The 61941-nt window shown below is 35.7% G+C and overlaps 1 protein-coding gene, 1 long non-coding RNA gene and 1 pseudogene across 2 annotated transcripts; 2 read left to right on the top strand and 1 right to left on the bottom strand.

The window, feature by feature from the left end:
• The first annotated feature begins 13536 nt into the window (after nucleotides 1-13536).
• LOC142620226 (protein HOTHEAD-like) lies at nucleotides 13537-32255 on the top strand (annotated as a pseudogene).
• Nucleotides 32256-36630: 4375 nt separating this feature from the next.
• Nucleotides 36631-40598, bottom strand: LOC142620870 (uncharacterized). The gene is made up of 3 exons (XR_012841650.1): nucleotides 40302-40598; nucleotides 38969-39030; nucleotides 36631-37336 (listed from the first exon to the last, which is right to left on the bottom strand). It is a non-coding gene; the product is annotated as an uncharacterized LOC142620870 (long non-coding RNA).
• Nucleotides 40599-48879: 8281 nt separating this feature from the next.
• Nucleotides 48880-54898, top strand: LOC142619568 (protein HOTHEAD-like). The gene is made up of 5 exons (XM_075792711.1): nucleotides 48880-49106; nucleotides 49612-50256; nucleotides 50850-51262; nucleotides 53950-54470; nucleotides 54722-54898. The coding sequence occupies exons 1-5, from the start codon at nucleotides 48983-48985 to the stop codon at nucleotides 54771-54773; spliced, it is 1755 nt and encodes a 584-aa protein (XP_075648826.1). The 5' UTR covers nucleotides 48880-48982; the 3' UTR covers nucleotides 54774-54898.
• The last annotated feature ends 7043 nt before the right edge of the window (nucleotides 54899-61941 follow it).

Here is a 61941-nt window from a genome sequence, read left to right on the forward strand (position 1 = left end):
ATCCCTCTTTTGCCCCCTACGTTTGTCTTCCTTCCTTCCCTCCTCTTTCGGCCTTTCCTCGTCCACTATGGCTGCCAATGCGTCCTCGACATTCATGTACTTTTGGGCCTTCAAGAGCATCTTTGCCATCATCCGAGGCGGATTCTTTGCCAACGAGATGACGAATTCTCTGGACCTAAGCTCTGCTTTAAATGTCATCAGCTATACCTTGTCGTCTGCATCGTCCACTTCTAGGGTCTCTCGAGTGAAGCATTTCACGTATGACCTCAAGGTCTCCCTCTCCCCTTGCTTAATAGTGAGTAGGTGATCCGTTGGTCTCCTAGGATGTTGCCCTCCGACGAAATGACGCAGAAATGCGCTACTTAATTGTTCGAAGCTGTTAATGGATGAAGTAGGCAGTCTCGTGAACCACTCTCTTCCAGCTCCCTTCAGTGTAGTAGGGAAGGAACGACACATTATTTCATCAGGGGGCTGTTGAAGGCCTAGTGTCGTCTTGAAGGTATTAAGGTGATCTTGGGGATCTTTAAGCCCATCAAAAGGCTCAAGTTGAGGAAACCGAAACTTTGCTGGTATTGGTCGTTCTAAGACTGCCATGGTAAAGGGAGAATCTGTTGCCCTGACCATTCTATCTAGGCTCCGATCCGTCTTCTCCTTGATGGCATTTCTCAATTCGTCCATCTCCTTTCTCATTTCCTGGAGGAGATCAGAATGCTGTTCCTTTGGAGTAATGGTCCTTCGTCGGTCACTTCTCCCGTGGCTGTCCCCTTCATCCTCTTGGACAGCTTTTGATCGGTTCTCTTCCTGTTGAAGCCTTTGTCTCATCTCTTGATTCTGTCTAGTGAGTTCTTCGACGGTGGCCGCAAGAGCTTGAACTTGCTGAGCCAAGGCCGCTGAATCTTGGTTGGATTCCATCTGGATATCGAAGTTGGTAGGAACTGCGTTTTCGAACCGTAGTACGAGAATGTCGTTCTCACAGACGGCGCCAAATTGATGAAGCAAAAGTTCGTCAGTCGTTATGAGTTTATCCAGATAGGGCCAGTCACACTCCTGCGTCACGACGGAAGTTAGGGCTCACTCAAATGGTCACCGGTGTGGTGCCTGCCACAACGCCTCCGATGCCAAAGTTAGTGTGGAAGAAGGTCCATAACAATAAAAACCAAAAATAACTTAGTATATCTTGTGACTATGTATGTACCTTGTATTGGCGTTGTGAGGGCTTTATATATCCCTCTGGATTCTAGCCGTTGTGGTGTTAATGTCTTTCTTGATAACGTCTTCAACTGAGTAATGGCATTCAATACGTTTACAACGGCTTGTCCAGCTGGTTTCGTAACTGTCTGGGACATTATTGGCAGCATTGAATGGTCTTAATCACCCTCGTTAGTAATGCGGATAATCGGTCAGGTTCATCTGTGGAGTCGATCTCGTCTGTGTTTGACTTCGTCAGTCCCATTATTTTCCATCCTATTAAAATATTATTACTCCATTCATTCTTCATTCTTTATATATATATAAACACAATAATAATTCTACTCTAACCTAATTTAAGTGTATATGTGTGTGAAACTTCATTCTGGAGGCTTGAACCCCGGCCCTTGCCCCCCTTCACACCTCACAAGCACTTATATATGTTGAATGTCCATCGCCTCAAAGGTGTGCAGTGATATTCCTTCTTCATTCTTACTTTTATTTAATTTGAGAGAGAGACAAAGAGAATTGAATATTATATCCGACTCCTTTTGTTTTTTTGCAAACCAATAATGACATTTCACGTCAAAAGAGTCACTTTAGATTTAAAAAATTTATGAGTAAGGAGTCTGTTGGAGGATTTATGACTTCAATTCCAAAATTCGGGAAAACAATGTTTGAAGAGCATGTTGGAGATTATCTTAGCCAAATATATTTAGCTTAAACTCCAAACTAAAAGCACCATGAATCCATACGCTCGCCAAAAAATAAAAAAGCTACAGTACGGCTCTAAGTCTCTCTCTCTCTCTCTCTCTCTCTCTCTCTCATATATCACTAGTCATCAGCATCATCGAGTGGCCTAGCTTGATTATTGGATGGGCAATTAAGTTGTAGGTTGGCTGATCTTGGTCATTGAGTGGACAATCACTGTCATGGAGTGGCCAACTTAGCCGTTCTTAGTTATTGAGAGGTCAATCTTAACTGTTGAGTGACAACTTGGTCATGAGGTGGTCGATCTTGGCATTCAATTCGTAGTGTGCGGGTGTGAATGAAATATTAAAAATAATATGAAAAAAGCACTTAAATATAATACAAAAAGTAAAGTATCTTATGCATGTGTCACACATGATGTGTGTATTGGAAAAAACTAATTAATAGAAAATTAAGCTTTTTAACTGAACTTTTAAAGAGCCAATAGTGCGAATGGTTCTTCCATTGTACCTGGTTGTACAATTATAGCTATCAAAATTAAGTGGATATTTTCCTACAAACTTCTTTGGTGGAAGGTTTCTCCAACCCACTCCATAGCAACTCAAATGAGAATCCACTCTTTTAACATACGAGTCTGATAAGGGTATTCTTGAGATATGATTTAAGAGGTGTCGTACCATGAAGCCGACAGTACCTACGGACCCGTCAGCTTCATGGTTATAAATAGAGGTCCAAAAGCAATGACACCAAAAGCGACAACACAGAAAGCGATGAGACAAAAGCGATGACCCCACCATGATCTCGACGGACACCTCCCTGAGCCGACGGGAATCCTTGGACGAAGCAAGAAGTAGACGAGTTGAAGAGGCTGACGGGTCCAACATATCTTAACTTGCACTCCATGGATATCTATGCATGGAAACATCTTGGAAAACACACAAGATTATGCCCATGTCTTTCTTATATGGAAAGGCACCCTAAAATCTTGGAAACCATAGGGCGCCAAACCCTCCGAATAAGGAAAGATCCCTACTTGGAAGGGATCTCATTCACCATTCACTACTATATAAGTGCCCAGGCTCCACTTTTCTCAAGTATGCATAATTCCCTAGCTCTGACACTCTAGAGTTGTAGAAATTATCTTTCTAACTTAACATTCAGAAGGTCTTTGGCCGGTACCATACCAGTATTCTCTGTAAGGTTTTCTCTGTGTTTGTGTTTCACGGGTTTCGTCAAAGAGCACGTGAGGACTGTTCGGCTCACTGACGATTTTTGCATCATCAGAGTCTAAAGATTATTTTATCCCCCTTAACTAGATTTTTTGATTAGTTTACTCTCTCTAACCAAGAGTCAAGAGATAGGTATTACATTTTTATTTTTATTTTTGCTAAGAAGAGATAAGTGTTACATATTATTTAAAAAGAAAAAACAAACAAACAGATAACTTAATAATGGACTCATAGTAGTTTTTCTTTTTTGATAATTATTAGAAGTCTCAAGGCACTTTTCATGTCTAACAGTAATTGAAATTCAATATTTTTGAAGGAATCTTGGCTAGCTAATCCATGGGTTTATGGGTCAACAAGTTGTTGCTGCAAAGTTTCAAAAGTTGGGAAATGCACTATGTTTTAAAGCCTTGAAACAAGGGGCTTTCACATTGGCACCCCTAACTCTCTGAAGCTTTGAATTTAAAGTGGCTAAATGAAATCCTTGCTGGCTTTTAAGATGTGCTTGAAGTTACATCATTTTCAAAGGTGTTTTGTTAGTTCTAACCAAAGTCATATATAGCAGAGGTTCTTTTTTCTGAGAACTGATTGGTTGAAATGTTATGAATGAAATAGAGAAATTTATTTAAACTAGCATGATTGGGCTATTTTGTTGTCACATGGCTAAGACTATTATTGGGGCTGTACAGATATTTTCATTTTTCAATAAAGTCTACTATTTCTATCTCAATTAATATTTTTGGATCAATTTTGCTTTTAATCTCATTAATTGCTGTTGCACACAGTTGAATTACATTGTCGTATGCACTCCAACTAAATATTATGTGTTGAAAACACGGTTTCAATTATAATTGTGAAATCGTGTTTTGATGTTTTTGCAATTATAATTGAAATTGTGAACATGATTTCAACTATGTGTCATGTACATATAGTTTGTAACTATTGCTACTCTTTTCAATCTTACCCACCTTAAACTAAAATCTTGACTTTGCTACTATTTTAATCACATGACCTACTTAGAGTTTGTTTGGATAAAACTTATTGCTGAAAACTGAAAACACTGTAGCAAAATAATTTTTAAATGTGTGAATAGTGCCGTGTAACCCATTTTTAATTTTTTTTTTGAATAAAATGCTTGTAGGTCCCATGAACAGTGCTGAACAGTAACTTTGTTTTCCGTACAATGTAATCACATGCATGAACAATACCGATTACTGTTCATGAACAGTAGCCGTAACAGTGAAACTTGTCGCGCAAAAAAAAAAGAAAAAAAAGAAAAAAAAGAGAGAAGGAAACGCAAACTCAAAACGCAAACGTCTATCCAAACACTTACTTAATATTCATGTGACTTAAATTATTTAATAAATTAAGTGATTTAATACATAAAAATTGTTTTATGAACTCAACATAATAAGTTGAAGGAGGTTACTTCAAACAAGTTTGAAGGAAAACTTCGTACAATCACTATCTGCCTCATTCCTGTAGTTTCTTGACATCCTTAGGCCAAATGATGATTATATATATATAAAAAAAAAAAAAAAAACAACTCTTGACCGAAATCCAGATTGGGCTATATTGTACCATGGCCCGACTAGTGACCCACAACAAGTTGCGGGTCATAAGACCCATTGGCCCATTTTATAATTTTAGAAAACTACATGTGCGATGAACCGTCAACCGTGAACACCTAGGAGTAGGAGCTAATTTAATATTATTGCCAGTACTATAATACTATATCAGTAATTTTTATTTTATTTTAATTTTTTATGAGGAAACTATATCAGTAATGTTTTTTTTTTAATTATTTTTTTTATAGAAAAACATCAGTAGTGTGAATGGTGCAACTTTGCAACTTCTGATTAAAAAAACCAAACAAAACAACACATAAATGTGAATGGTTCAACGATTTTCTAAAAAAACAAGAGTCTATAAAATTAACATGAATGTCAAATTCTTTTTTTAAAAAAATTATAATTATGAATGTCACTCAAAATTCAAACCTATTATATATATATTTTTTTCTTTCGTATAATTGAATAGTTATTACATACCATAGGAGAGTACATATTCAAAGTGCAAGAACAAACAATGCCGCTAGACTACAAGATTCTTGATTGTTAGATTATAGATTGACCACAATTAATTAATTTAATTATCCAATTATGTTAAATTACATGCAAAATCATGGAGGCATGAGCAAATCACAAAATAATCTTGAGTGCAATAGATATTAAATTTGACATGGTAATTTGTTGGCTAATGGGGAAAACCTATCATAAGGCAAAAACTCTACCAGGTGATATTCAAGTTACTACTCCCAAGAATCACTAATCAAAATCAAGAGATTACAAATATAAGGAATCTTAATCCAAACCTGGTATATCCCAAAGTACTGACCTACAATTGAATCATTATGTCAATTCCCAATTGGTCTTGATTTTGTAGAGACTTCTTCCCTTTGCACAGATTCCAGTATGTGACTAACTCTTAGCAATTGAAACTTATTGTTGGATGTAAAGTTATTCAATACACTTGTAGAGAAGGAAGCACTTTTTTTTTTACCTGCTTTTCTTTCTAACTAATCCATGGACTCAAAAAAATTGGGTGCATAGTTGATAGGAGTAAAAAAAATAGAAAAAAAGAAGAAGACATTATTACTTTATTAGCAAAATCATCTCCATCCTACCATATTCCCTAAAAGACTTTTGTGGATCTTTACTTTATTGCATAATAATAATTTTTCTTTTCAAACCTTCTTAATAAGTGATGAAGAAAGTCAAAAACTCATACTCCAACATTAAAAAAAAAAAAAATCAAGCATAAACTCCAATTTATAATAGGTGGAAAATCAAACTTATACATTTCCTCCTCCCTAATTATCAAAATTTAAAATTAAAAAAGGTAAAACATAGTTATGATTTCTTACATGTTCTATCTTAGGTAGCGCTATTCTTTCTCAAAAAGGAATATCTCTCTCTCTCTCTCTCTCTCTCTCTCTCTTAGGTAGCATTATTAAATTCAACTGTGTTTGTGTATTGACCAACATAATTCGAACAATATTATCTTTCAAGAACAATTAAATTCAACTACGTGACTGAGAGGTAAATACAACAATATAATTCATTTTTTAATTAGAAAACCTAAAATATAACACCTAAGAATTAAGGTGTGATTGGTCACTTGTTTCTAGTTGATTTTATTACCGATTCTAGGTTAAGAAAAATGTCTTTTGTCATTTTTCCTAATCTAATATGAATGGCAAAAAATCTTAATTCTTGAGTCCAGAAGTTTGGTTACGTGTGGGGAATGTGTTAGGCACCCCACAACGCCTGTCCAATGACAGTCTTTTATTTTGATAAAATCTTAATTTTTGGAGATTAGCAGTAAAAACATGATTTTGGCATTGGCTTTCGGGGCTTTGCATGCATGGGGGGCTTTGAGGTTTGCCTTTTGAATGGGTGTGGTCGCAATCTACAATTTCCTAAGGCGTTCGGGGCAAAGTACCAAATTTCCATAGCAAAAATTTGACGACGTGTCACCTTACTTTCGCGGTGGAAATTAGGCACTACTTGCCTTAGGTGACATGGACTGTGACAATCACACTGGAAGGGGTAGAGCAAGTATATATATACCTACATCATGCACAATGCAAGGACACAGAGCTGGAAAGTAAATGCCTACACCCCTGGAGTATGGCCTAAAATATAAGTGTAGGAAGGTAAACAGGGGTCGCCATACTCTAGAGATAAGGACGAATGGTACATGACATGATATACCTAATACAACCCATCTAAGAGAGAAATGAGGGAGGAAGGAAGGGGATGTAAAAGAGTACATAACCAAATGGGAGAGGCTAGACCCGTAAATCTATTGAACATAGCCGCTTGGCTTATATCCACATGCTCGCATCCTCGCCCTTTTTGCTTGCGCCTGGGAGACCGTGCCCTAGCTCCATGCGTCCTCGCTCCATGTGTGTACATGAAAAGTCAAAGACAAGAAACCAGCAGACAAGCAATAGAAATAAAAGGAGCAAAGAGCATATGAAATAGGCATAAAGTAGCAGATAAGCATGATAGACATGGCAAACAAAGAAACAAGGAAGCAAGCAAATAAGTGAGAAGGCAAACAAGTAAGAAAGCAAACAAAAGGTGGTGTCCGCAAGGGACAAATGTAGGTTTGGATCGAATGTCCATAACTTCATTGTGTTGAAGCATGGACGACACACTAGCAAGCAAGACTCATGCATGGACATGTGAACAAGAGTGTAAAGATGCATAGAAAGCCAACGGGTGGCACAAACAAGTATGGTAAGCATAGCATCGCGTGGAGCGAAAAAGGGAAGGGTACGCACGGAGCAACCCAGCATCTAGAGATGCCTCCCAAATGGTCACATCCGAACAAGGCCTCATGGGCGTCGGATGTAACCATGCAAGATCAAGCCCATGGAGGGCGCCAAACATGGCAAAGCCTAGAACTAGAGAGGCTAACACAAGCATAAAGCATAGAAGCAAGCAATCATAGACATGCAAATAGGAATGATTTAAACCATTTTGATATGGGCCTTGGTGTAAGGACGATGACAAAGACCATAGGGTCTAGATTAGGTCCTAACCATTAGGCCAAAACACAAGAAAATATGATAAAAGGAACAAAAGGGCTTCAATAGCACATGGCATGACAAACAAGGTCTAGGCTTAAGTACATAAACATGGCGTGAAGCACACAAGCACATAGGTGATGGCATAAATCATGTAGAGAACATCTATCTAAGCATGTAAACACACTGATCTACACATAAAAGCATGGAAACGCACATGTGAGCATGTGAATATACATCTAAGCATGTGGATGTAAGCATAAAAGCATGGAAAAATACAAATCCAAGCGTACAAGCAATTGAAAACATGGATCTAGACATATAGGCATAGAAACATGCATGTAAACATGTAGATCTAAACAAGGCATAGCCAAAGACATGATATCAAGCATGTGAGCGTGTAGATTTGAACAATAAAACAAGGAAAAGATGGATCTAAGCATCTAAAGCATGGCGTAAAGCATAAAACATGTATAAAAGGCAACTAGCATATGAACAAACATTGAAACATAGGAAAAAAAAAACTAAAAAGCATGCTAAAAACAAGATAAAGCAAGAAACATGCTAGATAAAGCAAGAAATCATGTAAGTAAGGAAAAAAGAGCAAGGAAAATGCTAAAAAAAGATTTAGAGGGTTAAGGGTGTGGATAGTAGCTAAAAAGCTACATCCACACTCCTAAACTTCAAAACCAAGGTATGAAATCAAGGAGAGGAAGATTAGGGGTAAGAACAATACCTTATATTTTTGGTGAAGAAGGAAGAATCAAGAAGTTTTGATGTGTATTTTGTGTTTGTAAAAGAGGAAAAACGTGCAGACAGCATCCAGACAGAGATCAAAACTCAGAAAATCTCTTTTTTTTTTTTTTTTTGGGTCTAGGGGATGCCTGGGGCCTTTTATAGCCCCGACGCACTTTTCGACACGATGGCCCTTGTAGGGTCGCCACCTTGAAATGGTATCTAATTGGGTTGATCTTGAAACTCTTCGAAATATCTTGACTTCCTGTTTCTAAAAAGGTATGAAATTTGAAAATCCAACAGTCGGATCAAAAGTTATGGCTCCCAGAAGTTAATGGTGCATCGATCGGTGCATTAGCCCGGTTTTCATGATATCTCAATCGTTATAACTCCAATTCGACCCATGAATAGTCGTTGGATTGAGAATTTGATAATCTTCATAATGACGTTGGTTTCAACCCATTATGACTACTGGATAAAAATTAGGGTTTCTAGGTTCGCTAGGGGTCAACTTCGGGTCAAACTTGGTCAAAGTTGCCAAAAGTCTCCGAGAAGCTCGGGTTTGATGTAAGACTATGAAAATTGATATTTCAGGGGATTTTGACTTTGTTTGACTTTCAGTCAACCTAGGGTTGACCAAGGGCAATTTGGTCATTTTAGCCAAAAAGGCACTTTGGGTGCTTTGATGTCCGAACGGGTTGCGCCATGTCATTCTGGATGTTCTTATGGCCCCATGGAGAGAAAATGATATTTTTGGATTTTTTAGGGTTCGGCACGCAAATCGAGGCGGACAAAATACAGTATCAACAACGTATGTATGTTATTCACTAAAGCCAAAAAGCCATCTCATCTCATCCAACGTATGGGGTTTCTCGTTAACATTCTCACTAAATAAAACATCATTATAGCTCCCAAAGAAAATAGAGCAAGGTCGTAGGGGATCTTTAAACGAGCTCTCAGTTTGCAAAAATTTAGATAAGCTGTTCTCAAACGGACACTAAATTTGTATTTAATGAAGCTATTATTTGGTAGATTATAAGTTGTTCCAAAACTTAATCTTAGGAAAGAGTAAATTGGGACTTTAGTCGAGACATAGTTTAGATTCACACAACTGGTTTGATACCATAATAACTTATGAATTGTCTTGTTAAGGTTAATTTTCTTACACCTAATATTGTTCAAGTACCACCTATTTATTTTCAAGCATCACCAACAAATTATTGGGCTTTTCCAAATATTTTGTACCATATTATTGTTATAGACCACAACCATTCTTCTTTTCATTACAAAATTGGGCCACAAATATAAAATGTTATAAGACCCAATATTTTTGTAAGCCTAATCCCAAAATATTTATTTTATTGATCGAGTTAAAATCTCATTCTTTTTTGAAAGACCGAGAATGTTCAGGCTTAACAATATTTGAAAAAGCCCACGATTTAACTCATGGCAACATATTTTTATGGAATTCAAATCCATAATCAAAGCCCATGATACAACTCATGGCAACATATTTTTAGGAAATTCAAATCCACAGTCAAAGCCCATGATTCAAACCCATGGCAAATTATTAAAGCCCTTTGCTACATGGTACCCTAAAGCTCGTCGGTACACGGCACCACCAAAAGCTCGTTGCTACATGGTACTTCTAAAACCGTTGCTACACGGCACCCTAAAGCCCATTGCTACATGGCACCATCAAAGCCCAATTTTCATTAGCAATATCAAAAGCTCAACTTACGTTAGCAATATCAAAAAGCCTAGTTTTCGCTGGCAATATTTAAAACCCAATTTACATTGGCACCATTTTAAAGGCTCAAGGATATTAATACTTGGCGAGATATTATATTGTAATTATTTAAAGTCCAAGGATGAACAATGTTTTAAGTTCTTAAACCTATTACTATAATAAGCCCATAAAATTTATGGCAACTATCTACTTTCAAAACCCATGGCAACCATTTTATTAAAACCTATGGGAAGTTATGGTTATTTATCCTAGACCCATGACGTCTATTTCATAACATATTATAAGCTTATGGAATTTACATGAGAACACATGTTCACCATCTATCTTACATCACTTATTTTTCAAAACCCATTTGAATCATACTTAGGGTATAGAACTCATTATTTCAAATAGTAAATATCATTTACAATGCATTTTGAAAAAATTAAAGCTCATGCTATTATTTTGAGTATTACAAAATCATTACCCAAAGAACCATTACAAATATTTATCAAAACCTAAATTATATTGAATATCAATTAACAATGAGAGCTCATGAGGAATGAAAACTCATGGCAAAATATATCATTTTTTAGGTCCAAACATCTTATAAAGAGAGGATAGGCCCAAGTAAAAAGGGAGCAAGCGCAGCCTAGCCAAGGGGGTTGGCCCACGTAAGAAAAGCCCAATCTTAAAATCCCAGCAAAGGTAGAAAAGTGAACTAGATAATCAGCCTCCTTTGTTCACCCTTAACTAAGGTCCAGTTGAGAATCAAGGGACAACCAAATCTTTAAGAGTGAACTTGGGACTATCACATCAACTTTTTGCCACCATTTTCTGCCGTGAATAGTGCCCAAAAGTTGTACTAGCAGCTAGAAGTCTAATGGGTAATGGGATGTCATCATTTTCCTCAAGAATCCATCTCCAGCTAAAAGAGATCACAAACAAGTCACTTGAATCTCCACAAATCAAGTCTATAAACGCCTAAAACGTCCAAGAGCTGGTTCATGCACCAAGCCCATGAATCCTAAAAGGGGAAAATTTGGGAACATGTGGTTTGGAGGGCATAAGGGGATCTCCAACGGAACCTTCTAAAGTGGGCTTAGAATTTGACACCTGGCTTGGGGTGTTGAATCCTACTTCTTAAGGTCTCAATCTCATATGTAGCACCAAGATTCTTCTCTAGTACCTGCTTTAATCCTATTGGTTAAACTTAACTTCATAAATCTTGACATTTAATGCAAGATTACGCCAAATACTCACCATGTGTCATATTACCCAAAGTAGCAAAACAGTCCTAAAAGCAAATCTCCCATTTATGGCCAAATCCTAGGAAAATCAAGCCTGCTATTCTGCCCCATGATCAGTCCTACGTTTTTGGACTTTTGTTAATTAATGCTTCCTTAAACTCCACTATAAAAGCATAAGCACACCAGCCCACAAGAGACACACCAACCCATCTAAAAATTCTGTTATTCTTGCTACTTTGCCAAAATTTCTACTTGTAGCTTAACTCTCCCTAGCTCATAAATTACCCCTTTAGCCCACACTCACTTAGTCTCAAACATTCCCTTTCCTTTTTCTGCAATAGACCTTCTCCATTAAAGATTCGGTTTAGCATCACCTTCACCATCCCACTATAAACCTACACACCCACTCACTCAAAATACCCCTTTTGCTATCTTACTTATGTACCACATACACATTCCTTGAGAATCTTGGTTTACATTTGTTGCACTAAGCTGGAATCTCTCTCTCTCCCTTCACACCATGCCAAATAACCCTTTTCTTTTCACTATGGAACCATTAGTTTTTACTTCTTGTTTTACTATTGAAGGATACAATGTATTTGTAACTATGGAATTCTTCCCTCATATTGATGTAATGATGGCTGAAAGTACCGTAGACCCTTCTGACTAAGACTCTCAAGGACTTCCAAAAGTGAACACTTGCCTAAATTTGTTTCATAACTGACTGTTGGACCTTAAGTATAATTTTACCCTATCGCTAGAGAATTTGTTCTTCTTGCAATACCATAAAGGACCATTAACCTAAATAATTAAGTGTTTCCTTGGCTTTGTTGTCATTTTTTGTTAGAGTGCAGCCGTCATCTCTTGCTTGGACAGGCTTATCACTACACTAAGAGCCTTTGGGCTTTACCTCAAGAGCCCATCGTTGAGTTTCAGTTTGGCTACCCCACATTGTACTTGGGAACATCAAAGTTTTTCCCCCAACATGTCTCAAAAGAAGTTATTAGAAAAGAGTGAAACTAATTAATTAACCACTATTCATCACCCTATTAAGCCATATACATTGTTCTCATATATCTCTTTTCCTTTCTACATGTAGCTCCAAACTATACATTTGTCCAAGAAACAACTTCAGCCCCAGAAATTGTATATTATGACTACATAATCATTGGTGGCAGGACAGCTAGGTGTCCACTAGTAGCAACTCGCTTATAAAATGCAAGGGTCTTAGGGTCCGTTTGGTTGGAGGGGTGAAAAATTGGGAGGATAGAAAATTGGGAGATGATAGAAAAGTTTTTAGTTTTCCCTCATGGTGTTTGGTTTTTGAGTAGAAAAGTGGAGGGATAGAAAATATAGTTTGTATAAATTTACTTTCATGCCCTTAATAGAAAAAAAAAAAATAACAAATACAAATGAACAAAAAAATAAAAGCACCAAAAGTGTACAGAGAAGGACAAAAAAAAAAAAAAAAAAGCTAAAGAAGGAAATTTATATAAAAAAAAGCAAAAGGACAAAAAAAAAAACTAAAGAAGGAAATTTTTTTTTAAAAAAAAAAAGAAAGAAACAGTGGACATGTAAAAAGAATGACAAAACGGAAAAGAAAGCAGGAAAAAAAAAAAAAGACTGTGAACAGTACCTAGCACATTAGCAGAGGGGAGTTTTCTCCTATTTTCTCTCTATTTTGGAGAGAAAACTTTTTCGTGGGCCCAAGGAAAAAACACTCGAGCCCTACTATTTATTTTCCTTCCTCCCCACCTAACTAAATACACTCAAAAAAAAGTTTTCCTTTCTATTTTCTCTCCAAAATTTTTCATCCATCCTATTTCACCTCTAAACAAACACACCCTTAGGCCTTGAAAGAGAAGACTCCCCTTATGACAATCCAAACATAACTAACATGGAAAATTTCTCAGACACTCTTTCAGACACGTCTCCTACATCCCTTACTCAACATTTCACTTCCAAAGATGGCGTGTTCAATGTTTGAGAACGCGTTGTAGGCAATGGAACTGCCTTGAATGTCGGATTCTACTCACACGCTATCACTCGTTATGTAAAGGAAGCAAGTTGGGACGAGAAATTGGTGAACAAATCTTATGAATGGGTGGAAAAGTTGGTGGGGTTTAAGCCACCAAAGGTATATTGTCAAGTTGCTGTGAGAGAAGGTTTGCTTGAGGCTAGGGTGTTGCCTTACAATGGGTTTACATATGATCATTTGTATGGGACTAAAATTGGAGGGACAATTTTTTATAGGAAAGGTCACAGACACACAACAACAAATTTGCTTGAGAATGCAATGTAAATATTTTCTTTATGTTGTTAGATTAGAAACAACCATAATATAAATTTTAGAATCTTGAATTATTATGATTTCACAACTACACAAATTATTATAAAGCTTACCTTGATCCATTGCTAAAATTTTCTTAAGATCAAGTCATGGTATAAAAGGCAATTAATTCTTATAGAATTGGTTTCTGACTCTTAACCCTCTTTTCTCTTTAACTATTCTTTATATTTGATGGGGGTAGCTAAATGTCTCTTTTATAGGTAGAGAGATATCTTCAACCTCCACTTGCCCATCAAAGTTGAAGTTACTTAGGAAACTTGTTTCTCCATTAACCAATGTTTTAAGGACATGTAACATCTTATTAAACCATAACATATATGAAGTTATCTAATGGATACATTATCAAATGGGCCAATTTATTCTTACATTCTTCCACTTGGCCCATATGATAACTTACGTCAAGGCTTAATAAGATTAACTATTAAGTGCACAATGGTACATATTCTCTTGCTTTAAATTGGTCATCATAATACTATAATTAAACAACCCACTAATGCGAGTCATGGCGGTTCCATATTAATTATAGGACATAATTCCTTCCATGTACTACAATACTAGCAACCTATTTAACATAGCCCATCAATGAGAACTGACTTAAAAGGTCCAACAATAATGTCTCTTTTGTTTAAGACTATTCTTGTTATTATTCATCCATTATCATATATGTACGTACATAATAAAAAAACAGGAATAATTAGAAACACATTTAATGAGATCTCAAAGTGTCAAAAGCATAAAGTAACAACCATCATGTTCTACGTTCAAGACCCATTCGATTAACATGTTCCTTAAATGTCTTAAGAGGTAACCCCTTTGTTAATGGATCTACAATCATAAGTTGTGTGCTTATGTGTTCTATTGATACTTGTTATTTATGAACTTCTTCCTTAACAATAAGGTATTTCAATTCCATGTGTTTTGCACCATTAGAATACTTATCATTTTTAGAGAAAAACACAGCTGCAAAATTATCACAATAAATTCTCAGTGGCTTGGAAATAGTGTTAATAATTCCAAGTCCTGAGATAAAACTCTGCAGCCACAATCCATGAACTGTGGCCTCAAAGCATGCCACAAATTCAGCTTTCATAGTTGATGTAGCAGTGATAGTTTGCTTTGAACTTTTCCATGATATTGCTCATCCAGCTAACATGAACAAATAACCAAAAGTGGACTTTCGACTATCAACACATCTAGCAAAATTTGAATCTGAGTAACCAATGACCTCAAGATTATCAAAACTCTAAATGTGAGCATTTAATCCTTTGTGCCTTGCAAGTATCTCATCACTTTCTTTGCAACTTTCCAATGATCCAATCTTGGATTGCTTTGGTATCTTCCTAGCATAACAACTGCAAAGCCAATGTCGGGCCTTGTGCACTTTTAGGCATACATTAAACTTCCTACTGCAGAAGCATAAGGAATTCCTTCCATTTGTTTCCGTTCCCATTCATTTTGTGGAATTGCATAAGGCCAAAATTGTCCCCCTTCTGAATTGGGGCAACTCGAGTAGAACATTTCTCCATATTGAATCTCTCTAGAACTCTTTCAATGTATGCTTTCTGAGACAACCCTAATAGTCCACGTGATCTATCCTTGAATATTTCTATTCCTATCACATAATTTGCCTCACCCATATCTTTCATTTCAAAGTTCTTAGAAAGAAACTTCTTGGTTTCATGGAATAACCCAAGATCACTACTAGCAATAAAAATATCATCAACATACAAAATTAAAAATATAAACTTACTCCCACTAACCTTTAGATAAATACACCGATCAACAATGTTTTCCTTAAATCCAAAAGATGTAATGGTATCATTAAACTTTAGATGCCATTGTCTGGAAGCTTGTTTAAGTTCGTATATTGATTTCTTAAATTTTCAAGATAATTGTTCCTTACCCTTAATGGAGAAACCTTTAGGTTGATCCATATAGACATCCTTTTCTAAACTCCCATTGAGGAAAGCAGTTTTCACATCCATTTGGTGCAACTCCAAAACATAATGAGCTACCAATGCCAAAATGATTCTAAGTGAGTCCTTCCTGGATACAGGGGAGAAGGTCTCTTGGTAATGAATGCCTTCTTTCTGAGTGAAACCTTTGGCCATAAGTCTAGTTTAAATCATTCAATATTGCCCTCAGAGTCACACTTTGTCTTAAAGACTCACTTACTACCAACTTTCTTGTATCCTTTAGGCAATTCGACGAGATCCCCAACTTTATTTTGGTCCATTGATTTCATTTTATCTTTCATGGCATCCATCCATTTAATAGAATCAACACTTTTTATGGCTTGTGAAAATGAAACCGGATCCTTACTTGTTCTTATATCAAAATTAGATTCATGTAGATAAACCGTATAATCATAAAAAATATTAGACTTTCTTTCTCTTTGAGATCTTCTTAATGCTATTTCTTGTGGTTCTTCTACTACTTGTTCATTGGTGAGCATCTCATTAAGGAGTAGTGGTTCATTAATTTGTTGTTCAACATTGTTTGGCTATTTAACAATTGTTGGAACAACAATTTCATTTGAAGTTATAGGTAGTGGAGCTTTTACCCTAACCTTTTGAACATCCACATTTCATAGATTATCACTCCCGCTAATTTCACCATTTTCAATGAATCTGGCATTACCTGTTTCCACAATTCTCATACTATGAGGACAGTAGAACTTATACCCTTTAGACTTTGTAGGGTAACCTATAAAGTAAACACTGACTATTCTTGAGTCTAATTTCTTTTCAGGTGGATTATAAATTCTTGCCTACGCTGGATAACCCCAAACATGCAGGTGTCTTAAACTTGGTTTTCTTCATGTCCACAGTTCAAAAGGGGTTTTTGGAGCTACCTTATGAGGAACTCGATTTAATAAGTATACAGCGGTCTTAAGAGCATACATCCACAATGATAAAGGTAATGTGGAATTACTTTACATACTCCTAACCATATCTATTAGTGTACGATTGCATCTTTCAGCTACACCATTATTTTGTGGTGTTCCTAACATAGTGTATTATGCATAAATGCCATGCTTTTTAAGGAGTTTAGCAAATGGGCCTGGGCATTGTCTTGATTCATCATACTTTCCATAATATTCACCACCTGTATCCGATTTAATGATTTTCACTTTTCTTTCTAATTTCCTTTCTACCTCGGTAATGTACACTGCAAGGGCTTCCACTGCTTGAGATTCTTCATGCAATAAATAAATATAAGTATAACGTGAAAAATCATCTATAAAGGTGATAAAATATTTTTCTTTACTGAAAAATGGAGCATCAAAAGGCCCACAAATGTCTATATGGATAATTTCAAGAAGCTCTATACTTCTTGTGACACCTTTCTTAGTGTGTTTGGTTTGTTTGCCCTTAATACAATCCACACACACACACACATTGAGATCAGTAAAATTGAGGTTTGAGAAAATCCCATCTTTTACTAGTCTCTCTAAACTTTCTTTGGAAATGTGTCCCAACCTTTTATGTCACAAATATGAGGAATTTTTATTAATTAGACCACGTTAAGTACCAAAACTACAATGCAAAGGGAGAAGGGTTTCAACAAATTCATCATGAAGGTTAAATTTGTACAAACCATCAGAAAGAATATTGAAACCAATAAAAGAGGTATTCTTAAATAAAATAAAACTTTTATTCCCAAAGTCTATGAAATGTCCATCAAGATTAAGTTTTGGCAAGGAGACTAAATTTCTAGAAAGAGAAGAAACATAAAATGTTTGAAATAAATCTATGTGTTTATTGGTATCTAGAAGTAAACGATAAGTTCCAATGGCTTCAATTGGTGCTTTCACCCGATTTCCCATTAATACAAAATTCTCGTTCGGATTTATGTTCTGGATTGAAAGAAATCCTTGCATCATATTTGAAATATGAGTAGTAGCCCCAGAATCAAGTCACCAAGTATTAGAAGGAACTTCAATTAGGTTTGATTCGAAACATACAAAAATATAACCTTTAATTAAATATTTACCTTTTCTTTCGAATCATTGCCTACATTTTGGGCAATCTTTCTTAAAATGTCCCGACTTTTTACAAAATTAACATTTATAATTGCCATTTTCCTTCTTTTGAGGCTGACCATTTGGATTAGGATCACTTGTCTTGCGTGACCATGCTTTAAGCCTTTTTTAGGCTTCCTCCATTTTCTTTCAACTTCTTGATTTAAATGAGATGAATTGAATGTTACTCAAGTTACTTGAGTCTTGCCTCTTCTTGATTAAGCATGATGGCTAATTGATTTACATTCCACTTATCTTTCATAGTGTTGTAATTAATTTGAAATTACCCATACTGAGGAGGCAAGGAATTCAATATAAATTGAACGAGAAAAAACTAATCCACACTCATCCCTAGAGTCTTCGATTGAGCAGCCAAATTTGTCATTTCAATGGCATGCTCTTGTATCCCACACTTACCATCAAATTTCATGGTGGTAAGTTTAGCCATTAATGTCCCTATAATGGACTTGTCAGCTATTTTGAAACGATCTTCCACATTTGAAATGAATTCTTTTGCGCTATCAGTTTTAGGAAGTGTTATCTTGATATTATTTGCAATGGTCATTCGCATAAACATGATACTTAGTCTATTTGATTTTTCCCATGCTTTATAGAAAGTATTTTCTTCTGCACTACTTGTATCAATAAGAGTAGATGGTTTCTTAGATCCAAGTGCTATATCAAGATCCAGTACACCGAGGTGAAATTGAACCTGTTCTTTCCAATTTGAGAAGTTTGTTCCATTTAGCATGGGAATAGATGAAGCATGGGAATGTAGTAAAACAGGGACTGATACTGCAAACAAAGTAATAATATATGCTCACTACATTAGTGCTAAGAGTTATCAATTAAGGAACAATAAACCAAAATGAAACACATGTTTAAACAATGATAAATAGTATTACCATGATCACCTTTGAACTATTCTTTTGGTAAACTATTAAACAGTCATGATGATTCCCTTTTCCTTTATAGGACTAATTAATAAAATATTCATAATTAAGTTAGTCTGTTACCTTTGGGTATCCATTCCAATATCAACCATGAATATTCATCAACCATCCTATTCCAATTTATTAATCACTTGAAAGTGGTGCACCTTTGGGCCAACCTAATATTCTTGTGATTAAAAAATTGTGATTTGCAAAGTCACTAATTTTTAACACTAGGGAATATGTGTTAAATTTCAGTTATTTTGACTTGTTATATATTTGTCTTTCTGATATGGGCCACTTTGGTGACTACCAAAATGTATCAAAATACAGACTCCAAATCAAAATTTATGACCTTGCATAAACATTAAATTAATGGCATCCATTACCGTAATACATATATAAAAGTTTGTGTCATGCATGTTTACATTGAAACAAATAGGTCTCTTCTTTCATAAAAGACATCAATGAAATATGATAGGTCAAGAATGTATTGACCCCTTGTGATAAATTAACCAAGTTAATTAATTTTTTTCCATACCATTAAAGGGAGAATAATGGTACACAGGTGCATTACAAAAGGCCTGCTAGAAATTGGTAGTAATAGTGTTGTGGCATCTGTGTGGCCACTTTAGCTACAGACCAAATATCTTTCACAATAACATGAGGAACCCAAAAAACATCACAAAACAATCCATTTTGAGTTAGGAAGCAATAGTCTGCAAGCCTAGTACTATCCATCCAATCCATGACACATTCCTTCTTGATGGTTTGCATGAGTCCTTTGCTATCCGTGATGAACAAAACATTCGGAAAACCTTGGGCTTTGGCTGCCAATCCAACTTCAATAACAGCCTCCAAAAGAGCTCCAGTGGCTGTTCTAGCAGTAGTGCTTGCTACTCCAAAAAACACATTTTCTCCCTGCAAAGTTAGAGCTTCATATACAATACCATATCTACACTGCCTCCTATTCTTGGCTGTTGCAACTTTGATGATTAAGTTCCAGTCCCTTGCTGTAGGCTGCTGCCTTGTGTTAGGACTTCTACTATTGCTTCTTCTCGGGGGCTGACTGCTTGAGAGAACGGCCTTATACTTGCAAGAGAAATTTTGAGCAATTAAAATTACATCCATTGGGCTAGGGATGATTCCTTGGTGCACCACTTTGTTCCTATAGTTCCAAATAGCCCATAAAGTGATAAAGACATCTTGCAAATAAGACATAGAGTCCAAATCCCTCAAATCATGCCTTGAGATAATTTGTTTCAGCCAATCTTGAACATATAGGTTAGTAAAATCTGAAGTATGGATGGCTAGAGTGGTTCCATGCCAACAAGCCCTTGTGAATGGACAAAGAAGGAAGAGATGGGTTAGGCTTTCCTCCTCCTCATTACACATTGGGCATAGATTTCCATTGGATATACCTCTAACATGAAGATTATGAAAAGTTGGCAAATAATTATTCAAGAGTGTCCAAATAAAATTACTGATCTTCAATGGAACCTTAAAATGTCATAGGCTTTGTGCACTTGATACTCCCCATTATTGGAGAATTTCAAACAGAGTTTATCTTGTACAGAATTTGTCTTGGAGATAGGGATTTGTAGGATTTTTGAAGGTTGATGAAATGGATATAAACGCCTAACCAAATCAGCCTTCCAAGTCCTATTATCATGATCAATCAGATCTCCCACAGTGCCTGTAGGGAGTTGAGGCTGGTGTGCACTTAAACTTGAATGAGGAAACCAATCCTTATGATTTAAAAGGATGTTATACCTATTCCCAACCCTCCATTTTCCTTCTCTCATGAAAGGATGTTTAGCTTTGATGATATTTCTCCAAACCCATGAATAGTGGGGCTTTACCCTATACTCTTGAATAGAACTAGTAGGAAAATATCTAGCCTTAACAGTTTTAGCAAGGAGAGAGTTAGGAATTTGACATAACCTCCAATATTGCTTTTTAAGCATAGCCTGGTTCATGTGTTTGAATTTCTTAATCCCCAAACCGTCCAATTTCTTAGGTTGACTAATCCTATCCCAATTAATGAGGTGCAATTTCTTTTCTCCATAATCATGACCCCACCAGAAAGCACGAATAATCGAGTCCATTTTACTACAAAAAGCTTCTGGAACTTTAAAGCAAGAAAAGGAGTATAAAGGCAAAAATTGAAGCACAGAAGCAATTAAGGTTGTTCTACTAGCTTGAGACAATAGCTTCGTTTTCCAACCTTGTAATTTTGCTTGCAATTTGTCAATAAGAAATTGAAAGTCAGCAATTCTATTACCTCTCAATTTGAACTGAACACCAAGATATTTGCTGGGTTGTTCAACTAGATTGACCTTAAGGGAATTATCAAGTCCTACTTGCTCCTCCATAGGCATGTTTGGAGAACAGAACACATCAGATTTAGCCAAATTTATAGATTGACTAGAAATGGAACAATACCATTTGCATAGAGTCATCAGCAAACAATAAGTGGGAGAAAAACAAGCCATTTATGCCAACTGTGATGCCTCTGATTTTCTTTAGGACCTCAGCATGGGTTAGAGAAATGGATAAAATATTTGCACACATGAGGAATAGATAAGGAGACAAAGGGTTTCCTTGTCTTAGACCTTGTGATGGTTTGAAGGACTTAGTCATACTTCCATTGATCAACAAGGTATATTCAACTGATGTAACACACTCCATGATCCACTTAATCCACTTGGAATCAAACCTCATAACAGTTAGAACAGCCTTCAAAAAATTCCAGTTAATCCTATCATAGGCTTTAGACATGTCAATTTTCAAAACCCTATAGCTATCCCTCTTCCCCCTTTTTTTCTTAATCACATCTATAATCTCATGGGCCAACAGAATATTATCAGTGATATTCCTACCCTTTATGAAGGCATTTTGATAAGGAGTAATAATACAATCCATAATAGGCTTCAGTCTATTGACAAGAACCTTTGAAATGATTTTATAAAACACATTGCAAAGACTGATAGACTTAAAATGAGACACTTCTTCAGGGTTAGGAATTTTTGGGATGAGAGTAATGAAGGTGTGATTAAAAGCCTTAAGAAGGGAACCAAAATGGAAGAAAGCTTGAACAGCGTTACACACATCAAATTTAACAATGGACCAAACTTTCTGAAAGAAAAAAACAGGGATACCATCAGGTCCAGGGCCTTGTGAGGTCCCATCTGAAAAATTGCCTCTTCAATCTCTCTGTTGGAAATACCCCTATTAAGAGAATGTTCCTGTTGATCAGTGAGAGAATGAATTGGAAGCTCATGTAATTCCTGTACAATACTCTCCACAGTTAAAGAAGAATTACAACAGTAACTGCTTTTGAAAGAATCAAGAAAAATTTGCTCAATTTCCTCATGATTGTCAGTAAAGTGCCCATGATCATCCTTAATTTGAAGTATTCTATTCCTGGACCTCCGTTGTCTAACCACAGTTTGGAAGTATCTTGTATTCCTATCCCCATGTAGAAACCAATTTGTTCTAGCTTTTTGCGCCCATATCAACTCCTCCCTATTCAAAAGTTCCTCCAATTCTTCCCTATAGACTCTCTCCCTCCTTACATCTTCACTAGACATAATGAAGTCCTGCAATTGTTGTAATTGACCCTGTTTCCTCTTGATTTCAACTTCCACTTTGCCAAAAATTTCTTTATTCCATTCTAGGGCCTTCTGCTTAACATTAATGAATTTGTTCCTTAATTGCGTAGCTCTTGACCCTATGGATTGCAAATCCCAAGCATGATACACCATCTCTTTACAGTCCTCGTGGGTTAACCACATTAGTTCAAATCTAAAAGGTCTATTCCTAAAGGGTGTTTGAACTTCAAGGTCCAGCAGAATTGGACCATGATCAGATCGAATTATTGGAAGATTCTTAAGGGAGTAGAACATATATTGATTAACCCACTCCACATCGAAAGCTCTATCCAACCTTTCCATGACAAAGTTTTCTTCCTCCCTATTGTTGATCCACGTGAACCTCTGACCTGAAGCACTCAAATCACATAAGTGCAAGTCCCTTAGAACCTGCTGAAATTCCTCAGCTCCAAGGATATTCCCATTTTTAAAAGAGAATTTTTCCTCTTTGTTAAGGATTTGGTTGAAATCCCCTATACAAAGCCAACTTGGATGTGCCCATTGTTTCATCGATTTCAATTGTTGCCACACTACCCCTCTCTTGGAATGATTAGGATCTCCATAGACAAAAGTGATGGAGAGAGGACGGCCTCTATCATCCAATAAATTAATATGTATACTGTTTTGAGAATCAAACACAACCCTTAGGTCTTGTTTGGGTACCCAAGCTAAAATAAGTCCATCGCTCAAACCCACCCTAGGCACCTCCCACCCCTCAAAGAAACCACATTTTTCCCACACTTCCTTCCTTTTATCACTAACAAGACGAGTCTCCATGAGAAACAAAAAATCAGGTTTTAAGTCCAGGGCTTTTTTCTTGCACTGAAGAATTGCAGAGGATTTGCCCAAACCCTTGCAATTCCAACTCATGATCCTCATTGTTGTTGTGGAAGCTGATTAGGGTCAGCTTCCCAACAACCCTTTGGATTACACAGGAGTATCTCAACATTCGTAAATTAACAGGAAGAATAAGAACAATTCTGAGTGAGAGAGGAGTAAAAGGTACCTTCCTTGGAGAAAGACCCACAAAACAACTTCTGCATAATGTTCCTCCCAATCCTGCCCAGTTCAGAACCAATTCTCTTCTTGGAAGGTCCACATTTGACACTTAGGTCTGGATCGCACTGAATAACGCTTAGAATGGCAGGATTAGTACTAGCTGAATCAGAAGAAGAGTGATTGGAATCGGTGTCATATGTCTCTGAATTTCTAATAGCCTCCAGCCTCATATCAAGACTGACTGATTGGACCGAGTTATCTGTAGTGTGAAAGCCTTGCATGTTCTGAATGGGGTCTTGAAATTAGGCCGAGCCACTATTAGAAATAATAAAAGGCCCATGTCTCACACTTCCAGTTACATCCCATGACCTGTCCCTATCCTCTCTATTGACTAAGGAATTAGGAGATCCATCAGGAGACTCTGGGATTTGACCCCTCTCCCATGCAGCCCCACGTACCTATTTAGGACGATTATCATTGAGCCTATCTAAGTTAAACATCACAACTGTCTCAGAATCACTTTCAGTTGCTGAGGAAGACGTTGAAGCCTCCTTTAATTCCCTGTTCGTCATAAACGGACCTATACCATTGACCCACATCTCATGCAGTGAACTATTGGTTTGAATCTCCTAGGTTGCATGCATGTTGATGTTTGAATTGGGATTTGGGTTAGACTCCAAAGGAGGGTCTGCATGCAAGTTTAGGTTTAAGTTTAGCCAAGTTAATTAATTAATTCAATTAACATGCAATATGCGTGGTAGCACAAAAAAATCACCAACTAAGTTAAATGCAGTGAAAAATAAAGTTGACACAGTGATTTGTTTACGAATGGAGAAAACCTTCAAGGCAAAAATCCCACTGGGTGAATTTAAGGTCACCACTCTTGAAAATCCACTATTATCACATTAAGCGGTTACAAGTAAAGGAATCTTAGTACCTTATACCAACCTATAGTTGAACCCTTACCCCAATACACAATGGGACTTGTTCTATAGTGACAATCTTTCCTTTTTAATGCACGGCTCCTAGTACGTGACTAACCAATTGATGAACGGATCCAAGTACATGACTAACCATCAACTTGAAAAGGATGTTGGCTGGAAAGTTCTTCAATTCATCAACACAATGAAGATCACGATGCTCCTTGGTTATAAAACCCTATGGTGTACAAATGCAGTAGCTTCTTCAAGAAAGATGAACTAGGGCAAATTGCCCCTGGTCACAATATGCTTGCAACAAGTGCAACAACCTTATGAAAGCCCTTAAAATAATCCTTATATATGTTTAGGGTTATGAGAAAAGAAAGCCTAAACACATACACATGGATGCGTGAAATCATATCTGAAAAACTGATTTTTATAAATCTCGATAAATAGGTTATCTGTAGAGCAGCTGTCGAGTATCGAGCTAAAACTGCCTTTTAAGTCTCGATAGATGCAATCTGTCAAGCTAGCAGTCTAGTTTTAAAATACAACACTTCTTCACTTATTTCTTGAACAGATTTGCATGACTTTAACTCTTGACTTGAACAACATGTTTCTTGAAGACTTAACCATCCTAAATCTATCCAATTACAAGTAAATTGCGTTTTGTCAAAGGATTAGCCAATTCTAAATGACATATGTTCTTAACATGATTTACATATGTCCTAACAAAATACTTGATAGAATAGTAAGTCTTGGTAATATTAGTAGTTTATTACAACATTAAATAAGCTAAATTTGGCAATTCAACATTCATTGCATGTAAAAAGTGAACATAAGGCGGAAAAATTAATAATAAACAATAACTGACAATCTCAAAGCATAAAAGAGTTTATACCATAACTATTCATGAGTGTCAGATGATATTATATTCTCAATTTAAGATTTAAGTTTTTAACAATAAACATTAAAATTATTAATTTTTAAATAAACAATTAAATAGACAAGAACCAAATATTGTAGAAATTTGTAATGCCCTAAAGTTATTAACTAATGGGAAAACAAAGTTCATATTATCCAAACTTGATCCATGATTATATAGAAGACGTTAATTGCTTTCACAAATCCAAAATCACAATCATGATAATTCTAAAACACAAGCTCTGATACCACATGTAAATATTTTCTTTATGTTTTTAGATTATAAACAACCATAATATAAATTCTAGGATCTTGAATTATCATGATTTCACAACGACACAAATTAATTATAAAGCTTACCTTGATCCATTGTTGAAATTTTCTTAAGATCAAGTCTTAGTATAAAAGGTACTTAATTCTTATATAATTGGTTTCTCTCTCTTGACCCTCTTTTCTCTTTAACTATTCAGTATATTTGATGAGATAGCTGAATGTCTCTTTATAAGTAGAGAGAGACAAAATTCATTGTATCTATAACCTTCACTTGCCCATTTAAGTTGGAGTTACTTAGGATACTTGCTTCTCCACTAACCAATGTTTTAAGGACATGTAACATCTTATTAAACATATATGAAGTTATCAAATAGATACGTTATCAAATGGGACAATTTATTCTTACATGCAGATCCAAGAAAGATTATTGTTTATTTGCATGCAATTGTGTACAAGATCTTGTTTAGGTATAATAATGGTAAGGATTTTTCATTGAGTACTTTGTATGATGTATCAGCTTTTGTAACATGAATATGGGCCTGAAGGTGAGTGCATGGGGTCAGGTTGGATTGATTTTGAAAATTTTTCAATCTAGCTCGACTTCTTCATGTTAAGAAATTTCTCAAAATCAGCACATGATAACTCTAAAACCAACCTGATACGCAGGGATCAGGTTGGGTCAATTTGGATTAATTGGGTTGGGTTCATTACTCATTAGGTATGGGTTGAACACAAATCGTGAACTTATTAGTTATTAGTGGACAACTTGAGCATGGTAGTGCATGTTTGAAGATTTTTATTGTGTTATTTTAATTTGCAAGCAACCGCGAGATGAAGTCTAAGAAAATAATGTAATTCTCTCTCCTTTTGTTTCCCTGGGGTATTGAAATTAGTATAAAGGACAAGAATGGAGCTGCTGTGGCATGACTTTAATTTGATCAGCTGGTTTTGATAATCCCTCTTTGATTATTTTGATGCAGGAACAGCAAGACCTCAAGCTTATGGTGTGGTTTTCAAAGATGCATTGGGAGTGTTTCACAAAGCATACCTAATGAAGAACTCGAAGTCGTTGAATGAGATAATATTATCAGCTGGTGCAATTGGAAGCCCACAACTATTGATGTTGAGTGGTATTGGGCCCAGTGACTATCTACAGGCCCATGGGATGAAGGTAGTGTTGGACCAACCCTTGGTGGGCCAAGGGATGGTTGATAGTCCAAGGAATATGCTCATGATTCCCTCTCCAATTCCAGTTGAAGGGTCTCTCACTCAAGCTGTGGGCATCACTAGGTTTGTTAACTACATTGAACCAATCACTGGCTTTCTATAGACATAGGACAGCTCATAAATAAGGTTTTAACTTCCTACTTCTTATTCACTTAAAGTAAATAAAATCTAACCATGTATAAGGTGTCAAGTCATTTAAGTGCATTTTTTTTATTTATATGCGGAGCTCACAAAAAATTATCTTATGAGATGATCTTATAAGATATTTCTCTCACAATTTAAGTGAGGCTCACATTTTGTGTCTGTTTGAGAGAGAGAGAGAGAATTCACACTGAGAATATTTGAGTCCTTTAGAGTTGAGGTCCAGTTGGGTAAATTGAGCCAAACTTAAATATATCTTAACTTGATTTTTTTTTTTTTTTACTACATGCAATATGTAGCCTCTTTTGCTTTTTATTTTTTTTATTTGTCAAGAGTTCTTGTGATTTAATAATATTGCTTTCTCTTCATGCGAAAAACTTTGGTTGGAATCCCTCCCTCCCACTCGTATGAAGAAAAGGCTTTTTTTTGCTTTCAGTTCCATTAATACATAATGATGTCACAATCACAAAGCAAATATCACTGACTGAAGAAAAAAAAAAACCATGAATGCATAATGATGTCACGAAGCAAATGGTACTTATTGAAAATTTGATCTAGAAAATCCAGATGGAGTTTCTTCTACCTATTAAATTCAAAGTAAAGTGACGCATATTACTATCCATGATGTGAATTTTCAAACAAGATATGAAACTTTATGTTCTTGAATCAAAAAATTACTAGATATATCATTGCATTTTAGTAGAACACATTTGCAAACTGCGTTCTCAAAATGTACAGATCACCCGGTTTCAAAATAAAATGACCATCTTCTTAAATGAACACTAACATAATAATTAAATTTGTAAATACTTAAGTGTCCCCTTGAGAACAGCTTAGGTTGTGTTTGGCAATGGCTTAAAAAATCAAAATTTTTTACTATTCAGCTTATTTTTGCTATTATTCATGAGTCCCAACACCTTTTGGTACTATTTATAAGTCTCACTATATTATTTCAGCTACTTTTTAGCTTTATCTACAATACTTTGAGTAAAAAATTTTCAATTTCAGCTAAATGAGAGTTTTTTTGGAAATAGACTCTTATTTAACTAAAACTGAAAACTTTTTGCTGAAAATACTGTAGATAAAAGTAAAAGTTAGTTAAAATAATATAGTGGAATTCATGAATAGTACCAAAAAGTGCAGTGAAACCTATGAATAATACCAAAAATAAGCTATATAGTAAAATAAACTGACTTTTTTATTTCAGCTATACTATTTCAGCTACTTTTTAGCTTTATCTACCATACTTTTAGTAAAAAAATTTCAATTTCAGCTAAATAAGAGTTTTTTATAGAAATATACTCTTATTTAACTAAAACTGAAAACTTTTTGCTAAAAATTCTGTAAATAAAAGTAAAAGTTAGTGAAAATAATACAGTGGAATTCATGAATAGTACCAAAAAGTGCAGTGAAACCTATGAATAATACAAAAAATAAGCTATATATTACCAAAAATAAGCTATATAGTATAATAAACTGACTTTTTAAACCATGCCAAACGCAACACATAAGAGAAATATGTTCGTCTGAACTCGTGATCATGTGCAAGCTCTTAATATATTGGACAAGGCAAAACTTTGGAGGTACAACATGTAATGAATGATGTGCATTGATAATAGCTTAATTTTGCATATTTATATCATTGTTAGAAAGGCATTATCATACTTATTTTGAGTTAATTCATGCATTTTATATTTGGTTTTGGAATAATGGTGAATAATCAATTTTGTACTTAATTGAATCTTATTACGTGAATTTGTCTTTCGTAGAAGAATGAAATTAAATAAGTGGATTTGTGCAAAGAAGAATGCTAATGGACTTTAAATTTACAAGGGCCATGATGAAGTTAAAGAAGGCCAACCCAATTAAATTTAAGTCCAATTGGAGCAAGGAATCAAAGGAAATTTGCACCAAATCCAAGTTCAATTCAGATTAGAATTCCAGCCTGCATATCAGTTAGTATTTTTGGCATAACTTTCGGCTCCGATGTCCAATCAAGATGATTTAAGTTGGGCTAGAAATTTAACTTAAAGGGCTACAACTTTGTAGTTTATCAAAAGTCCGAATTATGACTTCAAATGGGCCAAAATTGTCGGTTAAGTGAAGCCTAAAAATCTGAAATTTTTTCCAAATGGGAATTCAACTTGTAATAAGATTCATTGACCTATTTAAAGGCTCTTTATGGCAAAATTTAAGGAGGCCAATGCTAAGGCTGGGGGCTGAACATAGAGAATGCGGCTACTTCTTTGGTTTTCTTCCATGACAGTTAGTTTTATTTTGTTTGTCTAGTTTAATGTTTAGTATTTTATTTTTGTGTTTTATTTTAATTACTATGAGTAGCTAAATTTATAATTAGGGTTGAGGGTGAAACCTTGTTAAGGATTATTAGTAATATTTATGTGATTTGATTTTTCCCACAATAGTTGTTCTTTAATGATTTAAATTGTTCTTGCTTCATATCAATTGACTAAGATGAGATTCTAGATATGAGTTTAATTATGTTTTTCTCATGATTTAGAATTTATCTTAATTAGTTGAATGCTTGGTTTATTAATTTTTGATTATAAAATTGGATATCGCTTGTGATTTGTCTGTCAATAGATACAATTTATGATTTGATTTTTAGAATTGAATATATCTTGTGATTTGTTTGGCTACAGATACAATTGATGATTTGATTTTGTACTTAAGAAGTGAAGAAGAACATGCTTTTGATTTTTAATATAAGGATTTTAATGAGAATATTTTCCATGATAGCTAGATTGATTTCTAGATTATCATGCAGTGGTTGAGAAAAATCAATGATCATAAATATATACTGATATGAATTAATAAGGTGGATTCCAAAACCTTAATTCATTTCCCTTGATTGTTTACATCTTTTATTACTTTATATCTTTTGCTTACTTTAACTATTTGCTTAATTTGATTATTTGCTTAATTAATTTAATTTCAAAACAACCAATTTTTATTAAACTAGATTAGGATTAATTTGATTAATATTTAAATAATTTCCTATGTTCATTCAAGTCCCTGTGGGTTCGACCTCGTTCTTGTCAAACTATATTTCAGTACGGTTCGTACACTTGCGAGTATTTTAAAATTTCACAACAATGAACTATACCTCGGTTTTGTCCTGCTGAATAAGGTTATTTACTTAAATGAATTTGAGGAAACTTTGCTCAAATCGTAGACTAACCAACCCTTCACAGTGCCCCCAAATGCAATGGTTGAAGCTATTGAAACCATAAATGCTATTGTCAAAAAGACTTTTAAAGGAGGTGTGATAGTTGAAAAGGTCGCATATCGCCCTCTCTTCAGGCTATCTCAAGCTTTAGAACATAAATCTGAAAGACAATCCAACAATTACCTTTAACTATATCAAAGAACCAGAGGACCTAAGAGGGTGTGTTCTAGGCATGAGCACCATCATGAATGTTGAAGATTCATATCCATTTTCAAAGTTCCGGTATAGTAACATGACAATGCACGCACTAATAGATATGATGGTGAGTTTGCAATGGAACAAGAGGCCGCAACATCCTAGTGCTGCGTTTTCCTTGGAACAATTTTGTATAGACACTATCTTGACCATGTGGCATTTCCATGGATGTTGCCAAGTTGGTAAGGTTGTTGATCATGATTATAAGGTTTTTGGTGTGGATGCGCTAAGGGTCATTGATGGTTCAACATTTTTACAATCACCTGGGACTAATCCTCAAGCTACTGTAATGATGTTGGGAAGGTAAAAACTTAAGCCGTTGGAAAATGGAGAAATTAATCTTTTAACTGTTCTTTTAAGACCCAACATGCGTGATTTTAATCTTTTAAAAAAGAAATAGAGTGGAGACAATGCTCAAACTTTGATACTATAAAATTGTGAATTTAATCATTTGACTTTTATTTTAACATATTCTTAGTCATAACTTTTCCTTCTTTGAATGCAGGTATATGGGAGAGAAGATTTTGCATGAAGGCGTTCACATGGGAGGAAGTAGAAGATGATTCAACTTTGCCTTTTCAAGTATTATGGAGTGTCATCTATTATCATTGTGTTAATGCATTTTAACATTAAAATAACAGGACAATAGTAATTAGATTCTGATGGGACCAACGAACTCTCCTACCCAGACGACCTCATTAAGAAAGATCATTCACCCTGCCTCGACATGGACGAACATAGGCAAATCATTAATAAGAAGTTTTAATGCCTCGATCAGTTATCAATTAGCTGTCATATCGTTAGGAGCTCATCAACACCCACATTAATGAGCTAATGGCTAGAAACAGTGAAGCTATATATACAAGTCCACCATGACTGAACCAGGTACATACACTCAATTAAATTACATTCTAGCTTACCTCATTTTGATATTCCGAGCTCTCTTATTCCTAAAAGGCTTCCATTACTGACTTTATCATCGAAGGCCTTGTGGCAGGCACCACACCGATGACCATCTGAGGAGAGCTTTCATCTCACATCTTGCAGGCTCAGTGACGAGGATTTGACACTGTCTAGACGAACCTACACAGTTGATGATTTTGACATCATCAGCTTGGCTCTATCTGTGGGGACGACATTTTCTCACTAAGGTTCGAAAGCATAGTTCCATTCATTTTCTAAGTTCAGATGGAGTCCAACCAAGATCCTGCGGCACTGGTTCTGTAGATCCAAGCACTTACAACTAGTGTGGAAGAGCTCATCAGACAAAACCAAGATATGTGGCAGCGACTCCAACAGGAAGACAACTGTTCCGGGACTCACTAGAACGATGAGGGAGACAACCAAAGAAGGAGTGACCGCTGGCGAGCATATACTCCAGAAGGACTAAGCTCAAAACTCCTACAGGAAATAAGGAAGGAGATGGACGAGCTAAGGAATGCCATAAAGGGGAAAATAGACTGAAGTCTGGATAGGATAGTCAGAATAACGGATTCACCCTTCACGGCGGCAGTCCTAGAATGCCCAGTGTCGTCTAAGTTCCGCCTACCTCAGCTTGAGCCATTTAACGGACTTAAAGACCCCCTGGACCATCTCAATACTTTCAAGACGGCCTTAGGCCTTCAACAGCCTCCTGACGAGATACTATACTGCTCCTTCCCTACCACTCTCAAGCGAGCCGCAAGGGAATGGTTCACGAAGCTACCAACACTGTCTATCGATAATTTCGAGCAGCTAAGCAATTCCTTCATACGTCACTTCGTCTGGGGACAGTGCCCAAGGAGGCCAGCCGACCATCTACTTACCATCAGACAAGGAGAAAAGGAGACCCTAAGGTTTTAAGTGAAACGTTTCACTCGAGAAACGTTAGAGGTCGATAAGGCTGATGACAAGGTGCAGTTAACAACCTTTAAAGCTGGGTTAAAATCCAAGGAGTTCATGGTCTCACTCGTAAAGAATCCCCCAAAGACAATGGCAGAGATGCTCTTGTAGGCGCAGAAATACATGAACGCCGAAGATGCCCTAGCAGCAATAAAAGATGTGGAGAAGTCCAATGACAAAGGAAGGAAGGAAGACGATTAGAGAGGACGAAAGAGGGAGCGTTCAGATCGTCAGAATAGTGACGGGAGTAAAAGGAAAGTCGATAAAGCTCCTTGGACGGTAAAATTCACTCCTTTAGTTATGCCAATTGACAAAATCTTGGCGTAGATTAAAGACAAGCATTACCTCAAATGGCCAAGACCATTGCACTTATTGCCTAATGTACGTGACAAGAAGAAATATTGTTGTTTCCATAATGATCACGACCATTACACAGAATATTGCAGGGACTTGAAGGAGCAGATTAAGGAACTCATACGAAAAGGGAAGTTGCAGAGGTTTGTGAAGAAAGGAGAATCCAGTAGGTCTAGGAATGAAGACAAGGATAAACATGAAGACTCTCCAAGAGACGAAGATCACACGTCCCAACAACCACCCAACGTGATCGGGGAGATAAAGAGGATCACAAGAGGACCATTGACAGGATAGTCGTTCAGATCTCTCAAGAAGTCATATCAGAGGCAAGTGAACAGCATTCATAGGACACCAACTTTGAAGCATAGACGAATGGACAGGGACATGCTTTTCTAGGAAGAAGACGCCAGAGGAGTGAAATAGCCACATGATGACCCCTTGGTCATAATGCTAACGACAGAAGGGTTTAACACCAGGATGATCCTTGTAGATAATGGCAACTCCGCAGACATCATCTATCTCACCGCCTTCCAGCAGCTAAAGTTAGATCCAGGGAGGCTGCGTCCTTTTGAGTCCCCTCTTGTTAGCTTTAGCGAGGACAGGGTGTACCCAAAGGCATAATGACATTGATAGTCATGGTGGGGACATATCCTCGATAATTAACTCATCAATTGGACTTCCTTGTGGTAGATTGTCCCTCTTCATACAATGTGATCATTGGGATTCTCAGGCTCAATTGCTGGAGGCCAGCCACGTCCACATATTGCCTAAAGGTAAAATTTCCAACGGAAGATGGTGTAGGAGAAGTCAAAGGAGATAAAGTACTGGCTAGAAAGTGCTACCAAGCAGTGTTGGCTGAAAAGGAGAACCATATGTGGATGATCAAAGAGAAAGATGAGGAGAAGGTGGAAGCCCTAGAGACCTTGGAGCTGGTAGACAGAGAACCAGCAAAGACCACAAGAATAGGGACGACCATAAGCACAGACGTGCGATACAAACTAGTACAATTCCTCAAGGAGAACCTAGACATATTTTCCTAGAGCCATGAAGACTTGCCCGGCATATCCACAAAGAACATCAAGCACAAGCTAAATGTTGACCCTAAGAAGAAGCCCGTCCAATAAAGACAACGAGTATTCGCTCTAGAAAGGAACCAGACTATCACAGACAAGGAAAACAAACTGCTGGCAGCGGGCTTCATCCACGAGGTCTACTACCCGGACTGATTGGTCAACGTCATCCTTGTAAAGAAAGCAAATGGAAAATGAAGGATGTGCGTAGACTTCATGTACCTAAACAAGGCCTGCCCAAAAGACAGCTTCCCCTTGCCAAGAATAGACCAGTTAGTAGATTCCATAGCATGGCATAAGCTCCTGCCCTGCTAAAAATGGCGGAGGAAGACTAAGAGAAAACTGCGTTCATCACAAGCTAGGGGCTTTACTGCTACGAGGTGATGCCCTTCGGGTTGAAAAATGCAGGAGCAACCTACTAGAGGTTAGTGAACAAAATGTTCAGTTAGTAGATCGAGAGGTTAGAGAATATTGCATTCGCCTTGATTGTAGCCTCACGTAAGCTGCACCTCAAATTCTAGGCGAATCCTATTTTAGTGATGACGAACTAACCTATAAAGAAGTCAATGAACAAGCCCGAGACTAGAAGAAGGGTGATCCAGTGGGCTATCAAGCTCAGGCAGTTCGACATTGAATACCACCCCAGGACCATTATCAAGGTGCAGGCATTGGCAGATTTCATCTCAGAATTTACAATCCCTAACAAGGAGGGAGCTACGAACAAACTAGAGAGATGGACGATCCAGACTAATGGTTCGTCAGTCCGAAAAAGGGGCAGAGTAGGGGTCGTCATCATCACACGAAAAGCAAAGACGCTCAAGTATGGAGTCCAGCTTACATTCCCGGCCACCAATAACAAAGCTGAATATTAGGGAGTATTGACGGGTTTAAAGGTTAGAAAGGCGCTAGGAATAAAAAATTTACTCCTTTAGAGCGATTCCAAGCTCGTCGTAGGTCAGATAAAGGGGGAGTTTGAAGAAAAAGAGGAGAGGATGCAACTTCTGGCACATGAATTCGATCAAGTAGAGTTCACATAGATCCCTAGAAACCAAAATATGGGGGCAAATGAGCTGACGAAGCAGTCATCATTAGAAGCAAGGCCAATGGATACAAATCTGAAGATTGAAATCCAGAAACGTCCGAGCATCGAAAAGGTCCTTACCTTCGCAATCTAGAGTGGGAACAGTTGGATGACCCCGATCCTGTCCTTCCTTCAGGACGGATGGCTTCCACAAGACACCGAAGAAGCCAGGAAAGTAAGGAAAATGGCAGCTCGATTCACGATCCTAAATGACACCTTGTACAAGAGAGGCTTCTCCTGCCTTACTTGAAGTGTGTCAATGAAGAGGAAGAAAAATATATTCTAGAAGAGATCCACGAAGGAATTTGTGGAGACCATGCAAGCTTAAGATCCCTTGTCAGCAAAATTATCTGAACGGGCTACTTTTGGCCTACTTTGCAAAGCAACGCAAATGAGTTTGTCAAGAAGTGTGATAAATGCCAGAGGTTTGGGAACGTCCAACGCATCCCATCTGAAAGACTAACGATAATAGCCTCCCCTTGGCCATTCGCCCAGTGGGGACTTAACATCGTTGGACCATTACCCCAAGGTAAAAGATAGGTAAAATTCTTGCTAGTGGCTATTGATTATTTCACGAAATGGATTGAAGCAGAAGCACTAGCGACCATAACAAAGGAAAAGGTTCAGAACTTTGTATGGAAGAATATAGTTTGTCGGTATGGGATACCACGGACGATCATATCGAACAACGGGCAGTAGTTTGACAGTCAAGGTTTCAGGGACTTCTGCTCATGATTAGGAATCAAGAACCAATTCTCATCGCCCGGTCACCCCTAAGCTAACGGACAAACTGAAGTGACGAACCGGACCTTGCTCAAGATCATTAAGACTCGGTTGGACGAGGTAAAGGGCTCATGGCCAGAAGAGTTGTCCAACGTTTTGTGGGCATACATGAATACAGCAAGAACCCCGGCGGGAGAGACCCCCTTCAGCCACACCTATGGCACCGAAGCAGTAATCCTAGCCGAGGTAGGAGTCACTAGCTTGAGGCGAGAAGTTTTTCAAGAAGGCAGCAACGACGAAGAACTAAGAATCAACCTGGATTGCTTGGACGAGTCTAGAGATGGAACATCCTGCAAAATGGCGGAGTACCAACAGAAGATATCCGAGTACTACAAAAAGAGGGTGAAGCTCAGACGACTAAATATAGGAGATCTCATCCTGCGCAAGGTCACATTTGCTACCAAGGACCCAACCCAAAGGAAGTTTGGCCTTACAGAGTCACTCATTACTCTAGACAGGGCAACTATCACCTAGAGACGCTAGACGAGAGGACACTACCGCAACCATGGAATATCAAGCATTTAAAACAATACCATCAGTAAATGTAATAAGACAATTGTATTCGTGCTCAAGCAATTTAAGAATTATTCAGCCAGTATGATGTGTGCAGAACTAAAAAAGAAAAAAAAAATTGTCTAAGTAACAAGATTTCACCTTGACGGATGTAAGTTACAGACGAATCTAGAAGTGACAAGATCCCTTCAATGGGTGTAAGTCACCAAAAATTATTTAAGTAACAAGATTTCGCCTTGATGGATATAAATTACAGACGAATCTAAAAGTGACAAGATCCCTTCAATGGATGTAAGTCAACAAAAATTGTCTAAGTAATAAGATTCCTCGAGGCGGATGTAAGTTACAGACGAATCTAAAAGGGATAAGATCCCTTCAATGGGTGTGAGTCACCCAAAAATTGCCTAAGTAACAAGATTCCGCCAAGGCGGATGTAAGTTACCGACGAATCTACAAGTGATAAGACCCCTTCAACAGGTGAGTCACCAAAAATTTCCTAAGTAGTGAGAATCGGCTTAGACAAATGTAAGTTACCGACGTATAAAAAAATGTGTGGCTAAAGGAAGCGACGAATCAGACAAAGGTCACATACAGTCAAAAAATGACATACACGACGATACAGGCAAGTAAACAGGTAAACATTGAATAATCAATTAAATGAAAAGCCCAAAAACACTAGGCATTGTTCTTGAATTAAAATATTGTTCTGAAAGTAGAATTAAAAAGCCCAAAAAATACACTGGGTACCCAAAAAAAAAACAACAACAAAAACAGGTACATCAAATGTAAAAGCAGGTACAATCAACGGGTTCAAACTGCGGCTGCGTCGTTAGGAGGGGGCAAGTTGGTATTTCTAGGGGTATCACCAGCAGTAGCAGTAGACTGGGAGGCCTCGTTAGCCAACATCTCCTGGTCCACCTCTTCTAGATCCAAACTCTCCAGGTCTACTCCAAAGGGATGCTTGACTAGGTATCGACGAAAGAGCTCAAAGCCCTTGTAGTACCAGCTGAAGAGCACAATGTTGTACTCCTCAGTTTGCTAGAAAGCTTCAACGGCCTTTGCAGCAATGGTCTTTAACTTCTCCTTCACGACCTGGAGTTGCTCATCCTTCTCTAGGGTCAGCTACCTCTCTGCTTTGAGATCGTCCCCTAGGACCTTGGCCTTCTCCTTGACGGTGTTAGCCTCGTCCATGATGGAGATAAGATCCTTCTTTAGCTTGGAATTCTCTGCCTCTAAAGCCTCTATCCTAGACGTTGCCGACGAGACCTTGGCCTTATAGGTAAGGAAATCCGAGGCAAGGTGAAGACTCTCGGTCATGCCCCAAACCCAATACCTGGATTTAAACCTAATATTAACAATAATCAACTTAACTTATACAAAACTTTTACAAAAGCTCCCCTCTTTCTTTTCATTCTTGTTTCCTTACTTAAGTGATATAGCCTTTCACTTGACATTCAGAGCATCTACACTGTACTTAAAGAATAACATAATCCACCAGTTATTCAAATTCTAAATTTCGCATAATACATCTCTTAATACTTTAAGGTACACAACTTTCATTAGATCCTAAAATACATAATATTGCAAAGCTAAACATCAAATTACTAGTTTGGATCTATACTTTTAAAACTAAAACCAGTTCCTTCCAAAACTCAACTAAGGCTCCGTCTACTCCAAAATAAAACTTGTTGACTGAAAGAGTGGAAGGGGTGAGCTACACTGCTCAGTAAGGGTAAGATATATAAGAATTTAATAAGAATGCATGTAAATTAAATCATTTCATTTTACGATTATTCAGATAGGAGAACATCTTTTCATGCATAGTATTTTATACTATTCATAATAATAATTTATACGTTTTTTCATAGGAAAATATTGTTCTCATTTTTCTTATCAAAATAATATTACCAAAACCTTTCAGGCTGAATTTCTTTTGTTTCTTACAAAGTCACCAAATACAATGTTGATTGTTTAAAATCACATATATATAGTCTTATTACAAAATAATCATTTTAACTTAAATCAAATAATTGGTAACTCTGTCTTAAACTAGAAACATCTTGACGAATAAGAATACTTTTCGTTATAAACTTCTTCTCGTAAAATATTACGACTTTCATAGTCATAAAACTTAACACTTCATGAAGAATAGATATCTGATGACTTTTTAACATAAACTAGCACTATTATCAGAAGCTTTATCTTTATAGAACACTAAAACATTTTCATCAGATTCTTTATTTTTAAAACACAATAAAACTTCAGAAACTTTTATCTTTAAAGAACAGTTTTTCTTTTCATCATAAACTTCCTTTCATGAGAGCTTTTAACTTTTCATAATGCATTTAAACAATTCATTCTCTCATGATTAATAAAATAATATAGTTGTTCATAACATATTGGTTAGTCCATATCTGATAAATCTGTATTTATTTGGGAGGCTTCTAGCATAACTGTGCTAGGCATCCAACATTCCCCACAATGCCAGGTATTCCCGGGATCATATCATAATACATATCTTCAACTATGAGGGGTAGGTTGACATCCTCCACAAGTTGGCCATTACCAAGAAGGGTGAGTACAACAAAGCCAGTCCCACTTTAATGGCCAATCAGATAACATTTTCCATGGAAAGTCAGTAATTTAACCCCTACTGGCCGAGTTCAAATAACCAGAGGACATAACCCAAAAATATTTCATACTTATACATCATACTGAAATTCATAGTTTGCATAACATTTCATAGTAAAAGCATTTCCATTGTTTTCTTTAAACATCATGTTTGTGGGTTTAGTAATAGCATCAATATGCTCAAATCATATACATAAGGTTTCGAAAGTTCACAAACATATCTTTGTCTGAAACATGGCTATATGTCATATCTCTAACCAAAAGCCTTTTAATGCATAATACACTTTAAAATAACCTCTTGATTTACCAAATGCTCATATAACTTATCCTTTACCTGAAAGCAGAGGAACTGAGAGCCTAAAGTCGAAGGAACTTAGACTTGGGTACTGGTAATACCTAAACCAAATATCAAAGCATATTACTATCAATTACTCCTTATCATAAACTTACGCATTCATCTCAAAACCTATATCTTAAAATCAAGGAAATCTTAATCCCACCTCAACAAGATTCCCACAAACACAAAATACATTTATCAAACAACATGATGTACTAAATCACAAAGAAACCAAAATTCTCACATTAATCTCATATCTCTAGAAGAGCCAACTTTATTTCAAAAGGTGCTTTGAGATTAGGGCAATAATGCATGCATAAACATAAACTCTTTTAAGCATGGTCATATAACCATATACACTCATATGGCAATATGAAAAAACAGTAGAATGGTTTAGAACTCCTCCTTTGAGTACTAAACCTTGAACCAAGGTATACAAAATTTAGCTATGATCCACACATACCAAATGATGACCATAATAAATTATAGCTCAAATCATTCACCCTAACTTTAGAATTAAATCCTCAAAGTTAGGCATGTCCCTTACTGTACACTGTTTTATTCTAGCAGCATATACTTCACTTATAAAATACAAATGGGCTATCAATTCACATCTAAAATTCATGCAATTTTACAGAGAAACTCCTCTGGATGTCTAGTATATACCATCTCAATTTCGGAGTCAAAGAATAAAACCATAATTTACTAAAAATCATACAATACAGCATACTCAAATCTGTCTTGATAGAATTTTATGCAACTTAGGAATTAAACCATTATTTTTATATTGGTCCAAATGCTGTGAGACCACTTACATTACAACCATATGTGTCTTAGAATTCATAATAACTACTCCTAGCATCCAAATTCACTGTATACAATTTAATACATAATTTATCATGCATAAACACAGAATCTGTCACAGAGGCAGCTTTGAAACATTTTCTTGTAAAATCATAAAATGATTGCAAATAGTCTTATTATCATATGGGAATTTTTAAACACCCATTAGACATGTTAGAAAACACTTATATACAGTCATTTAACCATTTAGAGCAAAATCAAATACAACAAAAAATCTCAACAGTAACATCAAAAGTACTCATCCCAACTTTTTCTTACTTCCTTAATCATATACAATCATTAATTAGTAAAAACCCTAATCTACCTTCAACAAAACCACCAACACAGATTCAAAGCTTCTTAAAACAACATATAAATATAGATTTACAAGTTCATGATTTCCTAATTTCACAAACCACAAATACCATTACTAAAGATTCCATGAAGAAATTATAGATTCTAAGGTGAGAGTAGCTAGAATCCTTACCAAGTTTACGGTTCTTGAGGGGAAATAGAAGTAGAATCATTCTTGCATGAAAGGATTTCCCTTTCCTAGTTGCTGGATCCGAAAGTATGAGAGGTAGAGCTTGAGAGAGTCTTTGAGTTTTCTAGTTTCTTTGAGAGAGTATGAAGAAGAAATTAGTTGGAGCTTTATTTTCCTTTTGAGGTGTGGACCCGTGGGTTTGAGAAGAGAGACTTAAGAGAGCTTCTAGCTCTTTCGTTAAGAGAAAAGAGAGTAAAGTGAGGTGAGAAATTCTGATTTGTGTGGACCCGTGGGAAATGAGAGGAAGAGAGTTTCTTGGATATTCTAGTTGTCTTGAAAAGTCAAAGAAGAATAAGATGAGGTGTTGATGATAAGAACAAAGAAAGAAGAGTAGTGCAGTAAAGAAAAGATAAGGGAGAAGGTTTTGTGGGGCACGTGTGTTGATAAGGAAAGAAAAGGTTGACTCACCTTTTCAACTTTTAGTATTTATACTTTTCACCCTCCCATAGTTCTATATTCTAGAAATGTCTAAATAATAAAATAATTTTGCATGTAAATGCTTAACTTTATACACTTAATTAAACCCCAACAACTATATATCTAATAACTTAACCACTTAATAAAGTTTTGTACATACTTAGTATATATTTATAATACAATTAGTCTTTCACTTATTTATAATCTTTACAATTTTTATTCAAAGGCATTATAAAATGATATATTTATTAATTATTCTTCTATTAATTTTAGAAAGTAAGTGACTCAAATAATAATCAACCATTCAAACACATAGTTTAACTATAAAGTTGGGTCGGGGTGTTGCACTCTCCCCCAGTAGCTGAAAAGAGGATCCAACCTTCAAAACGATGCAAAAAAAAACAAAAAAACAAACAAACAAACAAACAAACAAACAAACAAGAGGGTGAAACTACACAAGTACGTTACCTGGACAAGCTTATGGACGTGTTGGCCCATAACCTCGTTAGAAGGGGTGCCAGAAAAGACCCCCATCTCCTCAGCAGTAAAGGCCTCCCGCGCCCTAGCCAGCTCAAGGCCAGTGTCGTCCCAAATGCTAGACGAGTGAGAAACAACCTTCTCCTTCCCCTTCTCGGCCACACGGGGTTTCTTTGTGATGGGAATGACCTCTTCAATCAAGGTAGCCAAAGAAGTTGTCCTCGTCATCTTAGTTCCCAGGGTAGCTAAGGTGACAAAGACCCCCTTCTCTACGACACGAACTGTCCTCTTCCCGAGATTGGACAGAGGCTCATTCTTCTTCGACCTCATTTTTGCGTACATCTCCTGATTGAATTCTCTGCAAAAAAGAAACACTTGTTAAAAAAAAAGGCAGAAACAGTGACGAACTAAATAGATTACTTACTCTTCTTCTCTTCAATCTCAATGGCGCACAAGACGTAGGTGGACGGCTTTGGGCCAAGACAGTGCAGAGCTAAAGTGCGGGGATCAACCAGATTGTCAAATCGTCGATCATTTTAGCGTACTCTATGGTCGCCTCAATGCGTTTCCTTCCTATTCTTGAGCTTGGGTCATCTCTTAACTGCACAAAAGCAAACAAGAAGATCAGCCATGATAGTATATACAAATGAACGAAAGAAAAAGGACTAGCAGAAAAGACAACACACCTAGACTCGGGGTTCTCCACCGACAAAGCAACCTAAGGAGATCACCCCAAACCTCTTCAAAGAGAGTCTCCTAATCATCCTCGGACACAAAAAAGAACTGGGACTTCCAATATCTGAATGACGAAGGCAGGTCCCTGAAGATCCTAGTCCTCCTCTCCTAAGGCACCAGTTCGTAGTACCCATGTTCCTTGGACTTCTTTAAACGGTACAAATAAACAAGCTCATCCACCTTAATCATATCCCCTTCAATGATAGCCAGCCATATTTTCATACAGCAGACCACTATCCTCCACGAGTTGGGCATAAGTTGCCTAGGAGCAATATTGAAATGGCCGAAAAGCTTTATAATAAAAGGGTGGACAAGGAATCTAAGCCCGCTCAGGAAAGCAACCTCGTAGAAGCATACCTCCCTGGGTGAAAAATGACAGGCCCGTTCCTCCTCGTGGGGAAGATGAACCCTAACCCTCTCAAGGAACTAGAATCTCTCTCTAAACTTGGAAAGCGTTTCGGCGTCCAGGTGACATGCCTCCCTGAGAGCGTGAAAGGCCTTAATTTGCCGCGAGCCAGAAGCGGCGGTGTCCTCTTCCATCTCCACAGAATCGTCGCTAGATGACAACCCCGTCTTGAGCTACTAGATCTCACCTCTGACATCACTCTTCGCTCACCAGCTAGATTCTCGAACCAATCTACTAACTAACGTAATAAGGGGAACACGTCAACCAACATTACACTTAGACACTTACCCTAAAAAACAAAGCTTTCAACTAAGGGGGAGAAGGAACGGGAAGCACCTAAAGGAGCCCCCAAACGCGCAAAAAGAAACAAAATTGAGGGGCAAGCTATCCTAACCTCAGAACCACGAACCATGGAAACCCAAAGAACCAAGGAAGAGAGGCAAAAATCCTAAAACCCATACCATTTATCAAAACCTGAAAACCCAAAGCAACCAAAAACCCGTACAATTCATCAAAACCTAAAACAAAAAAGAAAATCATAAGCCTACACAACTTATCTGCGTAACGAAAAGCAAAAAAAAGGAGGGAAAAATGACATCCCTCAAAGGAAGCAACCACAAAAAGAGAAAGCTTGAGGAAATCGCAGCTTGGAGAAGAAGCACAAGATCGCAGCTTGGGGAAGAAAAAGCACAGAGCAATGATGGTGAAAAAGTGAGAGAAAATGAGAAAAGAAAGGAAGTTTAAAAACAAGGCACAAAAAACTGAAAAACCAGCGAGAAACTTGAGGGTCACACAAGTGGGATATTAACTCCACCAATCAGGGCAAGCCACGTGGCCACGATGTGTACAGCGCTGCCACTACGCATTAAATGTGGAACATAATCTCAAGAGTCATGTATGGACAGAAAACCTTTCACCTTCTGGTGGCCGTCCTAACATGCACTGATAACCACAGAGCCTGGAGGGGCATCTGATGGGACCGACAAACTCTCCTGCCCAGACGACCTTATTAAGAAAGATCGTCCACCCTACCTTGACATGGACGAACACAGGCAAATCATTAATAAGAAGTTTTTATGCCTCGATTAGTTACGAATTAGCTGTCATACCGTTGGGAGCTCATCAACATCCACATTAATGAGCCTTGAAGAGTTATAAAAAGAGGCACTAAAGCCACAATTAAAGCCCCAACGGCTAGAAACAGTGAAGCTATATATACAAGTCCACCATGACTGAACCAGGTACATACACTCAACTAAATTACATTCTAGCTTACCTTATTTTGATATTCTGAGCTCTCTTATTTCCTAAAAGGCTTCCATTACTAACTTTATCATCGGAGGCCTTGTGACAGGCACCACCCCGGTGACCATTTAAGGAGAGCTTTCATCTCACATCTTACAGGCTCAATGACGAGGATTTGACACTGTCTGGACGAACCTACACAACTGACGATTTTGACATCATCAAATTCTATGAAGACATTTATCATAGCAAAATCAAAGGAAATTAACTCATTACATATTTGTTGTTTCAATATTCAGTAAGTGGGTTCCTGTTAATTAGCTCAACTGGTAAAAATTTTTATGGTTGAATAGGATATCTAGGGTTGCATCTTACACGTTTTGAATTGATGATGATGGACCAAATTCAATTGTTCTCATTTGGCTGCATGATTTTGGGTTCTCTTTTATCTACTTTAAGTGGCCTTAAATTAAGGACAAAATTTTGCTCCAAACATGTTTGTAGCCAATGGCTCAAACACCACTCAATATCTTTTTATTAAATGTGAATTTTGATAAATTCACTGTTATAGATTACATTTTATTCTCATATCCTTCATACTTGCAAAATTATCAAAAAATTAAAGATCAATAGTTATGTTATTAACAAATGTTTACATTTCAAGTTTTTGTAATATCAGATTATGCATAAAAAAATAAATTTATGGATCGAATAGTAAATAATATTTGATTGAAACGAAATTTGACTTGCGTGTTAAGATTATAAAGAACATGCAATTCAACAAATAGATTTTCAAAATATGTAATCATGTTAATTTTTTTAATGGGTGTTTGGGCCAAACTTCCTTAAATTAATCCAAATGAGCAAGACGTAAGTACAGTACTTAGGTACTATTCCTTAGGTTCCCCTTTTAAGATTCTTGCCATATGGATTTTTTCTCATGGGATGGAAGTGTATTAGTTAGTTAAATAGTCACATAGCTGAATCTTAAAATGGAAACCTATGGAACAGCATCTTAGGTACTGTACCTAAGTTTTGTTTAATCCAAATATATCTAATCCTGGGCATTCTAAGTCCTTCACACAATGTAAGATAAAGATGACTGTAACATTAATGGTATTTGTCCTTAAAAATAAATAATAAAGGGAAAAAGAAAAGCAACTATTTAGTCCATACAAATACAATATCAAATTGGGAGCACTGAACTCAATCAATTTACTTAGAGCATTCACATCTGGTGTCTAAAAAATACATATTTTACACACTTAAAAGGTATTTTATCTATTGTACCATCCTATTTTATAACTCACCTAACATCCCAATTCTTATTTTTCAACCTTATTCATTTATTTATTCATTTCTCTCTCTTCCTTCCAAATTCTTTCTCTCTCTTTCACTCCTTTTATATCTTTTCCTTTGAATAAAATCAAATCAAATAATAAATTTTTGTTTTACAACCATGCTATGGTAGTTTGTATATATACAAACTTACTATTCATAGTTGCCAAAAATTTTGTAGCAATAGCAACCCGAATAAAGCATGTTTTGGGCTTTGAGAATGTAAAATAGCAATTTGGAGGTGGGAGGTGGTTTACACCCCCAATCACACACACATATGAAGTCCCCCCCCCCCCCCCCCTCCCCCACACTCTTAACTTTCTTTTTACCTTCTTTTATTTCTAGCCAATCCATGAACTCAAAAAATTCAGTACATAGGTGGCATAAAAACTAATTTTTTATCATCACAATTAACCTGATCATTTTTTTTTTCATTTATCACTTAATAGTAGAGACAATTTTGACATAATTCCAAAAAGCTAGGAACTAAACTAACACATTTAAAATAATAAGAATCAATCTGACACAATAAATAACATCAGGGACCAAGATTATAATTTACCCTAAATAATAAAAGATCTGGTTTACGGGTGCCCTTAGGGTATTTGTTAATGAATTATTTTAAGAAAGTTTTGATACCATTTTTCATAAGAAATATTTAAAAAAAAATCCAAAAAAAATCAATTTCTTTTTTATTTTCCTATAAAAAGTTTTTAAAAATATTTTTTTAAATCAATACCCTTACGACATCCATTAATTTTTCACAATAATTATTAAATTCACTTGCAAAGGAAGATAATCGCCAACGTTAAACTAAAAGATCACAAAAGGTTATAAATGCCTAAAAAGTCTGCAAGCAAGAGAAAATAAAATCCCAAGTTCAAATTGATCCAAATCCACACACATAAGACGTGATGAGGCATGGCAGGGCGTGTTGAGATTCATAAATAAAATATAATTTTATTGATGCTTAAAACATTAAGTATGCGTTTGGATTCAGATTATTGTTGTGCGTCTGGTGTTTGGTCATAGGTGGGACCCATGCAAACAGTAACGAAGAAAAACGCCAAGTCTGGGAACTGAAACGTGTAGCTTATTTTTCCTTCAATGCACCGTTTCAGTAAAACACTGCATGTGTGTACTATTTCAATCAAATTGGGCATGTACTGTTCCTTTCCTTGTCATTATTATTTTATTTTTTGAAAAACTTGTACTAGTACTAGTCATCAACCTAGAAGCTTCTTCATCCAAGAACAAATCATCAATCTTTCTCACTGCGGTGTGCACCACCACCAACACTGCACCAATCAACAACACCACCAAGATGTTCAAATGCATGCGTGTTCTTCAAGTTCTTCCCTGAACATGACTATTCATGTTCTTGAAACCCAGCAAACCTATCAAAACAGAAGATCAAAACAGTGAAACCAAAACCATATGAATCAAACCCATGTGGAAAAAAAAAAATCAAACCCATCAAACGATCAACCGATCAAACGATCAAACCCAGCAAACGCAACTGATTAAACGGATCTACCTAGCAAACGCAACCGATTAAATGGATCTACCCAGCAAACGGAACCGATCAAACCTAGCAATCGATTAAACGAATCTACCTAGCAAACGCAAATCAAACCCATCAAACCCACCGCCGATCAACCAATCCACCACCAAGAGGGAACCCGATCTTCCCGGCGTCGGACTGGTTTGTCTTCCTCAACTCTTCACTAGCGTCGGACCGATGTAGGTCTTCCTCGTGGATTTCTCTGGTAGGTGTGGACCTCTCTTCTCGAAGACACAGGCGTTCGGGTGGGTGAGGAGTGAATAGAAGAAAAAAAAAAAAAAAAAGTAAAAACGCAACCCTTACATACTTTCACCGGAGCTATAGTACCCAGACCCAACAAATAATCAGCTGGCATTTTTCACTTATTTGCTACAGTGTTTTTCAATTTTTAGCAAAATAAGCGGTATCCAAACAGACCCTAAATACACTTTGCTACGCATATCACTCTTCACTATTTCATTGTTTGCTTTCTTATTTCTTACACTTAGGGCACGTTTGGTAGACTGTAACGAAAATTACATAGTAATAGGAATAGATATTACAAGGAATAAAAGATTATGTAATGTAATATGTATTACCATTTATTTGTTTGATGAAAACACAATAATAGAACCCTGAAAACAATGGAATGAAAACATATTAAATCAAACTTAAGATATATTTTAGAAAATATCTTTCTCATATCATTATATTTCCTAAAAAATAATATTTTTTGAATTTGAAAGAGAGGTTAGTTTTTTTAATGATTTATTATTTTCATAATTGTTATATACATATGGAAAGTTTGTTTATTTGGAAATATATTAATTTTAGAAATCAATGCACCTATCAAGGAATAATTATTACAACCCTTTTAGAGATGAATATTTATTCTCAAGGAAGACAATTCCGTACCGTACCATCGGAATTTGTCGTACCGATACCTACACCGATACTGAAACAAGGTAGTTTCGTTCCGATTTAAATACTGGCCTTACCGGGTCGTTTCGATTGTGCCAGAGACTAATATCGAATTTCGGCCGGTATATTCATACCAGACCGAAACAAAATTCTTCAAACTCTTTGCACAACATGTGAGAGAGAGAGAGAAAGAGAGAGATAAATCTGTATTTGATTTGTTTTTAGTGTTGTATATTCTTCAATCTTCACGCAGCAAAATAGAAAGATGGAGAGCATTTGTTTAAATTTGATTTATGTAAGGGAAAGAGAAGCATAGAAGATAATGAGAGGAGAAGACCGAATGTAAGGGTAAAGAGAGGGGAGGTAGGTCGGGGTTGTTGAAAATTAAATGAACATCAGCATAAAGAGTGAGGGAGAAAGTGCCATATGTGTTTTCTTCTAGTAAATAGAGTCCCACTTTTTTAACTTTCCATTAGATGGTCAAACTCAAATAGTAGTTTTTATTTTTATTTTTAAACGGCATAAGCATTTGAAATTCATTTGAGTTATATCCAGTGTTTCACTGTCAGGCTAATGAAAAAAAAGATATATATATATATATATATATATATATATATATATATATATATATATATATATATATCACGAATTTCTCTTTTTTAAGTAATATACCGTACGGATTAACAAATAAGGGATTTGGCTTCTTTTTTTTTTAGACTTTACCCTTTTATTAAATATATTAATTTAGATATATAATATTTATATATAATGTGATAATTCCGAAACGGTACCCCAATATTGATTAGTATCGAAATATTTCATTATTTGAACCAAATCGAAACGGTCTCCAGTACAAAATTGACTCTCTTAATTATTCCTCATTTTAAAGAATGATTATTCATAATGAATAACTATTCCCTATAATATAAACATAAGTAGACTATTAAATAGCTAAACCATAAGAATAACTATTACATTACAACAGCATCGTACCCTTATTTGCTATCTCAGTGTACTTAACACTTTTCGATGCTACACACTTATTCGATTCTATACAATCTGTAGAAGGCCTTATACAGAGAACAGAGAACAAGTACTGCAATAAGGAGACAATAACCTAAAGTCACTCACCTAAGTGGTTGAAAATGGAGAAAAACATGGCAAAAAGAGAAAAGTCAACAAAGGAAGCACCTCTTCATCTTGAACTCCTCTTCACAAATCTGTACCTTTTTTTTTTGTCTTTCCCATTTTAATTATCGATGCATGTACGCATCCATGCTTTTCACTAAGCCTAAAAGCCACGTCATTGATGCCTTGTTTGTTTTTGATAAGAAATACCAAATCCTTATCCAAAGGAGCTCACGTTTAAGTTGCCTTGCATGTGCGCAAGTTTCATGCAATTGAATCATTAAATCATCTATATATTTGTGGGGCTTGCTCATTAAAATTATCTCTATATATAACATCATTACCCAAAATATATAGAACAAGGTAGGGGATCTTTAAAATAGTTCTCAGTTTACACTTCTTAAAGGAGATTGCATGGCTTTTGGTTCTGTAAAGAAGATTTCAGCAATTTTTTATATGGGCTCGCGACGTTATAGCTTTATAGGGGCTATTCTTTTTGGAATTCTCATGTTTCATGGCTTTGTTCACGCAGAAAAAGGTACACAATATCTTTTAGTTTACAGTTTGTTCTCCCCCTGAGACACAGTATCATAGAGACATACACTAATATTAGGTTTAACTCACTTTCAAAATGTCTAGGTGGCTTAGCTATATTTTATGCTTTGAAATGTGAGAATACAATATCCTAGTCTTGTGGACTGAATTTGTGTTTAATCAACTATACTTGGCCTAATTGATCTTGTTCGAAATTGAATTGGTGTTTTTTCTATCACACATTGTAAGGAAAAAAGAAAAAAGAAAAGTAATCGAAGCCCACACTAAACTTAGAAAATAGTAAATTTAGGACTTTAGTGGAGATGGAGTCATCGCCTACTTTGATACCATAATAACTTATTGACAGTCTCAAAAGAAGTTATTAAAATATAGTAAAACTAATAATTTAATCATTATTCTAACACTATCCTTCACTGTATTGAACCATTTTTTTTGTCCCAACTTCTTTTGTTCCAACTTCTTGTATCTCTTTTCCTTTCTACATGCAGCTCCAAACTACACGTTTGTTAGAGAAGCAACTTCAGCCCCAGCAATTACATATTACGACTACATAATCATTGGCGGAGGGACCTCTGGGTGTCCACTAGCAGCAACACTTTCACAAAATGCAAGGGTCTTAGTCCTCGAAAGGGGAGGATCTCCTTACGGCAATCCAAACATAACCAACATAGAAAATTTCTCAGACACTCTTTCGGATACGTCTCCTACATCTCCTACTCAACAATTCACTTCCGAAGACGGTGTGCACAATGCTCGAGCACGCGTTTTAGGTGGTGGAACCGCCTTGAATGCCGGATTCTACTCGCATGCTAGCACTCGCTATGTAAAGGAAGCTGGTTGGGACGAGACATTGGTGAACAAATCTTATGAATGGGTGGAAAAGTTGGTGGTGTTTAAGCCACCAAAGGTAGACTATCAAATTGCTGTGAGAGATGGTTTGCTTGAGGCTGGGGTGTTGCCCAATAATGGGTTTACGTATGATCATTTGTATGGGACAAAAATTGGAGGAACGATTTTTGATAAGAAGGGTCATAGACACACTGCGGCAGATTTGCTTGAGTATGCTGATCCAAGAAAGATTACTGTTTATTTGCATGCAACTGTGTACAAGATTTTGTTTAGGTATAATAATGGTAAGGCTTTTTCATTGAGTACTTGCATGATATGTCTTACCTATTGTAACATGAGGTGTGTGAATGGGTCCATTTGGATTAAATTTGAGGTTTTTTCAACCTTACTCGACTTTTTCGAGTTAAGAAATCTCCATTCTCCAATGATCCAATCAAATCCAAATCAGCCAATGATAACTCTAAAACCAACCCAATACGTAGGGATTGGGTTGGATTGTTGGTTTAGAGTCATTTTGTTAGGCCTAATAAAAAAAATTCAGTTTTTTTTTTTAATTTTTCAAATTGATTATTTAATAAATGATTGCAATTTACACAATTGAGTCTAACATTCTGAATTCATTTAAAACTATCAAAATTAAACTAGTTGAGTCCCAAAATCCAAAAATTCATAAACAAAACAAAAAACTTTAAAATATAGTATATACTTTTTAATTATTAACAGTGTGGTTGGGTCAGTTTAGTTGGGTTGAAAGTTTTGTCAATCCTAACTCAACTTGACCCAAATTACAAGAATATTTAAAACATAATCCACCCATCAACCCAAAAATAAACAAAGGAAAAAAAGAGATAATTTCGTCTTGATTATTTTGATGCAGGAACAGCGAGACCACAAGCTTATGGTGTGGTTTTCAAAGATGCATCGGGAGTGTTTCACAAAGCATACCTAATGAAGAACTCGAATTCGATGAATGAGATAATATTATCAGCCGGTGCAATTGGAAGCCCACAGCTATTGATGTTGAGTGGTATTGGGCCCAGTGACCATCTTCAGGCCCATGGGATCAAGGTAGTATTGGACCAACCCTTGGTGGGTCAAGGAATGGCTGATAATCCAGTGAATATACTCACGATTCCCTCTCCAATTCCAGTTGAAGTGTCTCTGGTTCAAACTGTGGGCATCACTAGGTTTGGTAACTACATTGAAGCAATCAGTGGACTGAGTCTGAGTTTTTTACTTTCTTCTTCGGCTCAAAGACATTCTAGAGACCCAGGGCTGTTCGTAAATAAGGTTTTAACTTCCTACTCCATATTTACATTTTAAAATTTAATTTTTTTTATAATATCTATAATTGTGTATAATATATATGACATATTTTGACACCATGAATGCATAATGATGTCACAAAGTGAAGGACAAAGTTTATCTCCAAACTTTCCAATAAAATGATATAAATAAAGTTAGAAGATTCTCTCCAAATTAGTTTAGAGAAAAACTTTCTCTCAAAGTAAATGGCATTGATTGAAGTTTTGATTGGAAAATCCACATGGAGTCCCTTCTGCCTATTAAATTCAAAGTTAGCAGATGCATACTCTGTAGTCCATGATGTGAATTTTTAAACAAGATATGAATCTATTTGTTCTTGATCGTAACAAATTAATTACTAGCTAGATATATCATTGCGTTTTTTATTGGAACGCATTTGCACATTTCATTCTCAAAATGTATAGGATAACTCGAATTCAAATAAACACTAATATAATTATATTTGTAATTATTTACATAAGATAAATATTAAGTCTCAACTCAAAATCATGTGCATTCTCTTAATATATTGGATAGATCAAAACTTAGGAGGTACAACATGAACTATGCTTAGGTTTTTTTTCTATTGAATAAGTTTATCTACTTAAATGAATAAGAGGTAATTACAGTAAACTTACTTGTGGTTAGACCCGAATTTACTTTGCCTACCCATGATTTGAAAAGTATTATTTTAGTCATCTGAGATTTATTCTGTTTGTTTTATATAACCTATTTCTATTAAAAACAATGGTAAATATATATTTTTGTACTCTTTTTATGTCTCATTCCTCCCAAAACAAAAAATACGTACAAAATCAAAATAAAATAAAATCAAAAGAAGTCATTTGTAAAAATTTAGGGGGTGTTTGGTATATGCACTTAAAAACTGAAAATATGTGTTTGAAAATATGTGTGAAAATACGTGTGGGTGAAAAAATATATGGAAATACGTGTAATGGTGTTTAAAAACTGAAAATATGTGTTTGAGTAAATGTACCAAACGGGGCCTTAGAAACTTGACTCAAGAACTCTAATAGATCACAAATGTAATTGCAACACTAAAGGCAAAATATAATGCATCTTAACTCTATCCATTGCTTCTTCTTACTTGATTTCATTTATTTCTTAGGTTCTCTCCTCTCTTCTCCTACTCTACGTCTCTTTATCTCTTTGTTTTGTCTTTGACTCTCTCATCTCTTACTCTAGTTCAAATTGGTGGTAGCTTTGGGTCACAGTGGGGATAGTGGAGGAGCACAAGAATGGTTGTATGGGTTTGGGTTTTGATTTATGGAGGAGGAGCACATCTACCTTAGGTCTGGGTTTGAAGGAAAGCATGACATATGGGTTGTTATGGTCGATCTAAGATTTTGGGTTGTTGGGACAGTCGCGTCTTGGTTGCAGTGTTGCCATGGCTGAGGTGGGTCATTGGTGTTGTTGTTGGTGGCTCTCTTTCTTCACTCAAAAACCAAACCCCAAACCCTCTGTCTAAGTCGTTTTTTGTTTGATTTTGGGATTGGGTTTCTTTTAGTTTTTAGGATTTGAAAAAAGGGAGTTTGGGGCATGGCTATTGAATGGATCGTGGGTTTGGATAATTGGAGACCCGTTTGATAGAGCATTTTAAACACACAGTTTCAGTTTTTAAATAACATTATACGTATTTCCACCCATTTTTTCACCTACACATATTTCAAAAAACTATAAACAACATTACTCAAACTCTTCTACCAAACGGGCCTTGGATTTGTGTGGTTGTGTTGATTTTTGTATGTCTGAGCTCCTACATCAAATAGAGTAGTAATGGCTTTTGTACAAAAGACAAAGGGGACAGAAATTGCTTGCTTCAAGCTGCTTCATTAACATCCTTTTGCTGTAGAAGAGGCATCTATTCACAATCTTAAATGAGTTATCAAATACGGTTCAAATCAACAATTTAAACCCACTTCCCAAATGGTTTTTAGTCAAAATACTTATGGCGATAAATTAGAAACCAAGATCAATGCAAAACTTTAGAAGAAAAACAATACCATTTATTAAGTTCAAAATTGCAACAGCACTTGTATTAAACGTTGGCTATATGTAGGAGAGGACCAACCTCACAATAGCTTGGTTGATCTAAGCTTTTAATGTCTTGTGAGTAAATGGGTTTGATGCAGTTGGTATGAATTGGGGAAGGAGTTTGGAGCTTGTTTTTTTTGTTTCTTTGATGGTGGATTTTTTATTTCAAACAATGGATTTATTTGTTGGTGGATTTTGATGGTGGTGGGTTTCTCTGTTTTGATGGCGAGTTTCTTTGACCGTGGATTTCAGACGATGAGTTTTGATGTCAGGTTTCTTTGTTTAAAGAGTTTTTATTGGGTTTGAATTGGTTGGATGTTCTTGATTTTTGCAAAACCCTCATTTTTAACTGTATTTTTTCTTAATTTTGTATGTTTTTATTTATTTATATGGGAGAAGAGAGACATAAAAGGGGAGTAAAAATACATATTTACCCATGTTTTTAACAGAGGTGATTACGAAAAACAAACAGAACAAATCTTGAGTGAGTAAAGTGATACTTTTCAAACTACAGATAGGCAAAGTGAATTCAAGCCTAATTATAGGTAAGATTAGTGTAATTACCCCCAATGAATAAATTAACTTTTAAAAAAACTATGACTTTGCTCAAATTGCAGACTGACCAGCCCTTCACAGTGCCCACAAAAGCAATGGCCAAGGAGAGTTTTAAAGGTGGTTCGATAGTTGAAAAAGTTACAGGTCCCCTCTCCACAGGCTATCTCGAGCTTCGAAACACAAATCCACATGACAACCCAGCAGTTACCTTTAACTATTTCAAAGAACCAGAGGACCTAATGAGGTGTGTTCAAGGCATGAGGACCATTATAGAAGTTGTAAATGCATATCCATTTTCAAAGTTCCGGTATAGCAATATGACAGTGCAAGCACTGATAGATATGATGGTGAGTTTACAATTGAACAAGAGGCCACGACATCCTAGTGCTGCGTTTTCCTTGGAACAGTTTTGTATAGACACTGTCATAACCATTTGGCATTTCCATGGAGGTTGCCAAGTTGATAAGGTTGTTGATCGTGATTATAAGGTTCTTGGTGTGGATGCGCTAAGGGTCATTGATGGTTCAACATTTTTACGCTCACCTGGGACTAACCCTCAAGCTACTGTTATGATGCTTGGAAGGTAAAAGCTTAAGCTAGTGGAAAATAGAGAATTTAATCATTTAACTATTATTTTAAGACTTAAATTTTTCTTTAATGGGTCCAACATGCATGATTTTAACCTTTAAAGTAAGAGATAGAGTGGAGACAATGCTTAATTAAACTTTAATGACACATAAGTATAAGATATTACGAAATGGTAAATTTGACCAATTAAATTTTATTTCCACATTCTGTTAGTCTTAACTTGTAAATTTTCCCCTTTGGATGCAGGTATATGGGAGAGAAGATTTCGCATGAAAGATGTTCACATGGGAGGAAGTAGAAGATGATTTTATACTTAGATTTTACAAGTATCAGGCTTAATGCATTTGGGGGATTAAGTCAAAAATTGAAATCAAGACCTTTTATATATTTAAATATGACTTAAAAAAATAAATATTACCTAAACACTATTATTTTGTTTTAAATGCAAAATTATTACTAATTAACATGAACCACATATAATATTTAAGTCTATAGATACAAGAATTTTGACAAAACTTTTTCACACATTTTAATGTTGTAGATTGATAATGGTAATTAAAAGAATGATGTTAGTAGTAGACATATGTGAAAACTAGTAAAAGTTTGCCCAATCAACTATTGTGAAAATATTGTGAATTTTTGTGTATTGCTCTTTTTTTTTTTCTTTCTTTTTTCAGAAATGCTACATTCACAATATATTTCACAACAAATCTTAGGTGCTAAGTTATTACTGGTTCTAATTTGAATCCATTACTGAAATTATTTTTTTGCCATCAATAACAGCCTATAACAGCCTGCTACTTTGAATTTATTGTGAAAAATGTTACAAACGTAGCATTTATCTCTTCTTCTTCTTTTCTTTTCTTTTCTTTTTTTTCATTTGATAAAAAAATATTATTTTATTTATTAACTAATATTTGGGCTTAATTAAATTAAATTTGGGACCTTTTTTTCTACTTGGGGTCTTAGGCAATTGTATCAATTTCTTATAGTCTAGAGCCGACATTGACAAATATTATGGAGTGTCATCTATTATCATTGTGTTAATGCATTTTAACATTAAATCACCTAGCTAGAACCTAGACTTGATTTTTAATTAAGCGAAACTTATTGATTTAACTCACATGAAAGTTACTTCAATAACACTTCCAAATCAATAAAATAAGCTTAAGTTATCTAAAGTAACAAATGCTCCCTTCTCACCAAAAAAAAAAAAAAAAAAAAAAAAAAGAAGTAACAAATGATCAATTGAGGCCAAGAAAAAAAAAACATGAAAATGGTAGACCTCACAAGAAGGGCAACTAGAGTTAAAATAATAAGAACTAAATACCCCCTTACAAAACCAACAAATTAATGTATGTTTTGTCTATGGCAAGAGTCCTTGAATTTGCAAGTTCCAAAAAATGAGTCTATCCCACAGGGTAACGTTATAGAGAAGCCATTAATAGCAATGATAACAGACATTAACTATATCCAATATGTTGAAAGATGGTATGCAAAGTCTACCTGTCATTTAAGCAATTAAGAATCCCACATAAGCTCCACTAATGAATTTTATGTTGAGTTCACCCATGGCTCCGCCCAATATTTTGAACAATCTTGACACATAATCATCAAATTTAATCAGTGGCTGAGGTAGGATTTCAAGTCAAGGGGGCTAAATTAAAAGACAAGATTGAAGGTAAAATTAATCTAAGATATATTAATCGATACTAATAACAAAATAAATAAACAACTATTTGCTAAAGTAATTGTCGTACACAATCTAATATAAAATGTAACTTTAATTCATTTTTCATTCCTAATTTACTTAGTGGCAAAATCTACTTTGATACGAGCTCGTTTAAGAAATGATATAGACTTATTATTATAATTGGGTTTCTCCATAATCTCAATTAATTATAAATATATATGGCAAAATTTAGGTATAGTGCATTTGGTGTGGTTCGTTAGGTTTCCCAATTACATCACTACATGGCTAATAACAATTAAATCAAGGTATTAATAAAACTTAGGTAAAAAAATAATTATCAATTCATAGCTAATAACAATTAAATCAATGGATTAATCTAAATACACACAATCTAACATGTAATTTAAATCTTTAAAATAAATTGGAAAAATAAAGCAATGTAAAAATATTTAGAATATAGCAATATACATATGAAATTGTATTCGGCTATACGCGACTCAATGCCATGAATGCTTCTAAAATTTCATATAGACATTTTTACTTTTTAAGTTGTTAAAATTCGAGTTTATAGCAAAAACTCAAGTTTGATATTGAAAAGGTTGATAGCTAGAGAATAATTGTAAGTAGGAAACCAACTGGTGGTGCTAAAGTAGTCACATTACACATAAACATAAGTTTTTCTTTCGAAGTCCAATTCAGTATAATTTTTTTTCCCCAATCGTAGTTGGCAAAGTAGTGTGCAAAAAAATGAATTGTTAGGTGAGACCCATTATGTAATAAAAGTATTGCCATGTGAATGTAAAATTGTCTTCTTGATGACAAGCTAATAAATATATAATAATATTAAAAAAAAAAAAAGTAGATTGTCATTTGTGTCAAGTGGGGACTTTTACTGCATTTTAGTACTAGTACTATTGCTTGAGAATTTTTGAGAAGGTCAAGGGGGCAAGTGCAAGTCCCCCCTGATTTTAATAAACACATTTTCCTATATGTAAATGAGTTAAATATTTTATTGTATTTATAATAATTTTTTTAACTACTATATATAGCATAATATAAAGCACAAGAAAAAAAATACATATTTAATTCAAATAAATTGAGTATGACCCCTTAAAATAAAATTTTAATTTTCTACGCTAATAAAATTTTCTGCTGGAATCTTATATGTTACTTTATATATGAATAGAGAGTAGAAACATATATATTTCTCAACTCATGACACTTTCCATGAGACAGAATTTTTTAAAGTTCAATTTATTTGAAAGCTGCAATGTTTAGCCAAAAGTCATAATTTTTAAACTCGTGGCATGAGCCAATCCAGGAGATGTGAATTTTTCCAAAAATATTCTTAATTAAAACACAACAATCAATTAATAATTCGGCAAAAGTTATCCTTCTTAACAATAATATATGCTTTATTTTGAAATTGTCCAACAACTTATGCATGATAAATAGTTTAGAGCTCATATATGTAGTATATATACACACGCTATATATTCAACTTCCAAGTGGTCATTATTTTCACAAGAGTAGAGCAAGGTATGGTTGAGCATGATGAAGTAGGCAGTATGTTATTATATCAGTAATTGTTCTCTCACATTTGTTGATGTACACTCTGCACATAAATGTCCATAATTTTCAATATAATAATGTCTACCTTTTTTTATTAATGTCCATATTTAAAGCTTGAAATTGATGATTTATGAGGAGTGTGAGAAAATCAATGCTAATGTTATATATACATTTTAAACACCTAAAAATGCTTGACGTACAAATGCAATATTTTCAAATGGAAAATATTTGGGAAATTTGTAAAGATAAATGCTTTTGCCTATAGAGCCAATGAGTCTTGGTTTCTCCCATGAAACGTCTCAAAACAAACTTGGATAAGATATATATGGCTCAGATAAACTAGAGTGTATACCCAACTTTCAAACCTAAGAATCTTGTTGATTATTGATCAATCTTCGTATACCTATCGATCAGTTGCCACACTGTTCAAGTGTTTTAGGCCTTTTCTCAATGTATAATTTATTGCTAATCATGATTACACTATTTTGATGTAATCAGGTTTTCACAAATAAGTCTTGATGGAGTAGAAGGAGAAGAGAGATTGTTATTACTGAACCAGGCAGTACAGACTAGGCATCATGGATGATAATGGTAAGAACCCAGAAAGAATTATGATTCTTTTCACTAGTGACATTGCATCAAAGGTGTAACTTCACCGAAGCTAGTTTCTACTTAGGATTCCTAATGGTGTTTCATTTTATGATTGAAATGGTTTTGTAACAAAAGGAAAAAATGTAAATCAAAGCAAAGGTTTTGCCGAAAAGCTATAAAGCAAAAGATAAGAGGAAAGGAATATGACACTAGGATATGCGGTCAAGTAAAGTCCCTCTTAGCTTCACAATGTGGAGCATAACCTGATTCTCCTCTTAGCTCAGCTGCTTTTTTCCACTTCCCGTTCCCACATTCAAAGCACCAAAGAATCTTATATGCAATTGGAAGAGATTTTTCAAGATTTGGTAATGGAAGGTACAAGAACGGCAAAAAACTCATTTTCATCCCTACATTTTCACACAATTCCCACTTTAGTTCCTATCTTTTATTTTCACTGCTTTTAGTCCTTAAAATCAAAAAAGCGATCTGGTTTAATGGCAAAGTCCCTACCGTTAGTGCCCTAACGGCAAAGTCCTAGGTGGCAAACGGAACACCCTATTAGTTGACGTGATGCTGATGTGGCACTGATGTGGCAATTAAAATATTATTAAAAAATATTATTTGGCATTTTTATATGCCATGTCATCATTTTAATTTTTTATAAAAAGCCATGTCAGAAAATTTAAATCAAAAAAGAAAATGAATTAAAAAAACAAAACTTAAATCTAATTAAAAAATAGTTTCGAAAAACAAATCTAATTAAAAACAGAATTAAAAACCAAAATTTACATGAATTGAGATCTAAGTGTGTCTTGAATAAGAACAACAAGAACACAATCCCAGATTTAAGAACACAAACCCAAAAATTAAAAATCTCAAAATCACCATTTTCTCAAACCCAGCAAAATCATCAAATCCTAAAGCCCAAAGTACCAAATCAATCCAAAAATACATCACAACCAATCCAAACAAAAAATCTCAAACTCAGAAAAACTCATCTCAAGCAAGTTGAACCCAGCAAACCCACCTCAAACAAACCCAGATCCAGTGGCCCGAAGCACCCAATTGACCCAGAGCTTCGCGGTGTCGCCGGGCTCAAACGATTTGACTCCGGCCAAACATTTCAGACGATCCAGCTTGGTAGTACCGAATATGGTTGCGCCCAGTGGCGGCAATGTGGGATTGAACAGCTTCGAGGAGACGGAGGGCCCCAGTGGCGACAACATCGGCAGTGTAATTTGGGATCTTGAATGAGACGGCCACGTGGGATTGGCCAGCAAGGTTGTAAACCTTGTCTGGGAGAATCCTGTTGAGCCAGTGACGAAGAGAGGAGCCATTGGTGAGGTCAGCGTAGTGGAGCTTCATTCGAGCCTTGTGGGGGTCAATGTGGATGTGGTTGATTCGCTAAGTGTTGAAGTTGGAGGACCGTCAGACCGTCGGACGCCATTGTTGTTGTTAAGACTGTTTGATTTGTCAAGTCTGGGTTTGCTTGAGGTGGGTTTGCTAGGTTCAACTTGCTTAAGATGGGTTTTTCTAAGTTTGAGATTTTTTTTTTTTTTTTTTGGGATTGGTTGTGTTGTATTTTTGGATTGATTTGGCACTTTGGGGCTTTAGGATTTGATGATTTTGCTGGGTTTGAGAAAATGGTGATTTTGAGATTTTTAATTTTTGGATTTTAATTTTTGGGTTTTTGTTCTTAGATTTGGGTTTGTGTTCTTAGATCTGAGTGTGTCTTGAACAAGTACAACAAGAACACAAACTCAGATCTCAATTCATATAAATTTTGGTTTTTAATTAAATTTTTTTTTTGAAAATGTTTTTTAATTAGATTTAAGTTTTGTTTTTTTATTTATTTTCTTTTTTAGTTTAAATTTTCTAACATGGCTTTTTATATAAAAAAAATTAAAATGATGACGTGGCATATAAAATTGCCAAATAATATTTTTTAATAATATTTTAATCGCAACATCAGTGCCACATCAGCGCCACGTCAACTAATAGGATGTTCCATCTGCCACCTAGGACTTTGTCGTTAGGGCACTGATGGTAGGGACAAAAAGGAGATTTTTTTTTTTTTTTTAAGGGACTAAAAACAGTGAAAATAAAATATAGAGACCAAAGTGAGAATCGCATGAAAATGTAGGGACAAAAATGAGTTTTTCGTTGTACAAAAACCCTACCCCCTTTCCCCCAAAACAAAACAAAAGAAAAGCAGGTCCCCCTAGGATATCCATAAGCATATGCCATTGTTTCAATGGTTTATTCTTCCAGTCAAATGCAATTGAAGTGCATAAAAGCCACGTTTAGGTGTCACTTGCAAAACCCAGAAGCAGTTCTAGCTATGCAGTATATGTATTAGAAGGAAATTGGCTTCGATCAATAAGCAAACCAGTTATAGGGCGTCTCTTCCTTGGCATGTAATGGGGATTGATTAACATGTAGAGCTACCAAAATTTCATCCCATTGACTTGCCAAAGGAGAGCTGCCCCGTGACTGCTTTAGCTTAACACCATCTAATCATAGGCTAATAGCCTCCATGCAGAAATGCACAAGGTATGGTAACTGAGTCTGAAGGAGATGATATTTCTCACATTTTGTGTGAGCATGCTTGTCAATGTTTGTTTTTTATGCAAATTCCACGCAGTGATAGTTTATTGCATAAGCAATAAAATTTAGAATAGTTGACGAGTTTGTCCAACGTAAGAGTTCTAGAAAGATAGCAAGTTCTGTATCATGCTAGGAAAATTTTAGAATAGTTGGCAAGAATTTGTCCAACATAAGTTTGATCATCTCTAACAGCATCACTATTTTCTCGCCCATATTTAAAGAGAATAAAATAATTTTTATGTTTTACTTACCTACTTTTCAAATACAGGTAGTGCTAATTTCTCATTTTTTTTAGAAGGATTCCAATGACTACATATGTTAATTCTATCCAACATTTCTATCTGATTAAAATATTATTTCTCTATTCCTTCTTCATTCTTACTTTTATTTAATTTAAAAGCGAGATAAAGAGAATTGAATATTATATTTGACTTCTTTTTTGTGTTTGACTCTTCAACATGGGTGGTGCTACACTATATTAGGGGGTTCAAATTGTTAGGGACATATTTATGTAATTGACTAATCTTTTGAAAAAATGCACTTTATTTGTAATTGAGTAAATCTAGGATGAGTTTAGTATTTCAGGAAACAAGTGTTCAAGTTGAGTATTGAAGCCATGCAAGTCTGACCAAGAAACAAGTGAAGGAAGTGTTATTCATTAAAGCTCGACAGAAGCTCAACAATATCCTTTCTATCAAGATTTAATGTTGAAGCTCAACAGAAGCTCGATACAAGATGTATCTGTCAAGAATTACGAAATCAGATCTTTTATATCTAATTACAAGCATATTTTAATATATTTGTGTATGATTTCTTTTCTCACAACCGTAGACATATATAAGGCTTATTTTAAAGGTCGTCACATTATGCACAACATATGAAAAATGTATGCAAATAATAATACAAGCATATTGTGACCAAGTTCATCATTCTCTCTGAAGAAGTTACTGTGTCTTTACGCCAAGGGTTTTGTGACCAAGGAGCTTTTTGATCTTCATTGTTG

The sequence above is a fragment of the Castanea sativa genome, chromosome 12 (assembly GCF_040712315.1).
Source record: "Castanea sativa cultivar Marrone di Chiusa Pesio chromosome 12, ASM4071231v1".
Classification (NCBI taxonomy): Eukaryota; Viridiplantae; Streptophyta; class Magnoliopsida; order Fagales; family Fagaceae; genus Castanea; species Castanea sativa.

Excerpts from the sequence above, each read along its gene's own strand:
- LOC142619568 (XM_075792711.1), top strand. The coding sequence starts at position 48,983 with ATGGCTTTTGGTTCTGTAAAGAAGATTTCAGCAATTTTTTATATGGGC. Across the intron at positions 49,107-49,611 it reads CTTTGTTCACGCAGAAAAAG|CTCCAAACTACACGTTTGTT; the intron begins GTACACAATATC and ends TTCTACATGCAG. Across the intron at positions 54,471-54,721 it reads ACTGTTATGATGCTTGGAAG|GTATATGGGAGAGAAGATTT; the intron begins GTAAAAGCTTAA and ends CTTTGGATGCAG.